The 72,089-nt window shown below is 39.6% G+C and overlaps 3 protein-coding genes and 1 pseudogene across 3 annotated transcripts; 2 read left to right on the forward strand and 2 right to left on the reverse strand.

The window, feature by feature from the left end:
• The first annotated feature begins 19,448 nt into the window (after nt 1–19,448).
• Nucleotides 19,449–23,555, forward strand: LOC148019208 (uncharacterized). Its single transcript, XM_087701318.1, has 2 exons — nt 19,449–21,684; nt 21,784–23,555. The coding sequence occupies exons 1-2, from the start codon at nt 19,449–19,451 to the stop codon at nt 23,553–23,555; spliced, it is 4,008 nt and encodes a 1,335-aa protein (XP_087557444.1).
• Nucleotides 23,556–24,633: 1,078 nt separating this feature from the next.
• Nucleotides 24,634–26,464, forward strand: LOC148019209 (putative receptor-like protein kinase At5g20050 pseudogene; annotated as a pseudogene).
• Nucleotides 26,465–47,146: 20,682 nt separating this feature from the next.
• LOC148019210 (uncharacterized) lies at nt 47,147–47,588 on the reverse strand (the record flags this gene model as incomplete). Its single annotated transcript, XM_087701319.1, has 2 exons — nt 47,147–47,230; nt 47,502–47,588. Coding segments are annotated over 2 exons (171 nt in total), but the record flags the coding sequence as incomplete, so codon positions are not given.
• A 10,322-nt stretch (nt 47,589–57,910) lies between these two features.
• LOC148019211 (uncharacterized protein C24B11.05-like) lies at nt 57,911–60,493 on the reverse strand. The gene is made up of 9 exons (XM_087660759.1): nt 60,338–60,493; nt 60,118–60,259; nt 59,899–59,964; nt 59,703–59,800; nt 59,579–59,616; nt 59,273–59,360; nt 58,795–58,995; nt 58,640–58,705; nt 57,911–58,380 (listed from the first exon to the last, which is right to left on the reverse strand). The coding sequence occupies exons 2-9, from the start codon at nt 60,173–60,175 to the stop codon at nt 58,231–58,233; spliced, it is 765 nt and encodes a 254-aa protein (XP_087516885.1). The 5' UTR covers nt 60,176–60,259; nt 60,338–60,493; the 3' UTR covers nt 57,911–58,230.
• Nucleotides 60,494–72,089: the final 11,596 nt, after the last annotated feature.

The raw sequence follows: 72,089 nt of genomic DNA on the forward strand, positions 1-72,089 counted from the left end.
TGCCAGATGGGGTTGGATGCACTAACGCACCATGAACTGTTCACACTGGCATACTCTCTCTGAACCATCTCCCTTGTTAATTTCTAAGCCAAGTGTGAGACTGGGTTTCCATCATTATTCAATCAAGTGATGTCAGTTGTGGGGCGAGTGATTACTCTTTCATTTCAATTCGAGTGACTGTGAGTGCTACATCCTTTGCCATCGATGGTTTCTCATGACTTCATCAACAATGCTCCTTCCTTGGGTGTTACTGCATGGTCCCTGCCATGCTGGACACTGTGCTGTGATGACACTTTGGTACCTCCTGCAGCCGACTACAACATAGCACGTGACATTGACAATCCCCCTCGACTCTCTGCAACATGGGCCAAGTTTTTCTAACCCTACTCTTTCTATTTATCAATGACGGTCATCTTTGAAGTGTGGGGATATAAGCATCTGGTTTGTTGTCAAGTCCTAGGTCCCTGTTGCTCAGTTCACCCTTCTCGGTAAGGTCTTAAGTGTGGGGATGTGTCCTTGCGCATCCGCTTTTTATACCCTCATGCATATACCACGATCTACTCATGCATATATGTCATTCCTTGATTTTACATCTGATGGGGTCCCGTTCCCATCCACCCGTCCTTCTTTACCCTACTCTCGGGGTTGTTCTTTCTCTGTTTCCCTTTATTCCTTGTTTTGCATATTTTTCATGTAAACGCATCATATGTTCACTGCATCCCATATCTAACCTTATAGCGATGTTTGTCCCTTTAACTGGTACACTTTTCCTTTTTACAAACCCCTCTTTTGATCAACGGTTCCAAAGTTATTCATTTTTGAAGAATTTCCTGTCAATTTGTCGCGTTTCCATGCAAACATGCCTTTCTCGATTCAGAAACAATCCTTTGATGTGACAGTCCTAACTTGTACCTTCCATTTAACATTTTCCCTTTTTACCGTCTATCATTCCACTGGATGGTTTGTTTGATATTAATTTTTGCAGGTTTTCGTGTCTTTTTCGTGCATATTTTCATCATTTTTCCATGTGAACCTATCCTATTCTTCTTGGAACTCCCTTCTGATTTGATAGTTTTGTCTGGTCAGCCTTCTTGCACATTTCTCCTTTTTTCTTTGCCCTGTTTTAATCTCTGAATTTTTTGTTATTAATTTTTATATGTGTTTTTTGGCTCCATTTTACTAATTTTTTCATGTGAATGCTCCATAACGCCATCAAAACTGTGTTTTGACATGATGCCCCTATCTTGTTAGCTTCTCATGACATTTTTCCTTTTTGTTGCCCTCTATTTTAATGCACGGATTTCTCCATATTAATTTTTTACTTTGTTTTCGTTGATATTTTTACGATTCCTCCCATGCGAACGTCCCTTACCATCCTCAGAACCGTGTTCAACCTTACCTATCCTGTCCAAACCATTCCTACACACATTATTTGTGTTCACCTCGCCACGTTTTGATCACAGGATCTTTTCGTATTAATTTTTATTTCTAGTTTCAAGTGTGTTTTTACATTTTTTTCCACGAGAACAGGTCCTATCTCTGTCGAAACGGCATTTTGATAAGATAAGCTTGTTTGGCACATCGTCCTTCCCACTCTTCCTTCTTTCTGCACTTCATTCCGGTGGACGAATTTTTCGAAATTAATTTTCTTATGATTTTGCGTCCCACTATCGCGCATGTTTGCATGTGCACTCCTTTGTTTTCGTCTTTTGACGCGCATTGACGCGTCCGTCATGATGTCATCTCTGCCTGCACGTGTGCATGGATGCCCTCTCATTTATTGAAACGTAAAATTTTTTACCCCTGCCCCGCGCATGCGCACGGGACGAGGAGCGCCTTTCTTGTTTCAAATGTTTCAAATTTTTTTTCATAATAAAAATCCATCAATTTAAAAAAATAATTTTAAAAAAAACGCCCCCTCTCACCTCTTGACCCTAACTACCCCCACCTTTCCCTCCTCTCTCTCCCGATTCTTCTCCTCCCCTCTCCCTATCTCCCTCTATCCTCCTCCCTCTCCCTGTGTCTCTCCTCCATACCCGCCTCCCTCCCTACCCTCTCTTCTATTTCCCCCCACCGTCTCCCTCCCTATTCTCTTCCGCTCTTCCTCCTCCTACTTCCCCCTCCTCTTCCTCCTCCTCCTTCTCTTCTCCTCTTCTCCTCTCTGGCCACCTTGGGGCCTTGCGCTCGCCACCCATTGCCTCCAAGCGCCACCATGATTCCAGTGGCTGCCTCCGTGTCCATCGCTTGCCACCTGTCTGGAAGTGCCACTCGTGGAGTCTGCCTTCGCCGCCGCTCCTTTCTCCCGCCCCCCGAAGGCTTGCTCCGCCTGCCATGCTAAAGGACATTGTTGCCTGCTCCGACTCCTCGTTTGTCACCCCTGCTCCAGCAGCCTTCGCCGCTCGTGGTTCAACGCGCTCATGTTGGTGCCACCCCTACCCGCCCTCTTCACCACCTCCTCCAAGTAGCCTCCTCCCTCTTCTTCCCCCACCACCCCCAACCCAACGCCCTGTTCCTTCCCACCCCAACTCAACCCCTACCTCCACCCCCCCCAATTCCCTCCACCCTTCCACTCCCCAACCCCAGTTATCCTCCCCCCACCCCTAGTTCCCCACAGTTATCCCCCGTAGCCCCCCTTCCCACACCCCTCACAAACCTTTTTTTCCCCCTCTCAACCCCCTTTCCCTTGTCCCACCCCTGTTAACATGATAAACCAAACAAAAAACAAAAAAAAAAACCAGAAACCCACCAACAACACCCCCAAACTACACTTCTCCTACCATCATGGGTGCACTCCCCTTCCTACATATGGCTAGCCATTCATGCGCCAGGCATGTCCCTTACACATGGCCATCTGTGTGTTGATTTTTTTTGCGATTGTTCATGCACATGCACGTCTTGGAAATTTCTGCATGCTGGTGATGCATGTTCGTCTGCAATTCGTGTGTGTTTGATCATGTTCATGCGTACATGTCTTGCAAGCCCCCATTCATGCGCGAGGATGCGCATACAATTTCGCCCATGCCGCGGAGCTGCCGTTCACATGTAGTCACTATCGGGTGTCTCACTGTCCCGACTTTGATTATTTTAACCCCACATATTAAGAAACCTAAAAAATCATTTAAAATTTGGAAAAAAATTGCAAACTTCAATGAAATTTCATTAAAATTTTGAAAAAAAATAAAACAAAATTTCCAAAATTCCAAAAATTTTGAAACACCTTCCTTCATAATTTTGAACCCCCCAATAATATTAAATTTCAAAAATCGTTGAGCAAATAATTCTTTTGGTTTAAAAAACCTATTTATCCCATGAAAAAATACTTTAACAATTTGCAAAAAATTGGAAAAATTCACTGTCAAAATTCTTGAAAATTCAAGATAATTCTTTTTAATATTTTTTAATCTTTGGATTACCCTTTGTTTATTACTAATAATAATAATAATAATAATAATAATAATAATAATAATAATAACAACAACAACAACAACAACAACAACAACAACAACAACAACAACAACAACAACAAAAACAAAAACAACACAAACAAAAACATAATAGAAAATGCCACAAACTAAACCAAACAAAAAGAAAACAAAAATCACAACCTATTTAAAAGAAAAACACCAACAAAGCCAATTTAAAAAGAAAAAAAATCACCTACACTTTAAACCTCCCACCCCACATTAACACATTTTTTAAAAAACACACAAAAATAAACAAACCAACTTAATTTAGACCAAAACAAAACGACCACCTCCCATCACACACAACCAAACATAAAATCCAAATCACCCTTTTTAAAAAAAACAAACAAACCAACAAACAAATGGTCAACAACTCCCAACATAAGAACAATCCAAATGTTTCCAATTCCATCCCCCCTCCCCCCCCCCAAATGTGATAGGACATTGAAAATTGCCTTTTGCCTAAACCCAACACCACCCACAATAAAAAAATTAAAAATTGATGAAAAACAAATAATAAAAAATAAAAAATCATCACAAACATCATATAGCCATTTACCAAATTTGTCATGTCTCTTATCTTTTTATTTTTTCATGGTATTAGTATTTGGTTTTCCCGTACTTTACAAGAGGTCGACTGTTACCTAGTCGCCTTGTTGTTTTTATTCATGAATTTTAATGTTCTACAAATTGTTTGGACAAGGAATTGTGCACTTCACATCTTGCGGCTGTCCACACGCCACCAGGTTTTCCTCTTTCCCACTTTCATATGCACATTAACACACAAGTAATTGTAAATAAAAATCACATGTCGACCGCTGCACCCACAAAATTAACACAATGCACTTTCCTAACTTTGTAATTAAAATGAAACCGACCATTAATTGTAAAAGGAACCCCTGCCGTTGCACGCGCACTTTGGCACAATAACCCACCTAATTTTTTAAAATTAATTCACAGTGCACCTACACACACACTATAGACACATTTAACATTTGCAATTAAAAATGAACCCCCGAAGTCACGCATGCATGTGCTTTGCACCAAAGATCATGTAATTTTTAACAATAAACTGCATTTTCAGAGACCCCGAATCTAGTCAAGTCAATATGAGTGGGGTTGGGCTATGCAAACGACTCACCATGCATTAACGGATTAATTTAATAATAAATTGAGCTTAATTGATCATCTAATAAAATAAATCGTGTAGTTTTCACCCCCTCACTTTACCTCACCTTAGGTATACACCAATGTTTATAGGGATTGGGATTCCTTAATCAGAGATATTGGTCATATTTGTCTGAGTTTATTCTAATGGTCTGAATCTGTGATTCTATTTTGAGTCTTGTTAGTGTCTAGGATACGGTGTGTTTGAGTTTCTATTCTTTTTGAGTGCTTGATTATGGGGTTTTAGGGTGCCTGACTATCAGCATCTCATGAAGCTTTCGATTGCATGAGTGCATAGGTCATGTCAAAATTTTTACATAGGATGTCTCCTTCTGAAGAAGTGAAAGGATCTAGTGAAGGGGTAGATCTCATGAAGCTTCCGGTCCTTCGCCCAGGAGATCCTTTCACTTCTTCAGAAGGAGACATCTACCCCTTTGGTGTCTAGCAAAGTTATTACTAGCTCTGGGGTTTCTGTTGCTCATAACTCCTCTCCAGTGTGGAAGCAACTATGCCATTTTCTCCAAGATAGATTCATGCTCGGAAAGCTTGCTTTCAAATATCCATCAAAGGATCTTTTTATTGCGTTTATTCGGATCCTTGAGGGAGCCAAGTTGAATCAGACCGCATTCATGCTGACCAAGATGGATCAACATTTTTAGAGAGTCAGAAAGGGTCAAGGCAGTAATGTTTCTTATGGTCTTTCTCTTCAAAAAATTATTACTTTTGCTCCTCCTCCTGATGGTGTGCTAGTGGTTGGCTGATCCTACTCCTCTTCCAAAGTAGCCTCTACCTTCTGTTCCATCTCCTCCTCCATTACAGATGAATTTTAGATACGAAGGATGAGTCCCCCTCCCAGGTTTTTTTGAACTAAATGTAGACGTACCACAGGGCTGCCTAGTCCCTCTTTAGCTTCAGTTGTTGTAGATCCTCATTTACAGGCACTACCCCTCCTGTTTCTAGCAGTTCCCTCCCTTCATTCTTGTCTTATCCTAACTTATTTGTTGCCCAAAGGAATGGACAGCTAGATCAGCACATTCCCTCTTCTTTACAGACGATGCTCGTCGCTGGACCTCTACTTTCCTAGTTGATTTCTAGTGTCTAGTCTACATTGGAGACTTCCCTTACTTCATGTCTTCAATCTATTTACACGAGCGTTTATAATTCATTTCAAGACAAAGTTGATTCCTTGGCTAGTCAGTTGAGCAAGCTTTGGAGGACTTGGCATCTGAAAAAGCTACCCTCAGTGACATTCATAAAAAGATGATTGAAGCTAGTGCTTTGATGGATTCCCAGCAAGCCCAAATCAAGGAATTAGAAACTAAAGTAGCTACCTTGGAAGCTGAGAATGTGTCTTTAAATAAAGAAAAGAATGCACCTCTTGAGGATATGATAGAGCCAGCTAGTAAGTTGGGTACTTGTTGTGAGGGTCAATTCAGTATTCCCAAGACACTATTGTATCCTAAAAGAAGCTTATTCAAGAGCTTAACCAGAAAATTGCTACTCTCTCTATTCCTCCTCTAGCTCCTTTAGTTTCTGTCTTATCTTCTAAAGAGGAGCTTGACCAGTTGCTGCAGCAAAAGGCTAAGTTGTGTGATGGGTTTTTTGCTAAGGTAGAATGCCTTCAGCAATGAAATTGTGTGCAGGATGACTTTACTCGTTATGCTGAATTGTGTCACCTTTCCCCTCTTTCTAGATTAAGTATAATCAACAAAGGTTTGCCTTGTACATTTCCTTAAGCAATGTGGATTTGAAACCTCTAGAGAATGGATGGTCAAATCTATGGTTTTGCAAATTTTCTGAGAACTGTCTTTGATAGATTCGTGGATGAGCTAATTTCACATGAAACCCAGTTATTGTCTTTTATGTATCTCACAGCACATTTGTAAATTCCTAATGAGGAGGATTTGAATGTTTATGTGGGGGATGTGATTTTGCAAGTAGTCATGTATGTTCATTCAGTGGAGCTCTTGTTAACAGAAAGCTTGAAGACTTATCATCAACAAACGTCCTGGTGTAAAGGGCATGCTTGCCATCCGCCTTTGGAGGATGATTCTTTGGAACCTCGTCGGTTAAGAAGAGTCTTTCATAAATATAATATCCAGCCATTGCAAACTCAATTGTGAGCTATATTGCTGATCATCCATTGTTTATTGATTCCTTTTCCCAAGCCCTTAATTTTCGTTGTTCTATTTACCCTTGGATCCTATTGATCTTCTTTCCTATTCTCTCATGTCCTATTGCTCTCCATTGTATGTTTCCCTTCTTTCTTCTATTTTGATACTATTCCTCTTTTATCTTTTACTCATTTTGTTGGCTCCCCTCATATTTCTCTTTTTACTATTTGTCCTTTTATTTCTGATCCTACAATATCTCCTACCCCTTCTGAACCTTCTCCTATTGTTCCTCCTATTCCTTCTGTTTTCTTAGCGGAATCCCTTCAAACGTTTTTTATGAATTCTCCATCTTTTCCATCTTCCTTATCCCTTCACATACCTTCATTTAATGATTTGACTTATCCACCTTTGCAATGTTCCCCTCTTATTCCATTACCATCTCCATCTGATTATATTAACCTTCCTCCCCGATCAGTACTGGATACACCTAGATATGACAATGACATTCTCTATCAAAGGCAATGGACATTGCATAATTCTTTGATAGGGCCTTGGACTTTTATTGCAAGGTCTTGGGAGACATCTACTACATGTTCGACTTCTTATCTTCATTTTTCTCGGGTGCATGTTCATTCTGAGGATACTTTTATACTCCCTTGGTGGGTTCACTATATATATATTTTCTATATAACATGCGTTCATGGCCTATTTATAAATATCCTAATTTATAAATTTTTCTTGAATAAAACAAAACCCTTTTTTATTCAATCTCTAACCTCTTTATATGTGACACCCTTATGTATGTAAAAAGTGTATAAAAATGGTGTTTTAAAACCCCTTATTTTGAACTCACGTTATATATACATATATTCATGAGTGACCCCCCCCCCCCCCCCCCCCCCCCCCGAGTGTACGCCTTGCTACTCACTTTTGTTGGTATCTTGCTTTTATGCATTAACAGTCTCATCTCAATAATTGGAATAGTATCCCATAGTTGATCATAAACTCAAATGTGGACGTGACTATTTCTCAAATGGATGTCATATATTACTTTGCACAGGCTTTCCCTACTAGGTTCATTATCTTGCTAGAAAGGATGTGTTATTTATAGTTTCTACAAAATGTACCTCAGCATTTTGTAGATGAGAGTAAAGCTCTGGAGCGTCTCGAGCTTAGCATGCAGTTTAAAAAGAAATATCGTTTTCCTACTTCAAAGTAAAGAATTTTCTTGGTTGTATCATCTTTTCTTAATGGAAAAACTTTTTCTTTGCTCTCCATTTTTTGGGGGCATGTGCCATTCAAACTACTTGGTATTGTGTCTGTATGAGTTTTATGTATGTTTTGTGATGTATGTGTGGTGTGTTATCCTTCTTTCATGGAGTTGAAGATGAAGATGGACCTGATTAAGAAGTAGATGGATGGTGATTTATGATTCTATCTAATTGATGGACGGAACAACCTCTTATATCCTTTACAAATTTGTCATGATTCTCTGTTGTTTATAAGATGTGGTAATGGATAAATGTGTTTTCATTTCATTATATTCTTTATTAGATGCATGTTATAAGTTGGGGTCATGGTTGGATGGTTTATTGAAGATGCTAAAGACGATCAAGTTGAGCTATCTTCATGGAAGTTCCGTGTGACAAACTTCCTCATTGAAAAGGGCCTTTATGAGTTCGTTTCAAGTGAAGAAAAGGAGCCAAAGTTAAGTATCCCTACGACTACATATGAATTAAATGCATGGAAAGAATGGAATGCAAAAGACAAAAAGGTGATGTATTGGCTAACTAGACAGTCATTGATAATACTATGTTAGGACATATCAATAATGTAAAAACTTCACATGTAGCTTGGACAATTTTTGAGAATATGTTTTCAGTAAATACAAAGGCACGAAAGATTCAACTCAAGCAAGAGTTGAATACCTTGAAGAAAGAGAATATGTATGTCAATGAGTATGTTTTAAAGGTGAGGAACATTGCAAATGCTTTAGTAGTGATTGATGCAATGCGTGATGATGATGATTTGGTCTCATCTATTTTGGGTAGCCTTAATAATAAGAAGGCTTGAAAAACATTTGTCACTTCTGTATATATACATCACTCATTTCTAGATTTTGATGAGTTGGTCTCTCTCATGATTACCAAAGAAATCAATATGCCTGGAGACTCATCTGAAAGAAATGGTGAACAAGTCCAAGCATTTTACTCAAGTTTAGGAAGGGGACGTGGCAGATCCTCTTTGAGAGGTCGTGGTATGGAATGTGCTAGTGATAACTAGTAAAACAAGTTAAATCAACAATTCAGTGAAATGTAGGTTTTGGAAGGATGTGGAAACTTTAGAGATAGGGGGAGCTCTAGAGGAAGAGGTAGATGGCATAATAGAGGTTCTAGAAAGTATACCATTGTTTGTCATTATTGTGGCAAAATAGGTCATATTGCAGCCCACTTATACTAAGAAGGATGATATCTGCAATGATAAATTGCAGCAAGGAAAGTATGCATCGTCTTCACGATAGAATGAATACAAAAATGAGCATATGTTTGTTATGCATCATATGATGAATGTTGTTATAGAAAAGAGGACACATGATTATGTATGGTATGTCGACTCAGGTGTATCTAATCTTATTACCTATCATGTTGAATGGTTTTGAGAGATGCATGACTTACAAAATCCAAGTTGTGTGCAAATGGGTAATGATTCATACCACCTAATTTCACACATTGGAAAGGTTCCCTTGCTCTTATATGATGGCTAGATAAAGAGTTTGACAGATATCATGTGCCATCAATCATAAAGAATTTAGTGTATGTTGGCCAAATGGTAAAGCAAGGGTTGTAAGTTCGATTTCATGCAAAAGGAAGTAGAGTTGGCTGCATGTTCACTTTAGATGCTAGAATTCGTAAAATGAATGCTACTATGTACGCTAAAGGAAAATGAGTGATTTTACAGACATTGAAATATAGCATAAACATATTGGACATACAAATGTGCAAAGGCTGAAATTAATACAGTCCAAAGGATTGGTTATAGGATTGCGTACTTTTAGAGTTGCAGAATTTCATAAAGTATGTGAAGTATGCAAGTTTGGTAAGCATGCAAGACAACCCTTTTCACATGACAGAGATGTGAGTAGAAATATACTTGATGTTATGCATACAAATATTTCGGGCCTATACAATATGTATCTCTTGGTGGCAACGAATACTTTGTCACGTTTATTAATGATTGTTTAAGAAAGCTATGGGTATCTTTATGAAGGAACATAGTGATGTATTTGAGCACTTCAAATCTTTCAAGGAGGCGGCCGTTGAAACAAAAATAGGCTTGAAAGTTAAGTGTTTGAGATCAGATGGAGAGGGAGAGTACCTCTCTAATGAGTTTAGTGGCTTCTTGAGGTCTCATGGAATAAAGAGATAGTTTACTTACAGGTATAACCCATAGCAAAATGGGGTTGCAGAAAGAAAAAATAGGCATATTGTAGAAGTTGCACAGGCATTGACGGTTGAAGAGAATATGCCAAAATGTTTTTGGTCTATCTATATTATGAAAAAAACTCACATAGCTACAATTCATGGGATGATCCCTAAAGAATGCTTTATAGGAAAGAAGCCCGATGTGTCACACTTGAAAGTGTTTGCTTATACTGCATATGTTCATGTGTGCTAGATGAGCTATGAAAGAAGCTTGATTTGAAGGCTAAAAAATGTATCTTTATTGGATATTCTTTAGAGCAAAAAGGATAATGCTATTTTAACCCTATCACAAGTGAGTTAACAGTGAGTAGGGACATTATTTTTTATAAGATGAGTAGTCGGTATACATCTACTAGTGATGTATTAGATGATGATAATGATCATGATAGCTATGTGCAAAAAGAAAAGCAAGAATCACAGAGCCTTAATGGAACAGAAACATCATCTAGTACTACACCTATAGTTAGCCCTTAGTCTGGGATACATCTTCAAGTGTATCTACAAATGTTGAAAGCAAAGACAAAAGAAAGAAGAAAGTGTTGGATAGTAATGATGTATCTACTAGTCATTTGGGATTTGATGGAGATTCTAGTGGTTCAAAGATTTTGGATGATGAGCTTGGTATTCCTTTAATTAGGACACTAGGTGTATAAGGAGCACATAGTAATGTAAAGGCTCCATTGAGTGATCTAGTGGTATGCAGGTCTAGTAGGGTCAGATACCTTGCTAAAAGATTTGGTTTTGAAGGTTATGTAGCTCACCATTATGCTTATATGGTCAATGTAGTTGAAGATGTTGAGCCCACTTGTTTTGAGGATGATGTTGATCATACTCATTGGGATGCATCAATGGATGAGGAGATGGTTGCATTAAAAGTCAATAAGACTTGGGATTTGGTACCCTTGCCTAAGGAAAGAATGCTATTGGTTGTAATAAGTGGGTTTACAGAATTAAGCATAATGTAGATGGTTTGATTAGCAGGTATAAAGCTAGGCTAGTTGCAAAAGACTATGCTCAAACATGTGGCATAGATTAGAAGAGATGTTCAGTCTAGTTGCTAGAATGGCAACTATTAGATGCATGATTACTTTGGTAGCAGTAGCCAAAGGTTGGAGTTTGCAGCAAATGGATGCTTGGTTAACAATATAAGACTAGGCTAGTTGCAAAAGGCTATGCTCAAACATATGGCATAGATTATGAAGAGCCATTGAGTCCACTTACTAGAATGGAAATTGTTAGATGTGTGATTGCGTTGGTGGTAGTAGTAGCCAAAGGTTGGAGTTTGCAGCAAATGGATGTTAAGAATGTCTTCTTGCATGGTGAATTACAAGAAGAGGTGTATATGGAGCAGCCAACAAGTTATGAGGATTTAGAATATCCCACATATGTGTGCAAGTTAAAGAAGGTGCTCTATGGACAAAAGTGTGCACCTAGAGCATGGTCTAACAAGATCGGAGAGTATCTTGTCAATATTGGCTTTTATATTTTTTATGTTGATGACTCACTTTATGTAAAAAAGGGAGATGCAAGTTTGATCATCATAGTCATCTATGTGGATGACTTGATTATTACATCTAACAGTGACAATGGGATTGTTGAAGTTAAGGACTTCTTGAAGAAGAAGTTTAAGATGAAGGATTTGGGCAAGCTAAAATACTTTCTTGGTATTAAGGTGATTAGATGTGATGATGGTATATGGTTGTCCAAAGGTAGTATGGCTTGCGTATGTTATCCAAGTATGGTATGACAACATCTAAGCCTCTTTCAATACCATTGGAGCAAAATGTGAAGTTGAGTGCTGATGTTAGAGATGAGATAGAAAACACTACTATGTTCAGGAGGATAGTAGGGAGTTTGAATTACATGACTATCATAAAGGCCAAGACTTGAGCTACTTTGTTAGGGATGAGATAGAAAACACTACTATGTTCAGGAGGATAGTTTATGCAGATGCCTAGAAAGCCTCATTTGGATACAGTTAGACACATATCGAGGTATGTGAAGTCCACTTTACATTATGGACTTTTTTATGAGGCAAGTAAGGATGTATAAGTGTTTTGATGCACAGATGAAAATTGGGCTCATAGCATGAGACAAAAGATCTACTGGTGGATTCATGTTTTCCCTTGGTAGTGTAGCAATTACATGAAGTAGAAAAAAGCAACCTATGGTTGCTTTATTGAGTGTAGAGGCTGAGTATAGAGGTGCTGCCATAGCAGCATGTGAGGTGGTATGACTCCAAAGGTTATTGGATGATTTAGATGTGCAAGGACATGGTCCAACACTTAGCACATCAATGATCATTATGATCCTCATATGGCCATTGACTTATCACTTATTACATTTAGTTTGATGCACATACCTACAGCTAGCATAGTTATAGTGCTAGTCAATTAGTATAGTGAGTTATGCATTGTTTGACTTAGTAGGCCACTTTCCTTTATGTTGTATCTTACCTGTACTTTGTGTACATTGTATTGTGTGTGGAAGAAGAATTAAAAAAACCACCAAGAAAATGTTTTGGCCTCCATCTCTCTTTTGGTGTTCTTGTTGAGTAAGCTTCCTCTTGTGTGTATGATATGTGTTTGGCACAACATCTCAAGCAAGTCCCCCCACCATATGATTCCTGACATAGATAAGGTTGCAAATAAACATCCTAATAGCCTTGTTGGCACTGAAAATAAAGAGAATGTTCGTCTTATGAAATGAGAGACAGTAAAACAACCAACCAAAGGCAAAACCTTTAGGTGGGGGCTCTACTTCTCTTAAGGAACAAACAAGGCAAAGCCAAACCTTTATTAATATATATGCCCCATTGGGAAAATTGGATCCTAATGCTTAAATACTTTATGCAAAAGCTAGAGGTGGTGTCTTGGAACCTAAGAGGGATGGTAGCTAGTTTTTCCCATGAAGGAGTCGTGCTTACAGAATTGCAAGGAGATGTTAACTCAATTGCTACTTCCTTGGGGAAGGTGTTACATGTCCCATCAATGCCAATCAATCCCAAAGGCGAGAGAAAATATTTTATTCTATGGGATAGGTGGGTTGAGCCTCCAAAGTTTTTGGAACTTGTTGATGCATCGAGTATCGAGATTGTATGCACTATTAATTTTTCTCCTTTTCCATATTCTTGTTATATCTACCAACCATTAGAATGATCATTTTGCAAGAAGTTGTCCAAAGAAAGTTGGCAACAATTGGATTGAGGTTGTGGAAAAGAAAGAGGAGCCTAAGAGTGATGCAAAAGGCAGAATCTTCTACTATGGGGCTAGATAAGAAAGCACCTTCTTTGAATGGCTGTGGCAAACATGCTCAGAAAGAGATGGAGCTGCCAATGTTAGATAAGGATATAAATAAACATCCTAATAGCCTTGTTGACACTGGCAATAAAGAGATGTTTCTCTCAAAAAATCAGAGTAAGAAAAACAACTAACCAAAGGCAAAACTAAGGTGGGGGGACCCTACTTCTCTTAAGAAACAAACAAGGAAAAACTAGATCTTTATTAATCTATATGCCCCACTAGGAGAATCGGATCCTAATACTTAAATACTTTATGCACAAACTAGAGGTGGTATCTTGGAATCTAAGAAGAATCGTGGTCAAGTCCAAGAAGTTTCAATTCAAAGAGCTAATTAGAACAAGAAGAGTTGGAATATTTGCCCTCCAAGAGATGAAGTGTGGGGGAAACTTGCTCGTATGTCTCAAAGGGTTCCAAGCTTTTGTGGATGCCCTTAAGAGAGGTTTTAGGAAGTACAAGGATACTCTATTGTTTTAATCTAGACCCTACTCTAGTTGTTGTTAATGGGGGGGTTCATTTTGTAGTAATCAAAGTCCTCTTTGGAGGAATTGAGTTTTTTTCAACCTCTCTTTATGCTCCAAACCTCTCTTCTCAATGGCCTCAAGTGTGGGAAGATTTGTCTAAGTGGACTTTAGTCCTTTTGCTATTTTTGCTCATGACTAGAATATGGTACTCTCTCGTGCAAATCAATCTCGTGAATGAGAGACTAAGTGTTATGATGAGATTCAAGCTTGGGATAGACTCTGTTTAATACAAGATCTCATAAGTTCTACTTCAATAGATAAATGTGGAGATATTAGGTAGTTTTCGTGGAGAAACAAGCATTTTGATCCATCATGGAGGGCGGTTTGGCTAGATAGATTCTATTTTTCAAGTGGCACTTGGTGGCTGCATCCCTCATTCGAATTTGCTATGTATAGGAAAATAGGCTCTCTAATCACTTCCTGATTTTTGCTTCATTAGGTTTGCTACATGATCGAGCTAGGATAGTTGGCCCTCCACCCTTTAAATTAAACTGTACTTTTCTTTAAAATGCTAAATTTTAGACTGAAATTTGTAGAGTATGGGGGGAAGCTACTAATACTCCAAATCCTAGCTTGAGATGGGACATCATGATAAAAATTTATGTGCATGTAGCAAAGGAATTTGAGAGGAGACAAGCTGCCTGTCTCACAGAGAGAGGAATTCACTAGTTGTAGTTGCTTGTGATGATGTGATTGAGTCTCTTGAAGAGTCCCCTAATGACTCGATTATTCAGAACATGCTTGTTTTGTTAGCAACTTTCATTCAAAGGTGTGACGAAGAGAAGGTAGAAGGTCTTCATTTGTAAGCTTGCAAAAGATGGCTCAGGGTTGAGAACTACCCAAACTTTTTCTTTTTCAAGTTGGTGAAGCAAAAGAGGTTGCAAAACCTGATTGTAAAGCTAAGTGACCAATTTGGTATGAAGCATACTTTGAATAAAGCCATTGCCAAAGTATTCTCAGACTTCTTGTCAAGCATAGTCAATGATAGGCCACATGTTGATGATGGTTATTTTTAGCAGGTTGTTGCCTTTCTTGAACCTGCCCCTAGTTTATTTCAATAGAGAAAGTGCTAAACCTAGAACGCCCTTTCAATTTAGAAGAGATTAAGGAGGTTGTATTTAGAATGAAAAATGAGAAATCATCAAGAGCCAATGGCCTTCTTATTGAGTTTTTTTAGACCTTTTGGGAGTAATGCAAGCACGACTTCTATGACTTGTTGAATTACATTCGTAATGGGAGGCTATTGTCTCAAGGGATGAATGGTGGGGTCATTAAGGTGATTCATGAAGGTCCCCCTAGGAAACAATCCAAAGATTGGTGGCCAATTACCCTTTTCAATGTGTCATATAAGATTTTAGTCAAGACAGTGGCTGTAAGGATCAAACTTGTGCTCATTGGTGGGATTCATAATAAACAATTTGGTTTTGTCCACAAAAGGAATATCCATGAAGATATATTGAATCTACTGCTATCACTTGACTATGCATGTGCCCTTAATTGAGATTTTGTAATGGTAAATCTCAACCTTGATAAAACCTATGATTGCATTAGATGGAATTTTATTCTCTTAACTTTCATGAAGATAGGCTTTGGCTCCATATTCTATTTTATGTCGAACACTTTGTTTATGAATGCTTCCTCTCGTCACTGTATTAATGGATATCTATTGGGTTCTTTCTCATTGCAGAGATCTATTCGATAGGCGTGCACTTTGACACCCCTTTTTTTTATGTTGTCTCTAGTTCTCCCTTGAGGAACTTGGACCTAATGGTATCCAAGAAGGCCATTATTTCCTCTTTTAGATAGTTCTTTCTTTACTAGATAGATGTTTGCAGATGACAATGCAAACATTATTTCTAAGGATAGAGAGAGTCTTCAAATTTTATTTTTTGTGTATGATCAATTGCTGAGGCATCTTGTTCAAAAGTTATCAAAGATAAGATAAAAGTACTAATTAAGGATTTGAAGACTCGAGCATTCTAAGGAATTTTGGCTTGAAATATATTGGGTATGGCAAGACAATAAGGTATTTGGGATGCCCCATTGGCCTAGGTATCATATGAAACAAAGGCTTTTGTGTATGGAGTAGAAAGTGGCCCAGAAGCTTGATTATTGGGTGTAAGACCCGAGATATCCTTTGTGAGTGAGATTGTAATGCTGAGGCAAGTTTTACAATCTTATTTGGTTTTTATTAACTTGGTGTTGTCTTTGGCAAAATCCATGTGGGATGATTTGGAGAAGAAGTTCATATCCTTTCTCTAGTTGAATGATGAGCATCATGCATGGCACTTTGTGTCGTGGAGCCAACTGCCATCAAGAATGGTGGCTTGGGAATTATAACACTCTATAGCAAAGCTACTCAAAATTTAGTCTGAGGGAGATAGTTGAAGTTGCTTCCTAACTCTAATTAGCCTTGGGTTGTCTTGATGTGATTTTGGATCACTCGACCTCCAGTAAAAAATAAAGTGTCTGATTTTCTTTGAATGGTATCATCGTCTTATTTTCTCTAAACGTAGGATCAAGATCAAAGACGTTGAGGTGGTGCAATTAATTGTAAATGATTGGAGTATATTTCTTCGTGAGTTCTCATAGGCCCTCTTTGAGAGAGGGGGACCATTGGATCTCTCAATTTGGTTTTCAACTATGGCTATTTCAAATGGCAAAGCCCTTTTATGGTCAAGCCGAGGAAAGAATTCATCATGTTTTCCAAGGGGGTTCAATGAAAAATCTCTAGGACAAAAGGAGACTAGATTGGTTCCCCTATTATGAGGTACAAAATAGGTTTGCCTTGACTAATAAGGAATCTAATTGGTTGATTGAGTTTTTTTCAAGAATTAAAGAAGATTGGCAGTCTTCACCCAAAACTAGGATGAAATTTGGGTGGAATTAGTTTAAAATGAGGGACATCAAGGTTTCTGAATTGCGGTTAGTCATGGAGAAAATTGGAGATGATTAGGTGCTAACATCTCATGCTTTTTGGTCCAAATATCATAGGACTCTATCTATCAAGAAGTTGAGGAGTTTGGTAGTGAGCACATGGAAGGCAATGCCTTTCATGAGATACAATTTGTTTTTATGGAGAGTAATTATGGTGAAATTTCCCACCAAGAACTTAATTGGGAAATCAAAGCAACTCAATCATGTTTATCCACTTTGCAAATGTTTCAATGAAGATGCGTTTCATCTACTGTGGGCTTGTCCCAAGGTTCGCGGCCCTTGTAGAGAAAGCTTAACAAAGCCCAATGGCATGATGTGATCTCTTGGAAGTAGGCCTTGATTGGCCAAAAGATAGTATGTTTGGTAGATTGTGAGATGCATTGCTTTATTGAAGATTTGGGAAGGAAGGAACCCCTTGTTGTTCCAAGGAAAACTGTGGCTACTTTATTATCCAGCGGATCATTTTGATGTGTTTAGTCATTATGTCGTAGGAGGATATTCATGGTTTAATATAGAGTTAAAGATGTGTTAATGTTGATGAATAAAGTAATTAAATTGTTTATTAAAACATAAAAAACTTAATATTTTGTTCATTTAAGTTTTAATTAAACTCCTTCTGTCAAAACTTTGGTGATCGCCTTCAAAGGATCGAAAAAATCCTGGCAAAAAAATATGAAGGAGGCTTGGCTGATGGGATAATTTTGCAAGATGAGATAGATGAAATAAAGGGCTATATAGGAGAAATCTATGAGTTGGTTCACAAGCACTGGCCACCGTGTGCTTTGGAAGACCATGCAGAAAAGCTGCAAGACCTTGCTAAGAGCAATGATCGTATAGAGGATGGAGTGTGAGAATTACTGGCTCAAAAGAATGCAAGCGTGCTTGCACTTGAGAGCATTTGCCTCGATGTGCATATCACATCTCTAAAAGTTTGCCTCAATAGGTTCTCTGCAATATTGAACCTATTGAATTGTCGCATGAGTTCATCATCCAATGCATAGTTCTCTTAGCATATCTAAGGATTTCAATAACTTTTTGTCGGATCCTCCGATAGATATGTCATTCTATTGTTGGGTTTGAGAATTTTCATGTGATTTGGACTTTTGTATCCCCCATGATAATGACATAATATGCTCTTTCAATTTATATTCTTGCATATGTAAGATTATATTATTGCTTATGTGATGTTATAATCTTCAAATTTTATATTGAAATAGTGTTTAGAACAAATTTATCTTGAGGTATATCTTTGCTAATGTCTTCCCTAAGAGATAGGAAGAAATTTTAGTACGCCTAGGTCATAAAAGTATGAAATTACTTTTAAAAAATGTTTTCTCTCTCTCTCTCTCTCTCTCTCTCTCTCTCTCTCTCTCTCTCTTTCTCTCTCTTTAAAAATACGTTGTATAACAATGACCATATGGAGTGTACTAAAACATCTGATGCAAGAAACAATGTTCCTGTACCAGACATCATTTCGTGCGTTCTCAACGCACAGATGAATGTCTGTAAAATCTAAGGCATGGCAAGGACAAAGTTAGTTTGATGTGCCCTCAAACATGTCAAATGACACAACAATTGTGTTGTATCCCTAAAGCTCATACATCGGTTGGATACAATTAAGAAGCAAATGAAGAGTTTAATCAAACTTCAAAGAGCTTCAATCTCCTTTTGCGAGAACTTTGGTGTGAATCGTCATACGAGTTCATCATCCAATGCATAGTTCTCTTAACATATCTAATTCCTTCAAGACTTTTTGGACAAATCCTCCAATAGATATGTCATTCTATTGCTGGGTTTGAGAAATTTCATGTGATTTGGACTTATGTATCCCTCACGACAATGACGTAATATGCTATTTCAATTTATATTCTTGCCTATGTGAGATTACATTGTTCCCTATGTGAAATTATAATATTTATCATAGTATAGACTATAATAACGTTTCAAAAAACTTCGCATTTGTAAATACTAATATCAAAGTACATTTTTCTTTTTATCTCAGGTTTTTCTCGACAATGGTACTTCCAACACATTCTGTGCCTAGAGATCGTGTATTATGTGCACGTAGGGAAATGCTCAAAATTACTAGACATAAACGTAGGCACGTTGCAAGAGTTAGGACTGAATTACATGTTCGTGACCATGCAAGAGATATGTATGAACAACATCATGCAAATGGAAACAATATGGATGTTCAAATCCCAAATCAGCTATATCAAACCAATCAATTTCGTGCTGCATCTTGCTCTGTTGCTCATGATTTGGTATCCTTTCAGGTTCAGATGTCTACCACAATTCGACAATACAATCCTAATGGTGGCTTGAGTGTGCGTAGGCAAATACTTAATGTTACGAGAGCTGAACGTAGGCACATGGCAAGAGTTAGAACAAAATTACAACGACTGCACATGCTGCCATAGATAGAGATAGATACAATGGCATCCAAGCTACAAGTTTCCAAATGCCAGTTGCACCATTGTTGCCATTGGAAGTTCAACCACCTCCTATTCGTCAAGGAGACAATGCAACTATCCACAATATAGATGTTGAGATGTTGGATAACCATGAATTTCTACCCTTCGGAGTGGGGGTACGTAGCACAAGTCGACAAAGAAATGGAAACACAAATAATCCAGATGGTGGATTAAGAAATTGTAGGCAAATGCTTGATGCTACTAGAGCTGAACATAGACACAGGGCAAGAGCAAGAACACAATTACAACAATTGCATCGCATTACAACAAATACAATTGATATAAGTGCTCAAATGCCTGGTGCACCATTACTGTCCTTAGATGTTCAATTGCCTCGCATTATTCAAGAAGAGAATGAAGCTATCCATAATGCAGGTGCAAGTACTGAGATGGTACATGACCAGTACAGGATTCAAGCTCCTATATTTCTACCTCAAAATGGTGGATTTTGTTCAATTCTCCATGACATGCCACATAATTTGGGTATTTATCCATCAATAACAATTTTGCTCTTCCAAAAACCAAATTTGCATGCAATTGGTACCCTTTGCAAGGTTTGTCACCATTGCATGGCTAAGTTGTGGCACGGTGAAACTAAAACAATACGTACAACTTCGATTAGAAAGCATTGCTGTAGAGAAGGGAAAGTAATTTTACCAGCTCTACAGCAGCCACCACAACCTCTATGTAATTTGCTTGATGGCACACATCCACAAAGTAGAGAGTTCAAAAAAAAAATACGTGCTTATAATAGCGCATTGGCTTTTGTTTCAATGGGTGCAAAAATTGATAAGCTTTTGCCTCAAAATGGAAATGGTTATACTTTTCAAGTTCATGGATCAATATATCACCAAATAGGTTCCATATTGCCAAGTGAGGATGGACAACAAATACCAAAGTTTGCACAACTTTATATTCATGACATTGATCATGAGTTATTGAATCGCATGGGGGTTTTACCTGGGCTTTTGCCAGACTTACTACAAGAGCTTCAACAAATGATGCATGATCACAATGCTTATGCACAGGCCTTTATAGTAGTTGGTGCAAGCTTGCAATGCAATCCATCTGTAGAAATAAGAATGTCCATTTTTCAAAATCGATCCACCTCTAAACGATATTCAGTTCCCACTGCAAGTGAGGTTGGTGCGATCATGCTTGGACAAGGTGATGATGATACACTTGATCATCGTAGCATTCAAGTTCGCACACGACAAGGCCATTTGATTTATATTTCTAACTTACACAAGGCATATATGCCACTGTTATATGTTCTTCTTTTTCCAAATGGAGAGGATGGATGGCATACTAAAGTTCCATATGCATTTATGGATGCTCATATTAATACAAATAATCTTGCAAATAAAGATTGCGTCACTCAAATGCAGTATTACGCTTTTCGACTTCAGATTCGAGATGATACTAATGCATGTCTTTTGCGTGGTGGTCGCTTGCTACAACAATACATTGTCGATGCTTATTGTAGCATTGAACAATGTAGATTGGCTTGGTGTCGTCATAATCAAGCAACATTGCGAGTTGAAATGTATAGGGGATTGGCTGATATGGTCAATGGTTCAGATGCAGTTGATACTAATATCACTGGAATTGGTGTGGGCAAGAGAATAGTATTGCCATCTAGCTTTACAGGTGGACCAAGATTCATGTACCAATTATATCAAGATGATATGGCAATTGTGCGTAGCAAAGGCAAACCTGATTTGTTTATCACCATGACATGCAATCCTAAGTGGTCTGAAATTACAGATGCTTTGTTGCCTAGTCAAACTGCACATGATCGACCAGATTTAACTGCTAGAGTTTTTCATTTGAAACATAAGGGCATGATGCAATCGATAGTGAAAAAGAAGTTGTTTGGTAAAGTTGCTGTGGCTGTCATAGAATTCCAAAAGAGAGGCTTGCCTCATTCGCATACGCTCTTGATATTAGAACCACACTTTAAGCCACTAGAAGCACATCATTATGATAGAGTGGTGTGCGCTGAGCTACCTGATAAGGAAAGGTTTTCGGATTTGTATCGAATTATTAGTAAATGTAACATACATGGTCCGTGTGGTGAGTTCAATCCAAAAAGTGCTTGCATGGTGGACGGAAAGTGTATAAAGGATTATCCAAAAAAGTTTATACATACAACTACAGTTGATAAAACTGGTTATCCTTTATACAGACATCGAGAGGATGGAAGGACTCATAATGCTAATGGTAACCTCTTGGATAACCGATGGATAGTGCCTTAAAATCCTTATTTGAGTTCCAAGTATAGTACTCACATAAATATTGAGGTTTGCTCGACAATTGCAGCTGTCAAATATTTATATAAATATGTATATAAGAGCCATGATCGAACAACCATTCGGTTTACAAGTACGCGTGATTCCAGATCCAATGATATTGACACAGAAAATATTGATGCACAAAATATTGATGAGATTGAGAGGTACTTAGATGCACGATATATTTCAGCTTCTGAAGCATGTTGGCGAATATTTGAATTCAAACTTCATGATGAGAAACCCAATATTCAACGATTGCAAATACATTTACCTGGAGAGAATACTGTTTCCTTTCGTGACTCTAATAACATTTGTGATGTGGTGCAAAATGAAAATGCTCAAAAAACAACTCTCACAGAATGGTTTACATGCAATCGTTTGCACCCTGATGCTAACACAGTTCTCTATCAAGACTTTCCAATGTTTTGGGTTTGGAATGTACACAAAAAAATGTGGACAAAGAAAAAGCAAGGAAACACATGTGGTCGAATATACTTTGTTTCACTTATGTGTGGAGAAAAATACTATTTGCGCCTACTACTCACTGTATGCAAGGGGTGCACATCCTTTGAGGCATTGCGTACGGTTGATAATGTGGTATATTCAACTTTTAAGGAGGTTTGCATTGCAAAAGGAATGTTGGAAACAGATGATAAATGGCAAATGTGTTTGCGTGAAGCTACGTTGATGCAAACCGGTGCTCAATTAAGAAATTTGTTTGCATCCATCTTGGTATTTTGTTCGCCTGCCCGACTTGGGGCTCTATGGGAAGAGTTCTTAGTTCCGCTGACAGAGGATATAAAACATCGACTCTCCTTGCAAAATATGCGAAATGTTGATATGCAAGATGAGGCCAATAATCATGCGTTGATGCATATTCAAAAACTTTTAGATCAACATGGACGCAAGTTGGCAGAGTATCATGGATTGCCTGAGGTGACAATGCAAGAGTACACAAATCCTTTGATCCTTGATGAACAACTATATGATAAAGTAGAACAAGAGAATACCTTCTTAACAATGCAAGCTATGTTGAATGATGGACAAAGAAATTGTTTTATGGCAATAATGAATGCTATTGATAGTGGTTTGGGTAAACCATTTTTCTTAGATGGCCCAGGCGATTCTGGAAAAACATTCCTATACAAATGTTTACTTGCAAAGCTTCACAGTCAAGGTCGCATTGCCATAGCTATAGCATCCTCTGGTATTGCTGCATTGTTTTTGCCACATGGTCGTACTGCCCATTCAAAGTTCAAATTTCCATTGCAAGCAGATAATAATTCTACATGCAATATACATGTTCAAAGTCACCTTGCAACACTGTTAAAAGAGGCAAGTCTTATTTTGTGGGATGAAGCTCCTATGTTGCATCGTAATACCTTTGAGGCACTGGACAGAACTTTAAAGGATATAATGCAGTGTGATATGCCATTTGGTGGTAAAGTTATTCTACTAGGTGGAGATTTTAGGCAAATATTACCTGTTGTACCAAAGGGTACCCGTGAGGATATTGTCAGTGCTGCTATATGTTGTTCCAATTTGTGGCAATATTTCAATGTTTTGAAACTTACACAAAATATGCGGGTCACATCAGATCAGGATCAATTTGTTGCATGGTTGCAAGACATTGGAGATGGAAAAGATTTGACACATACTAATAATATATTGCAAATTCCACCTGCATTGTTGTTAAAGGGAGGATCTATGCAAGACTTGATCAATTTTTGCTATCGTGAAATGAATTGTGTAATTGATTACAAAACGTTCTTTAGTGAACATGTCATTCTTGCACCTTGAAACAATGATGTGGAAATGATAAACAATCATGCATTGCAGTCAATGCCAGGAGAGGTTAAACAATACTACAATGTTAATTTTGTGGATAGAACTGAGGAGAACTCATTCCTCTATTCTGTGGAATATCTAAATTCCCTTGACCTCAGTGGAGGTATTCCTCCTCATATCTTGCTACTCAAAGTAAATGCTCCAATAATATTACTCAGGAACTTGAATCCTTCTAAAGTTTTATGCAATGGTACTAGGATGGTATGCAAGGCTTTCAATAACAAGGTCATTGATGCAGAGATAATTACAGGGACCAATATTGGTGACAGAGTTTTTATCCCAAGGATAACTTTCATCCCAACTACACTGGAACTTCCTTTCTCAATGAAACGCTTGCAATTCCCAGTCCGTTTGGCGTTTGCAATGACAATCAACAAATCTCAAGGCCAAACGTTATCATGTTTGGGGATATATCTAAAAACCCCAATCTTTACTCATGGTCAACTCTATGTTGCTTTCTCAAGAGTAAAGTCTCCGGACAGATTGAAAGTCTTGATTGATGAGAAAGAGGACATGGTAAATGGTACCATCAATATTGTATATAAAAAAGTTTTACAGAAAGTATTGTAACCTCTATTTTTTCAAAAGTGTAATCTTTGTTCTCTCATATTATATTTGCATGATATTTTTATTTCAATACAATCAAAGTTTTTTTTTCTTCTTTGTTCACATATCTATAAAATGTAATGTTGTACTTTCTTATAATGAAGTTTAAAAATTACAAAACTATTTGATTCATTACTAAGTGAAAAAATATGTGAACAAATTAAAACATTAGTACTTCATATTTTGGCGCGAACTGCCGGACGCTACGCGCCAGCCTGGCGCGAAACGCCGAGCTAAGTCTAGGCGCGGAGCGTAGGCGCTCCGCGCCTAGTAATAATCCATTATTATGCATTCACACAAGTCAATGGTTGATGGCCACGTGTAGCAAGGCAATACGTTCGGTGAAGTCATCGTTCTCCGCTGCCGATTTGTTGAAGGTTTTGCGAATCGCCGATCACACGACTTTTAAAAGTCATGCTCGGGTAGTTGTTGAGAGAGAGGGAGAGAGAGGGGAGGGGGGGGAGGCATGACCGATCTGTGGCAGCTCTCTTTTTGGTACAAGGAAGCATGAAATTCTGCAAGAAGAAAAAAGCTACAAGGAGCTCCAAATGGATTACCTCTGTGGTCGTTCTCCTATCAGTAGACATAAGCCTTATGGCGGTCTTCTCCAATGGCGTCGCACTCAAGTGGCGCCCCTCATTTGTTTACATCCTGGGGGTCGTCATCACAAACTGCTTGATCAGTGTGTTGCTGTATCTGCTACGATATGCTTACCGTATCAAGGTTAAGGAGGACGTGGAGGTCGCCATGGCGGCCGCAGGGAAAGACTTGGAAGCAGACGCTGAATTCTTGAAGACATTGACTGGGCTTCCCACCCGATTTTCCTTCAAGGACTTAGAGAAAGCTACAGAGAATTTCAGCAGAAAGCTTGGTAGAGGAGGATTCGGAGCGGTCTATGAAGGGCTATCGGCAGACGGTGTGAAGGTTGCTGTGAAAAGGCTGGAGAGAGAAGGAAGAGGGCAAAAGGAGTTTTGTGCAGAAGTGGCCACGATATCCAGGATCAGGCATGTGAATCTAGTCTCATTGAAGGGGTTCTGTGTAGAAGGGGCAGAGAGACTCTTGGTGTATGAGTACATGGCAGGGTTATCTTTGGATACATGGCTGTTCCGCAATTCCCCTTCTGCCACCAATTCATGGAACCCTAAATCCTCAGACATGCTTACTCCAGCAGAGACACCCACATCTGTTGATACAGAAACAGATACCTCAGCTGTAACTGTGAATAATAGAGCAGTGTCCTTGAATTGGGAAACTAGATTCAGAATAGCTCTTGATACAGCGCGTGGTTTGGCTTACTTGCATGAGGAGTGTGAGGAAAGGATCCTGCACTTGGATGTCAAGCCTCAGAACATACTGTTAGATGAACAATTCCGGGCTAAGGTGGCTGATTTCGGGCTCTCCCGCAGCATGAGTAGGGAGCAAAGCAGGGTACTCACTACAATGCGGGGCACACCCGGATACTTGGCTCCCGAGTGGCTACTGGGCGCTGGTATTGATAGCAAGACAGATGTCTATGGCTATGGCATGGTGGTCCTAGAACTTGTCAGTGGTAGAAGAAGTGTAGATCAGTCACTGCCGAACCCGGAACACTGGTATCTGCCTGCAATGGCTTTCAACAAGCTTCTCCTTCTGCAAAACGTGCGTGGAGGACAAGGTGATGCATTTTTGTCTCAAAGAGAGGAGGAATTGGACATCCGTGTGAAGAAAGCTGATCATTCTGATCCTTTTTCGGAACTTGTTGATCCTTTGCTACACGAGAAGCTCGACAGTGAAGCTCAGAAACAAGTCCACCTGATGATTCTTGTGGCATTATGGTGCATCCAGGAGAATGCCTCTTCCCGGCCTTCAATGAGCAGTGTTGTGCAAATGCTGGAAGGAAACATGCCGGTGAGCGATCCGCCTATCCTTCTGTCGTCTCGGAATATCGGGCTCTCTTCCATTCGCCCGTGTGCACCAGATGAACTCCCTCTGATCTCTGTCACTGTTGATACAGAGACACTCAGCCCAAGATAGTCAGCTCTGAGACAATGCTTCATTTCTATGAATTCTAATTTCTTACCAGCCAGCTTCCTGTTTTGCTCTTTTTGTTGTATAGGGATCATGTCTGATTCATCCCTATGCAATTCTAGCTGTTCATTTTGTAATGATAAAGAGTTAGCACCTTTCTTCTTCTGTGTATGCTGTATATATTCTTATTTAGTTGAATATCCAACTATGACCACAGGTTTATGATTGCCTCTCTATTGGTACCTAATGGGACTCCTCATATTGTTCGCAAAAATCCGAAGGTTGGGCAAAATTGTCAAAAGAGCCTTCCAAATTTAAAGAAGAAGGCTTAAAACCTTGGCATTTAAAAGTTAGTTATAAAAATGACGAAAACAATTTTCGGTGAACACTAGGTGGAGAAAATTAGCCAATAGAATTTACTTAAAGCAACCTTTTCATTGTTTAGTATTAAACAACCTTTATTTTCATTAGGTGGCTTGTTTAAGAACCTTATTATTAGTAGTATGTTTTGCACAAGCTTTCTTTCTTTCTTTCTTTGGAATGCAAAGAGAATATTAATATGGGGTATTATTTATATAATTCAACATGGCTTCGAAAATTTGTTTTCAAAGGCTTTGCAACATAAGATTCTTCTTGGCAAAATGCCACATGATAGCATTAGCCTTTGCAATCACATTGCTAGCAAAGTTAGAAAGGGAGATGCATTCCCCTCCTAATGAAAATAACATCATTAAGAGCTAGCCATATCTTCCTCAAAGTGACAACTCTCATCAAGTCACATACCACTGTGTAATTATGCTTATGATCACCCTTATCTCATAATAGAGTTTTTGTCTAGCTCAAATTCTCTACTCAAATTTGAGATAATGCCACATGCAAACAAATTCTCTAGAGAGTTGTCACACCTCACATTAACACTCTCAACCCATTGACAACCACAATGCAAATCTTTTTGAGTGTCAATAAAAAATTGAGTCATTAGATTCCTTAGTACGAACCTTCAATGCTTGTGAGAAGAAATATCCTACTAGGAGAGGCCCTCCCATCAATGGGTGGACATGCTCGAGCTTCTCATTGTAGTAGCACAAGGTAGACCTCCATCAAGCATTTAAAGTAGATTAAAATTGAGCATCGTAGCTTTTTGCTATAGAGATCACCAACTTCCCCACCAACTTGACATAATACGAAGTGTCTCATGTAGCTTTGTAGCAAATTTCACAAAAAAACTAGGAGAACCTCTGTTTCATAGAAATTCCAAAACCAAATGGGTAGCCAAGGTTCTCCAAGACTAATCCGTTCTTGGTCTCCTTGAGACCAAACGTAGCTAACTGATCAATGGACTCATATGATTCAATCAATGGTAGTTTTGTTTCGTGTTTAGTGACCATGGAACTCTAGACCTCAACAAAATCATCACACCCTGAAAAGCTCAATTGAATATTAGGGTTTTACAGTGATAAGATGAGAATTATCATGATCAAACATATTTGGATGAACATGGTTTGTTGGCCATTTGGTAAAGGAAGATCTTCGATAGTATCATATTGAATTCTTTTTTTAATGTATTGGAGAAGAGGTAAAATGACAAGCACAAGGAGTGGTGGAGCCAATGGACACCCTTGCTACAATGATCTCTTTAGTTCAAGAAATATCTATCGATACTAATGACAACAAAATCTATTAGAATTAAGTAGAGCCTTAATCGTCATTCAAAATATGGTGCCAAACCTAGACTATTGCAAGACACTCAATACAAATTGCAAGCTGATGTGGGTTATAAGCTTTGTTTACATTCGTATTTACAAGAATGGACATGCCACCCTTTTCTAAAGCATAGTCTATCCCAAACAAAATATTTAGAATAGCATTATCTAGTTTTCTTCCATGCAAAAATTTGTACTACTTGATATGCATAACTCTCGAGAGGATGAACTTAACCCTTAACGAAAGTAATTTGGCCATGGCCTTATAAGGAGCACTTAGCATAGTAAGAGGGCACTAGTGTGACTATGTTTGTTCCTTTCAAGAGGATGAACTTAACCCTTAATGAAAGTGATTTGGCCATGACCTTATAAGAAGCACTTAACATAGTAAGAGGGCACTAGTGATTGTTTATTCCTTTCCTTATTCTTTGGGACTAACTTAATACTATTTTGATTTACAAAATTGGATAGGGAAACTATCAGGGCCAAGGGATTTATCTTTCTTCGTGCTCCTAGGAAAAAATTCCACCTCTTCTACCAAACTTGCTGCAACACTATCATACCATGTTTTTCCATGTACAACCTTACCACACCCATGGCTGTTAAGATTTTGGTAATTTATTTCATGCAATTCTCCAACCTTGTGATTGAGGCCACATCTTTCTTTGCATGGTTAACCCAAGTTAAGTTCACTCCTCTTATGTACTCTTCTTGGTCTAGGAACAAAACATGAGTGGCCGCATAAAGGTCCTTCCCATACACACCATCCCATAGAATATCTCAATTGAGACGACATGATTAGAGTATGGGAGTATCTCTAAGATACTATACTTTAGATTTGGCACAATCCGCTAGGCATCTCCACATGCCCATATAATAGTGATTAGGCATAGCACCCTCCATGTTTCATCAATCTGCTCATCATGCCATGTAAGCTTCACTTATGTCCCACTTCTAATCATATTAATCACATCAATAAGCTAATGCTACATGAAAAATTGGTAGCAACTTTCCCTTTCTTCAAAAATCATGTATCGAGTGCATGTGAGAAGTGAGCTTTTTTAGCAAGCTTTTCTGGGCAACCTCCATTTCTTGTTCCAGACAGTCCACTTATCCCCACCCCTAGATTTTTTTTACCACCACCACCACAGCTTCCTCCACCACCAATGCCGCCACCATTGCCGCCACCACCACCACCACGGCTACCTCCACCACCATTACCACCATCTCTGTCACCATCTCCACCACCACTACCATTATCCCCACCACCTCCACAATTGCCACCACTACCTTTACTCTCTCTCTCTCTCTCTCTCTCTCTCTCTCTCTCTCTCTCTCTCTCTCTCTCTCTCTCTCTCTCTCTCTCTCTCTCTCTCTCTCTCTCTCTCTCTCTCTCTCTCTCTCTCTCTCTCTCTCTCTCTCTCTCTCTCTCTCTCTCTCTCTGTGAATGGGCAACCACTCGGTGTTTTTAGAACTTTAATTGCAATGGATTGATAGTTTCCTCCCCTCTCCCCCTCTCTCCCTTCCCCTCTTCTTCCCAACAAATATGATACAAGACAATTCATACAAGCAATCCAAATGTACATTTATATTGTGTTAACTCTAGAAAAAGTGATTTTGCTTGTCAAACGAAGAGAGACAAGGTCACCAAAGGCTTGTCAGAATTTTGACACAAGCCATCCAACTAGATTGTATAATAGTGACTTTCTTGGCAAAATAAAATGTGGTTGTGCTAAGAGGTAGTGTTGGCGTGCGTTGCATTGTTGGTCACAGTATAGGTGGTGTTGGAAAAGTTATTCTGCTTCCAAATACAATGTGCAAGTTTTCTTCAGTAATGAGTGTGGGTTGGTGTATAAACATGTTCGCATTTGCATCCATCCCAAACACTTGGAGGTACATATAGTATAGGTGCTTGCATGCCAAATATGTTTTTCCTTCTACGGCATGATCCATGAAATCCTAGCAATTACATGTTGGATTCTTTTAATTAACTAGTTAATTTTAAAATTTTATTACTTAATTTTTTAATCCTAAAGAGCTATTACAAATTTCCCTTTGAAGGATACCCAAGATGGAAAGGGCACAATGCAATTACAGTAGCTTTGAACAAAGCTGAAATTGTAGTCAAAGGGTGCATAAAACTCATTATGAATATTTGGAGTGCATGGATCTTGCTTAAGCAAAGAACAATCAACGTTTAAAGCTCTTTACCATAGATCTCTTAGATATCTTTACCATAGAGCTCTTTACTAGTAACAAATTTCACTTTACCATAGAGCTCTTTAGACTTCATATGTAGACCAAGGGATCCTCAAAACATACTATCAGATCTTAGATGAAGATTAGTTGCTACTACTATTACAAATACAAAGTTGTTGGGGTCCCCATCTAAGTAAATCCATACAACTCAACCCTTATTTTAACCATAGATAATGGTAAGACCATACTACCTATATAAAAAAACAAACAAACTTTCCATAAACTATTTGCTAAAATTAATAAAAGATGGAATTGGAATTGAACTCATCATCAATGGTCCTATAGATTCTAGATGATATGGTTCGAAAGTATTCAACCAAAGGCCTCTTGCTTAATGTGGTTAATCTTCTTGAAAGCTATTTAGACAACAAAGCACTTAAAAATAGGTCTAGGAGATGGGATATGACCCAAATCTAATAAGATATTTGAATCAATCCCTCACATATTCTTATTGTGTGAAGCCAATGCTAATGTCGTTTACTTTTTGCAGGTACTGATAGCCCCCTATCATCCAACAACTCTTACCTGGAAAGAAGTCATCATTGGGGAGATATATGGAATTCTCCCAGTGATATGGATTTGACTAAGAAGCATATATCTCTAGCAAATATGGAACAACATGAATAAAGCAATGTTTGAACGAGTGTGTTTTTTTAGCGAGCTTGTGTATAAGCTTCTACTTTGTATGACTATCTCATATTATGCTTCAAGGAGTGTAAAGATCTACTATTTAGAAAATTGTCTCTCTCTCTTTCTCTCGTAAAGTTAATTAAGTAAATATTAGTTAATTAGTTGAGAAAATGGGGGGAGAGAGAGAAAGGGTGATGAGAGAGAGGGGGAAAGAGACAGGACATGTGATATGTGTAAATTTTTCTCACCAAAAAGGGGTTGCCAGTAGCCCCTTATCGGACGAAAAACTTTTCTGGTGACCCATTCCTGGCGAGAGTAAATTTTCACCCAACTAGATTTGTGGGTTTTCTTCACCCAATAAGGGGCTGCCAATGACCCCTTCTTGGCAAAAAGTAAGTCACAGTTCCAAGAATAGACAGCATGGAAAGAAGAGAGAGCAACAGAGTGTGGGTTTTTTTTTTGTCCAAGAAGGGGCTATCGACGACCCCTTCTCAGTGGAAAAAAAACCCACATGTCCAAGAATGCATGGGGGGAAGAGAGAGTAACAAAGTGATGGGAGAGAGAGAGAGAGAGAGCATGCAAAATGTAGTATTTTTTCTAACCAAGAAGGCATCACTGACAGTCCCTTCCTAGATGAAAAAATATTGCACGCTCTCTCTCTTTCATCCCCTCTCTCGTCATTCTGTTACTCTCTCTTTCCCCCATGCTCTCTATTCTCGAACCTATGGATTATCTTTTTTCGACGAGAAGGGGTTGCCAGCAGCCCCTTCTTGAGTGAAAAAAAAACCCATACTCTGTTGATCTCTCTTCTTCCCATGTTGTCTATTCTCAGAACTATTGTTTGTTTTTTCATCGAGAAGGGGTTGCTAGCATCCCCTTATTGGGCGAAAAAATGGGTCATCAAAAAAAAAAATTTGTTCAATAAGGGGCTACCGATAACCCCTTTCTGGTGAGAAAAAATTACACATATCACATGCTGTCTCTCTTCCCCCCTCTCTCTCTCATCACTCTTTCTCTCTATCCCCCCAATTCCTCTCTCCTTCACCTATAAAAGGACCCATCCCCCCCTTTTCACATTGCAAATCGTTCCCACAACTCTCGGTTATGTAACTCTCTCTCTCTATTCCTCTCTCACTCTCTGTCCTTTGTCTTTTAAAAGGACCCCCTCCCCTTGCAATTCAAGTGCGTGTTTTCTGTCCCCTAGCCTCCTCGGCACGGTTCTATCTCTCTCTCCTCCCCTGTCTCTTTCTCTCCCTCTCTCTCTCTAACACAGTCACACATACTCTATCTCACCTTTCTATCATAGGCTTTTCCCTCTCTCTCTCCACTTCTCACTCTCTCTCCCTCCCTCTCTCTCTTAATCTATCCCCACCTTCCTCGGTCTCTCTCTCTCTCTCCTCCTTCCTCCCTCCCCCTCTCTCTCTCTCTCTCTCTCTTTCTCTTTCTCTCTCTCTCTATCTATCTATCTATCTATCTCTCACTCTCTTATCCCAATGCCATCTCTTCCTCTCCCCTCCTCTCTCTCTCTCTCTCTCTCTCTCTCTCTCTCTCTCTCTCTCTCTCTCTCTCTCTCTCTCTCTCTCTCTCTCTCTCTCTCTCTCTCTCTCTCTCTCTCTCTCTCAATTGGTATTTGATTGGCAGGAAATCGAGGAAGCAATATACCCAAGTAGTTCACTATATATATACCCTCTATATCACATGCGTTCAATGCCTATTTATAAATATCCTTATTTGTGAATTTTCCTTAATAAAACATAACCCTTTTCTATTCAATCTGTAAGTGGAATTCCGTGATCTAGAGCAAGATGATAGGCTATTGTCATTAGCAACATGCAATCACAAGGGGGGAGTCACCCTCTGAGAGCGAGAGGGAGAGAAACACAAATGTGATCATTGACTTCCGTCGAGCTACAAGCAACCATTGCAATTGCATGTGGGGAAGTAGTGGCATTAGAAGAAGATGGGCACGCTTTGATGACACAGACGAGAAAGGGCAAGAGAAAGCTCATAGTATCAGAGAGTGATACTGATGAGGAAAGGGATGACCATCAAAGCATCGAGTCCTTTAGTGCACAATAGCCGCATGGCCACACAGAAACCAAGAATAAGCAAACACAAAGAATTGAAAAGGAGCGCATGACAGATGCCGATGAAATAACTGCTGGCGAGACCGCTCTCACAGTCACTTACAATAAACATATTGTGCAAGCATGCATAGAAGACTAGTTGAAAACATTGACAGTGAGTGCTTGTAAGAGATGGTAGCATGATTTAGATTATGGATTTTATTTCTTTATGTTGATTGAACATTAATCACTTCATTGTCTCATTCAGATGCGGACATCCATCCCTTTGCCACCCATCCCATTATGTCATTTGGTTTCCATGCCTACAATTAGACAAGTCACATTGAGGTACAAGTAACTCTCAGGGACCTTTTCGACAATGGGTACATTAGAGGGATGGGTATATTCATAGTATCATTAGAAACTCCACGACACCAGTGCAAGGAGGTTGATGATATGATTAGAAATGAGTGGGATGCCCATTGGCTAAAGAAGCATGAGGACTTTAAAGCAAAAATCAACGGCACTGATTTTTCCTTTTTGTCAAATTGCATGTTTTATGTTTGGGATGGTAACCATTGGCTCACAGCATGGATGAATGAGATACGCACATGTGAGTGTCGTAACATTTTGCAATGTGTTTGTTGCTTATGTCATCGTTAACATAATTAATTGTTTGCAACAGCATTTCCAGATAATGCGAGGCCACATGTGTGTGTTGATTGTTGCCTTGTGAAAGTGACAAGTGTGGCAGAGAGGGAGATTTTGTCAGCTATTTCTCGTACAAACAGGTATGCAATGGACCATATTCTCATATGCTTGGATTACCTTTTGTGCTAAAGGTCAGGTGGATGATGAAATATGCATGAGATCCTAATATAGAATGTACACAGGCTGGCACAAAAGGGGGTTGTCCATACCTCTTATCCAAACCTTGTTTGTGAAGTAAGGATGCTAGGGTGGCAGGCTGACCAGCAACTATTTTTGACAAGCTAACTGATGAGGCAAAGGCATGGGTGCAAGCACACAGAAAGCCGGTGCCCATTCCCGCATGGTACAAGGCACCATTGATTGCACTTGCCCACATTATGTGGAAGGTAGGTAGTTCTTCAAGCTAACTTAATAATGTTTTTCCTAATGCATTTTTTCCTAATGCAATGATATTGTCCCTAATTACCAAGTGCAGGACGAGTATGATATGGCAGAGCAACCAATCGAATAGAAACGGACACAACTCTCCTACTTTGAGTTTAGAACCAAGTGGGGTGAGATGTATTACAGTGTCAATGCAAAGCTCATCAAGAAAACTCGACGTTTGCTAAGAGTTGCAGACCCTAGCCTCGGAGAGAAATGGTATCAATAAGTTGCTACCTCTTTGTACTTACCATTTATATGTACTCAAACTACATTGGTCAAAGGTAACAATGTTTTTGTCAATGCAGAACTGTCTCATTCTTGGAGTGGGGCTCCAAGATGGGGGGTGTATTGAACAAGGAGAGAGTACACACATTGGCATCCTCAAAGCTAAACAAGGCAGATCGTGTAAGGATATTGAAGGCCATGGAGAGTTCTGACAAGACAAATAGAATGTTGATGGGTATGCCTGAACATAGGTTATTCTTGTTCATCTAAATTATGTGCATCATAAGTCTGAAAAATGGATATTAAATGACATAACTTTGATTCGAGCAGATGGAGATGTACCATTTTGAAGTTGGGCAAGGCAAGAGACCTTTTGGGCCATGTTGCAAGACGGCAGAAAGAGATTGCTTTTGAGTTGGAAGGACTAATATAGCATTCGAGTGGAACACAATTTGTTCTTCCAATACACCCAGGAGATAAAGAGAAAACATAGAGAGAAAATGTTTCGCACTATCTTCCATGATTTCAAGCTAGATAAATATATAGAGTCACATAAGTCAACGAAGTTGGCAGCATGGAGGCTTCTGTATAGGTAGTTCACAATAGCCTTCTTTAGTAGCATGTCTACAGTGCTATCTTGCTGATCTATTCCGGAAATGTAATGGTGACTTTGTAAACTAGGTTCATGTACATGTAGATGGAGAGGGGGTCTATACAAACTCTACCGAGAGAATGCGAGGACTGGGCAAACATGCAAGAGGATCAGTGCACGTATGAGGATTACCAAATAGAGAAAGAGTGGGATGAGGAGGTATATCAAAGATGACCTATTTTTCTCGACCATTCAGAAGGTGAATATCCCTCCAATGAGAAGGGTTTGTACCAAAAATACTCAAGGAAAAAACAAACACAATAGACACAAGGATCCAGAGGCATGGTAAGTAAAAATAGTTGTATCCTTAGGCGTACATTGCACTTTGGTGTCTCCTAAGAGACTATGATGGGTTCATAGGAAATTGATACTAGTAGTGCAATTATTGTAAAAAGAAAACAGAAGAGCAAGCACACATATAATATCATTGAAGAGAGGCCAAGCAAAGATCGGCCTTTATCACCAATTAATTTGGTTTCTCCACACCTAAAAGGTTTGATGTTTTGAAGTACTATAACCAAGACATCTCTTGTGTCCCTGTAGTGAAAATATTTCCTTGAATTTGAATCGTAACCACCAAACTATATAGGCCCCTTCATTGATACCACTAAAGAGCAGATTGCAATGGAAGGCATCACCAATGAGGTCCATGACATTAGCATGGATAGAAGGATACAACAAGTTCTTCCAGATCTTGTGATGGAGAGTGTTACCTTACACACCACTATAGAGAGATGCACAACAATGACGAGTAGTGAGGCATCACATTGAATTGACACACATATTATAGAGCACCAAGATAGTAAGCTTGCTTTTGCACAAAACTCATGATGTGAAGGTACGTAATTCTTGTTCATCACCAAAATAACAACAAGAATATTTTTTATTATGCATAGGGTGAAATAACTGAGTGTCTTGGATTTGAGGTCACATCGGATGTGGCTCATGCACAGAGAGGTAAAGAAACTATGCTCGTGAAGTTTACACATGTTATGATTGGATGATGTCAAAGTTTTAAAACATTCTATCATTATATGATGTTAATAGTGATGTGTGTTCCTATGTAGGGAAGGAAAGAATCCAAGAAAACGGACTAGCCATGCTAGGGGACGTGGCAGCTACTAGTAAACAAGCGTGACTCGTGGTTTTTTTCCCACAATACAATGTCAATAATAATGGTATGTATTTTTGTAGAGGGGGATACAATTTTTTATTATCAACCTATAATCTTGGAGGATGTGCGAGTCACAAACATTGATGAACTAACGTGTCTCAAGAATACTATCTACAATAACATTTTGAACGAAGAATGTGTTGCTAATTATGAATTTATAATCTAGAGGGCCATACTGAAAGTCGCGTGGACATTCCCTTGCAAGACATCGTCTCCCACGAAGCTACAATGGTGCAAGATGTTTCAACCACACACGTAGGTAAACAAACGTGTAAGAAGAATATTATCTATCATTAACATTCAGTAAGAAGAATATGTTACTTATCAAGGAGTCAATGTGCAGAGGTTCATAACATTGATAGCCCCATGGAAGACCCCTTGCAAGTCGTTGTCTCCTATGCTGCTATGATGGTAAAGGTGGAGTGGCTTACTGTTCTATGCAACCCATTCGAGACAGGAGATGCATTGCGAAATGATTAGCCAAGTGAGGCATTCTCTCGATTGGTAGAGGCATTGGAGGAGGTCAACCAACGAGGTTGATTAAGAAACCACAAACACAACATGAGATATCATGGTGGTTCGTCTCCCTAAAAATAGTGTCGTGCATGGATTGGGGGATGGAATTTTGTCATGGAACTCCCATACTAAGGCAAAGTCAGTCAATGCCATGTATCTAGTTGATCATGTTCTCAAGGACACAAGGGTGTTACTTTTCCTTGCCACAACACACTCCATGGTAGAGCTTGTCGAACAAGTTGTGGAGGATGGACACCAATGGATGGAGTTAGGGGGCAAAAGTGTTGGGCCTTATGCATGGCACATGTTGTTCATTGCGAGACGCGTGTCTATGTCATTGGAGGTAGAGAGGTGAGAGTTTTAAAGTCATGATATGGTCGTGCTAGATACTATTAATGTATCACATTTGTTGGCTCCGTTTAGTGAGTGTAGTTACTAAAATAAGTATTTCAAGCTTTAAATATAGGTACATGTGATATATATTCTAGCGTACATGCATTCAGATATCGCTTACAACGGAATCATCCCTTTGGAGTTCACAAAAGATGACATTACTACGAATGAGTGGGTGCAAGATATATCATGATCTCCAATTAGAGTTCAGTATGAGATCCTATGTTGTTAAACTATTGTAGAGATGTTTTGTAAACATTTAGTAGATTCCTAATCCGTTATATGACTACCAAATATTGTAGGTGGCATGCAACATGGCATGGGTTTTTAGAGCTCGTTCTTGTAAAAAGTACACAAAAGAAGGGGACACCATTTTAGATTGCAATGCGGGATGTCGTGACTTTGCATTGGTAGCACTAAATTCCAATAGACATATTGCATGTCTGTATCGCTTTGCCGAAGATGGAAGATATCTAAGAGAAAAGGTAACATGTTTACATAAACTTGTACAATACTTGACTGTAACGTAGAGTTCTTTTTTGTCATACCAATACATGGGTGCTCACCCTTCCACGTGTACATGTACAACTAGCTTCCACAACCCAACCTATTAATCGTGTTTGATATGAACGGGGTGCTTCTACATAGGTGGCCAAAGTAGAAGGTATCGTTACCAGTGAAGCCCCTAGAAGTGCGCAAGTATTGGGTAATTTTGCGGCCAAAGCTCGCAAGGTTTTTGAAAGAAATATCTACATTGTTTAACATTGCCATCTAGATCTCCACGAAGGAAGATAACTTAAGTGATCTATGCCAATTGATTAGAAGTCAATGTTTGAAGTCGTCAAAGCAAGCACCAACCTTTGTATGCCAATATGGACAAGGAAAGTGTAGAGCAACTCCCACAACAACTTCTATCGAAAAGAGTTACACAAAGCCCTTTTTCATGAAATGTTTTGACGACATCGTTTGGCTGCGCACTTTAGCCCAACAACAACACTATTTTTGGATGATAGCATGGAGAAGATGTAGATGAACCCATCCAACGCCTTTATATACCCACCCCCATTTGAGGGAAACCCCATGGATACTATCCATTTGGAGCACATGCTTCCCTACTTGATTGAGCTAGCATGCTTATGTGCTTTTGTCCTCGACTTTGTTAGGGATCACCAATTCCACCCACTAGCAATGGAACTCAATTGATATTTGATGTGCATGATGAATATGTACTTTGAGAATTATTAGATTGTATTTATTTACAAGTGTAATAAAATGAGGATGAGAGGGAAGAGGAGAAAGAGAGAGGAATGTGCAAGTGAAGGAGATTGTGTATAGGCATCCGCTCAATTGTAATATTACAAGATGTGTAAACAAAACACGTGCAAAATATCTAGGGAAGGGTGGAGTGTAGAAACATGCATGCATGTGAATGTATATGTGCATATTGGATTGAGTAACAATGAGGTAATATTGTTGTCCTGATATTAACTATTCAAACAAAGTGAAAAACAATAGATATCGCACGTTATTGGAGTGAGTGTAACAAACTATTTGATACCCTATCCTCTTGTAGTAAGTCCACACAATAATGCTCAATTGAAAGTAGCAAAAGCATGTGCGATGTAGTTTTTCTTATGTGTGCACAATAGAAGTGATATATCAGGATATAATATCAAATCATGCACATAAAAGTAAGAGACACATGAATATATATATGCATATGGGAGTAACAATGTGATATTCTTTTTGTCTTGATATTAATAGCTAAAAGTGTCTAAGACTATGGACCTCATGCAAACCCTTGACCCTTGTAAAAATAAGAGGGTTGTGAAAAACAAATGGATGACCCTTGCAAAATTAAGAGGGGGAGAGAGAGAGAGAAAAGTTGCTAATTTAAAGAGAGAGAGAGAGAGAGAGAGAGAGAGAGAGAGAGTGTGTGTGTGTGTGTGTGTGTGTATCTTTGTGAGCGCACGAGAGAGTGAGTGAGTGAGTGAGTGTGTGTGTGTGTGTAAGAGAGGGAGAAAGTGAAAAGTTGCTAATTGAGAGAGAGAGAGAGAGAGAGAGAGAGAGTGTGTGTGTGTGTGTGTGTGTGTGTGTGTGAGGGGGGGAAAAAGAGAGGAGTTGCTTATTTGGTCTAATACTCTTTGATCTAATATTCATTAGTTGCTTTATTTACCTTCTCTATTTGAGAGAGAGAGAGAGAGGGGGAGGGAGGGAGGGAGGGGGGAAAGAAGAGATGGAGAGAGAGAGTGTGTGTGTGTACTTGTGAGCGACACAAGGAGAGAGAGAGCAAGTGAGAGAGAAGGTGAGTGTAAGAGAGGGAGAAAGCGAGAAGTTGTCTATATATATATATATACATATACGGGGAGGAGAGAAAATGCAGAGAGAAAAATTGGTGGAAGAGAGAGAGAGAGAGAGAGAGAGAGAGAGAGAGAGAGAGAGAGAGAGAGAGAGAGAGAGAGAGACCTATACTTGAGGTAATTAACATGGGGGGAGAAACATGGGAGGGGAGGGTAGTGGTGAAAGCAGTGGAGGTGGTAGTGACAGCGGCGGTAGAGGTGGTGGTAGTGGATGGTGGTGGTGGTGGTGGTGGTGGTGGTGGTGGTGGTGGTGGTGGTGGAGATGGTTGTGATAGTAGGGGGTGGTAGTGGTGCTTGATATGTGCACAAGAGAAGAGGAGGAATAAGTGGAATATGTGGAACAAGAAATGGAGGTTGCCCAAAAAAGCTCGCTTAAATGCTTGCTCAAAAAGCTTGCTTCTTGCTCTTCCCCCATGCATCCACTCACATGAGACCCATTAGTTTATTCTAACACCATACTCTAATAACCTAGCAAAGATTTGTTCCTCAATCTAAGTTGTATACCTATGCCAATCCCATTTGACTTTCTAAACACTTAATACATTAGGGGTGTACATAGAGAAACAATTACCATTCTAACCTAGAGAGTTGGACTATAAGAAACCATCCATATCACATATACTAAATCCCCTTTGCTTATATTTTATGAAGTAATCAAATGATCCATTTTCATTGATTAAATTATAGGTTTTGTTCACATTGCAATAAAATATCCCCTTCTATTAACTACTATCTTATAAAATTATTCAAATTTTTATCAATAAGTGATCCTTCTACCTCCCAATGGTTCACCCCAATCTCTAGTTTAACACCAATTATTCACCTTTTTATCTATGCATAATCCAATATGATTTGAGAGAAAGTTCTTTAGCCAACAACCTCTTTATTGAGTAGATGTACAATGCTTGTACACCTCAAATAATGAATCCAATGCTTCTTTGCCATTTCTTATGGGGCTAGTATTATTGTCTTCCTCATCTCTAAGAAGGCCAATACATGCAATACCTTTCTCAGCCAAAAAAAATCCTCTGATTATCTAGGAGATTAAAGTAATTCACTAAAATACACAGTCCGGTCAAAATTAAGCATCTATTAGGAAAATTCTAGACTAGCCAGAAGTGCATAAAATTTTGTAAACCCTTACAACTATTGAGCATATGTCTTGAAATCCTAGGCTAGATAGCATTATTTAGTCCAAATAATGATAATGGCCGAATTTCTAAATAAAAACTCTTTCAATCAAAAAGGTTTTTGATCAAAAGGCTTTTGATTGAAAGCCTTTCAAAAAATAAATATATGTATATAGTAGTTCGAAACCATTTCAAGTGTTTGAAAGCATTTTGATTTACTGATTCCTTCCTTCTACCTCTACCAACTCTCATCTCATATTTACCTTCAACTTCCATGTTAGAGGTAATTGTTTTAGTGTTTTTTTAATGTTTTTAAAAATACATTTTAATATATTTCTAATTATTTAAAGTTTGAATTATTATTTTGAGTTGTTAAATACTTTCATTGTGCTATACTTTGTCTCACACTTCCAAAGCATATATTTTATTATTAATTTCACTCACAACATAACTTTCAAACATATGATTTGTTTCAATTTACTATTGTTGCTAATGTTTGAGACTCGCACTCACACTGCAATAGTAAGTTCAAGCAATGAACTTTTGTCCCTATGTGTGTTAGAGGCTTGACTCACACTCTAGTAATGAATAAAATCTTTGTAATGCTTGTACTTGTGATGTACTAGAGGCTAGTACTCACTCACAATACAAGTGATATGCTTAGTTATTGCTATTGGTAGTGCTTGAGATTTACACACGTTCCTAGATAGTATGACTAGGCAATAACTTTGTCACATCGAGTGTTGAGACTTGCCTCATACTCAATGGGAAAAAATCAAGATGTGGTGCTTGTACTTGTGCTAAGTTAGAGGCTATTACTCACATCCATAAAATAAGTGTAAGATTTCCCTTAATTCTTACTAGTAAATCCATTCATATAAGTGTAAGATTTCCCTTAATTCTTACTAGTAAATCCATTCATATCTCCATCCTTGTGTGTGTTGAAGCTTGCCTCTCACTCTGAAATGAAATTGCACCAAGATTAGAATAGTATGATGCTATGTGTGTTAGAGGCTGGCCTCACACTCCAAAGACATAATAACATTTTAGGGTTCCTTGTATGTATTGTGTTAGAGGCTTGTACTCACATACAAAATACAACTTATCAAAAATCTTCCTTGTTTTTATGTGATTTGAGTCTTGCACTTAGGCATATAGCTCATTCTACAAATGCTTGTTTATGCATTTTCATGTTTAATAAAAACATAATGTGCATTTTGAGGTCACCAAAACTTTTATGCATGTATATGCATATTCAATGTTACTAAGTTTCATTTTGATTTTTCTAGAGATGCCAAGTAGCGAGACTACCCATTCCAAGCCACATAGAAAATGCATAAGTGAATTTTTTTGCCAATGTCTATACAATTACAACGAGAACCAACTTCACAACGTTTTGATAGTGATGACAAGGGCACCTGTGAGTATCTTCATGATAATTTTTCAACCTAGCAATTTGACATATCACATCTAAGGAATTGAACTTGGAGATTAGACGGATTATGGGTAAAATCAAAGTGGTCACAAAGGCATTTTCCCCAACCTTCTTATATCAACCACAATTCCAATAAAGGATGCAATTAGTGGATCAACTCTCGCAATACACAGAGCCAAAGAACAAGTAAAGAGCACAACGTGCAAATGCCCAAGAATACTAGAGCAAAGGAACAAAGATGAAGCAAATGTAGGTGCAAGTTTGAGCATTAAGAGCCCCAAGTAGATCTTGTCTCTCATGATGCTCCCATATTGCACATCTTGCAGCCCTCCAATGTCATTTTTTCATCGAGCCACATTTGGAAGAGGGGTCATTTGCTTTTGTTTGTGAAATCAAACCACAAAAATGGCAGCACTAAGAGAAGCAGCTAGCATTCCATATAAGCATTTAGGCATTTATTACCTGCCTTGGTTTGGTTCATAGTGTTGAAAGACCATTACTTGTATTCAAATGTTAGAATGGGGGTCATCTAATTTAGTGGCTCAATTTCCTAAAAGGAGATGCAAGTAAACCAACAACAAAAGATTTTTAGTTACAATAGGCAACCTTTAGCTAGTGCATGCAAATGTTTAGGGGATAATCGATGGCTTGTTGTGGAGAGTACATAGTAGTAAATTTTGCATAACTTATATCCAAGAAATATTTAATTGCATTTTAGTGTTCATGGCAATGTATATGTTGAAATAGCATATTATTAGGGTTGTGTGACAATGTTTCCAACAACAAATAGTTTTTTGAAGTCCCCTAATCTAAACCTAACTACCACAAGATATTGGAGCACAAACTATTGATATGAAGGTCCAAGACATCTCTACCAATCCCCCCAAACTCCCTTACAATAAGCACCAAGAAATGTGCAATGTAGCCCATGTAATCAAGTGACTTTTATATTATCTATCTCCTAGCCCCAATATAAATCCTGATTTTGTAAAGAAGCTCAAGGATTCTATTGAAAAATGTTTAAATATAGATCCTCTAAAAAGGATTAGTGCAGAAGCATTATTATCTTTCGTTTCCATAGTGCATAGTTTGGGCATACCTATTGTAAAATCAAATGGGGCTATGTCTAGAGCTTGAGTAATTGAAAATGTGAAAGTGGTTGAGTAATAAAGATTCAAATGTGTCTATTTTATTGTGTTTTGTTCAAGATTTTATTCTCATGTGTCTATCACTACAACATATAGACCCAATAGCGATGAAATTATTCATGGAAAGAATTGCCCTCGTCATTGCTATTCATGTCGCTATTAGCGACACGATAAATTCATCACTATTAGCGTCGCTATTAACATCTCTAATAGTGTCACTATTTGCATTCCTAATTAGGATAGCAATGCTAATAGTGACGCTAATAGAGATCCTAATAGTAATAGTTGTAGAGTAAATTTTTTATGCAAATAGTGAAAATTACAAAGAGGAAAAAAATTAGGTGGCAAGGCATGTAGACCTACCACCCTTCTAGCTTTATGCACTAAATATTCTTGTATAATTCATTTACCAATGTCACGTACACCTAATGTCTAAAAATTGTGCATCAAATTTTCTAAAAACAAAACAAATCCTCTTATTGCAAATGCTAGATATAATCAATTCGAAAAGGTATTACGCAAGGAGCGTTTTCATCACTTGCTTAGGCCCAAGAAGAAAAAGAGCTTGTGATTGCAAAAGCTAGGTATAATCAATTCAAAAAGGTATTACACAAGGAGCTTTTTCATCATTTTCTTAGCCCGAGAAGAAGAAGAGCTTGCAATTGCAAAATATAGATATAATCAATTCAAAAAAGTATTACTCAATGAGCTTTTTTATCACTTGCTTAGGCCTAAGAAGAAGAGCTTCACTTCAAGCTTTCATTGCGGTCACGACCCTAAGGTATGAATAAGTCCCATTGATCTTCTACTCACTCTAGCTTATTCCAAACTTATTCAAGTCTTTTTGGGAAGCATTTGGACATTTGTAAGAGTTATACCATGGCATTGGAGCCAAAAGCACGTATATAGGGAGTAGTAGTGTCTCTGAACTCTACTTCTTTCTGCTTGCTTTTACCTACGTCTAAGTCATCTTCCATCTCTTTTTTCTTGGCCTCACCCTTCATCAAAGGATCCCGTGCCTCACAAGAGGGCATCAACCTGATCTCACCCTCAATCTCAATGGATGGAGGTGTTTCAAGATCAAACGAATCAAGCCCGTCCTCCCCCTTCTCAAACTCCATTTCTTGAGCTACAACTTGTGGTATAAGGGTCCATCCTTCTAGCATATCCACATATCTTTGTCTTCTTTCTTGTATCCTAACTCCAAATAAATACATTCTACCTTTGAACACACATCCATTCTCCATTCTTCTCCCTTCACATAATACTCCATCATTTCTTCCTCTTCTTGGACTCCTTCATGTTGGCATTATTTGGGATAGGGGTAGTCGGTGTAGAGGTATTCTCAAGATGAGCTCATCCTCTCCCTTTTCTTCTTCATCGTCTTTATCTGGCCAAAATTCTTTATCTTTTTTGACATGTTTCTTCTTTCCTTGGCTCCTTAGTTCTTTTTTGGTCAGCGTCGCTCCATTTTTCAACTCTTGGACTCTTTTAGCTCTCATCAGCTTCAAGTATGGTACCACCTGCTCTCTGTGGCTTCTTCGGATCCAGAGGAAATCTCCCGATTCCACCTTAGTATGATTTCTTCTTGTAGCCCCGTATCAAGGTCTCAAGCCATCTTCACTTGCCACTCACACACACACACACACACTCTCTCTCTCTCTCTCTCTCTCTCTCTCTCTCTCTCTCTCTCTCTCTCTCTCTCTCTCTCTCTCTCTCTCTCTCTCTCTCTCTCTCTCTCTCTCTCTCTCTCTCTCTCTCTCTCTCTCTCTCTCTCTTTGTTTTCTCTACTTTTCTTTTACCTCTCCCTCTATGTGTGCATGTGTGTGTGTTCTCTCTCTCTATTTTCTTCTATTTTCTTTATTTTTCTCTCTCCCTCTCCCTCTATCTTTTTCTTTTTCTCTCTCCCCCTCCCTATCTTTATTTCTCTCCTTCCCTCCCTCCCTCCCCCTTCCACCCTCATTTCTCTCTCCCTTCCTTTTCAAAAACCATTGTTTTTTGGGTATGTGTATAACACCATACATATACTTTGAAAAGAGTTTGAATACTCTTCCTACGATATTTAGGAAAATGAAAAAACACACAATAAATAGTCTTTATGATGACTCAATAATGTGAACAACAACAATCCGAAGTTAGGCCCTCCCAAAACTAAATCTTACCTTTGATTATATCAAAGAGCCAATTGAATCTTTATGAATTAGTAACTCCATTCCAATAGGGCATTCATGGTACTTCAACAAATAGTACCCAAATTTAGTATACTAAAGCCCAATCTCATCATCAATCAAGAAAAGACTCCCATGAGAGGAACATAGCTCTAACTAATCTTTGGACTATAGGCCAAAAAAATCTTCATAAAATTGAAGGGAGCTACAGCATGGAGTCCTTATCTACTTTTGTAATTATGGTTCGTGAGCATTTGACATGCAAAGACTTCATTAGAAAAGTGGGATACCTCTAACAAGATCTTGCTCCATTTCCCTATAAATAGCTCTAATAACCTAGGGGAGTCACCACATGCAACTTATGGAATTATGAAAGTGCAAGGGAGGGGTTTTTTTCAAAAGTATTGATGAATGTTGGGTTATAAGATCAAGGATATAGGGAGAGGGGGGGATATCCCTTTGGATTAAAATTTTCAATCGTTTTTATTCAAGCTTAAAACCCGTTGTTGATAACTTGCTATATAGTAATAACATTCTTGATATTATTTTGGATTGAAAACTTTTAATCTAAAAGGATTGAATAAAAGTAAATTGTTGTATATATGTACATTTTTTAGGTGTCTGCTCTAGTTGTGGCAGTAAGGGTCAGAGAATGTGCTATATAGTAATAAATTTTTTATATATATTATGATCATGAATTTTCTATATAAAAATGAATTTTAATCTACTAAACACACATTAGTTTGCTATAAAGTAATCATGTCATATCTTTTAGAAAAAACCATGCTTCTATACATGTTTGTACCATTTAGGGCATGTGAATTATATATATATATTTCTAATATGTAGGTATTTGTATACATGGGGTATCGCACATGGGGAGGTTTCTTTTAATTAGTATGTTCAAGACAAATATATTGATATATTGCAACAAGATTCTAATGATTTTAGCTCATAAAATTCTTAGACAAGATTCCTAGTTAGTTTACTTGAAATGTCACATGGATTGACGCCTTGAGAATCACTACAATAGCTTTGAATAGCATCACAATAATCCTTGTCATAATATGACCGCAACTTCTTATGATAAGCCAGCTTTGCTAGATGACCCAAGGGGGTTTACTTCTCTAGGTGAAATCCCTTCTATTCCTTGTGAAGTTTGATGTAGCATTTTAGATATTGCTTCCACCTTCAATATACATTTGACTTGCCTCACTAGTATTCCATCTTGGATTTGGTGCACCAACATATTGTTGTTGTCTCATAGGTCTATATAATCTTCCATCTCAAGATTTGCAATAGATACCATGTACCTCACATCCTAATGATCCAGGTTGGGACCTTTGAAGTTTTAAATGTCCCTCACATCCTAATGATCTTGATTGGGACCTTAAGAGTTCTCAATTTTTGAACCACTTCGAGAGCTCCATGGGTCGACTAGGGCATTCTCCTCTTGCAAGGAAATTTCTTTATGTGAAGAACCATTGTTAAGATTTGTCATTATCTTAGTCGATATAAAATTGTAAATATGCCAAAGCCATAGTCTCCCTTGCCCTATCGATAATACATGTGCACATGGACACACACCAACACACACTCTTTATTTAAAAAAGCCTTAGTAACCCGAGCTGTCCTTTCCCACATTAACTAGAACCAACAAAATGACACTATGCTATTACTAATAGTCTTACAAATAAAGATTATAACATTGTAGCTCAGTGACAATGACATCATATCAAATCCTTGAGCCTCTAAACATCCAAACATGTCAAGCAATTGAGATGCTCTGCCATTGTTATGTCGCCATATAAATAAGGAGCAACACTAATGCTCATGATATGCTTGCCCTAGAACTTCGATTTTCCAAATTTTGGAAACTCAAACTTGAAATCAAGACATTTTGGCCTAGGGACACCAATGCCAAATTTCATATTTTAGGTGAACTTAGCATAATGTGACATGTGGTGCCCAAACTCGTAATCAAACATCATACTCGGATGTATCCAGGGAGGTCTACACTGCAACATGTCCAAATGGAACTACTACTCAGTCCCAATATTAAAAAAACATGTGCTTGAATGTGCACTATTGTTGGATGCATATGAAGGGGTACTAGAATATAATGTTATAAGTGGATTTATGCTATTGGCACTATGAGGTGATGTGAAAGAGCCAATATTTGAAAAACTACACCCAAGTGCAGTGTTACTAGATGCAAGTGAGTTTAAGTCTAGTAGATCACTCCTAGGGTTTAGTGGTGTTGCACCTGGCATGGGAGAAGCTATATGCCATGCTTGCATTCTGAGGAACTAAAGCAATCAGAGGAGATGTGATGGAGCCCCAATCTTTCGATGGCACCAACAAAGTGTCTGGTGGGGGGGGGGGGGGGGGGGGGGGGGGGAGGGGGGGACATCACACAGTCCACCCTAATCAAATGCCCATCAAAGAATTGACTATTCATTTTTTGTCGTGCAAGGTTTTCCCGAGCATCCTCAAGGAAGGTGGCACAGCTAAAGCCCCTTCAACCGATTGTCTCATGGTCTGTAATGGCAGGGCAGTCAATAACCTCATCGTGTGCCTGGAAGGCCTTGCATAGGGGAGGGACTCCTCATCAGTGCTCTATGCTAGGCCACCCACAAAAGGGCAGGACATGGCTTGGGACTATTTGAATCAAAATCGCTCTCTCTCTCTCTCTCTCTCTCTCTCTCTCTCTCTCTCTCTCTCTCTCTCTCCCAATTGTTCTAGCTAGAATGAAGCCCACCATTCAAGCTGAGAGAATGGTAGTGAGTTTAGTAGCTCTGCAGATTTAATTGGTTTTTTGTAGTCAATGTAAAATTAATTGGATTATTGTAGCTACAACCTCCTCTGCAAATGATGACTCAACCAGAGTTGAAGCTTAATTACCCCTACAACATGAAGGCCAAGCACTCATCATTCAATTTCCAATCCTGTACTACTTCAACATCCTTCTTGTCCTCTCTCAGACGGATATGGATGGTAGTATGTCTAATGACAAGCTAGAAACCTTGCAGCCATTCTTTCCGATGAAGGAGTTGCCATCCAAGAGATTGCGATGCCAAGAGAAAAGGAGGAGAAAATATATGATTTTAGCATGAAGTGCCATTTCTTGAAGTAGAGGTTAGTAATGTGGCTGTGCAATCACAATTTGACTTTCATCTATTTTGCTTTTTATCAATAACAAACAATGTGCAAAGCTTTTTATTGAATCTAAATTTGATTTAAGTTAAGTGTATTGTGTAGTGTGGATAGAAAGGTAAAGTTAGAAAGAGCATTTAGGTTTTTGCAATCAATATAAAGTTGGTGGGCATACATTTCATTGAGTGTAAGTGCACATCCATTGCTTAAAGGATCTCCATATCCAAGTTAAGCATAAATGCATGTTGTGGTGCTAGTATGCAGAGTATATATCTTCTTACATGTGTTCAAACATTTGATACTAATTATGACAAGCTATGCAAGAACTTTAGCTAGCTTTGAGTTAAATGCTATGTGAATTGTTGTATCTAATTTATGCTTGGAATTGTGCATTGTGCATTTAAAGGCAGAAACAAAAGGAAGCATTCAAGTTTTTGCAAATCAGTGTGGAGCTAGTAAAAGTACCTTTCAAAGATTATTCTCGAAAAAAGTAAGGTCAGAAATTGATTAAAGGATCTCTACATCCAAGGTATGCCTTGGTACTTTTATATAAAGAATATTTCTTTTTTCTATATGCATTAAACTTTTCTTTGGATATTTTTAAAAATCAAATTTCAAATTCATTAAGCAAGCCTATAAGTAGGGGAGGGAGATGGAGCCTATAATTTGGATGTGCATCTTATAGTTGGCCTTGCATCTATTCTTGGCTACATTTCAGTATTGGCTTGCTTTGGTTGAGAACCAGTCTAGTTATAGGCTAAAATACCTAAGGTCATATAATGGGGATACGTATGTCTCTAAAGCCTTTGAGCAATTGTATGACGAGAGGGGTATTAAGCGTCAATTGATTGCCATGTACACCCCACTCCAAAATGGTATGGATGAGCGCATGAATAGGACAATTCAAGAGTGAGTTCACAATATGCTTAGCTAGGCAAGCTTACCACATCATTTTTGGACTGAGATAGTTACTACTGTTGCACACTTGATTAATTGATCCCCATCTACTACTCTTGACTATCAAGTTGTCGAGGAGGTATAGTCTGAAAAATCTCCCTTATATACTCATCTATGCATCTTTGATTGTGAGGCTTTCTGCCATGTTCCCAAGGACAAGCAATGCATATTTCTTGGTTGTGGGGATGTAGGTGAAATGGGCTATCGCGTATGGGATCCGCAGGTTTGAAAGGTTATTTTCCATGACAAGAAAATGCATAAGCTACCTAAGCATGTCATTGAGATATACAAGGTAATATTTTAGAAGGAACCTCCTACTACTGTATAGCCAGTTAAACAACCTACATCAATGGCTAATGCTCCAATGGCCCAAGTCCTTGATGCTCCACAAAATGTACAAGTCGCCCCACAACCTTTCTCGAGGAGATATTCTAGAGATAGATGACAGTCTGCATGGTTTGAGCCCTCTATGGATTATGTTAGGGTAACAGATGCTAGGGAGCCTCTTACTTATGATGAGGCCATCTAGAGAGGTGATAGTTACTCTTGGGAGAGGGCCATGCAATCAGAATATGACTCATTGCAAAAAAATCATACATGGGATTTGGTTCCTTTGCCTACTAGTGGCAAGCGTGCTTTGCCATGTAAGTGGGTGTACAAGTTGAAAAGTATCCCTGGATGCCCCAAGCCAGCATTCAAGGCCAGATTGATTGCTAAGGGCTTCAAGCAAGAACATAGAGTGAACTTTGATGAAGTCTTCTCTCCTATTGTGAAGATAACTAGCTTTGATTGATGACTAGCTTGGTACTAGCTTTGGTTGCTCAACTTGACTTGGATCTTTATTAGATGGATGTCAAGATGGCTTTTCTTCATGGAGACTTGCATAATGAGATTTACATGGATCAGCCTAAGGGTTTTGCGAACCTTGGCAAGAAACACCTAGTCTGCAAATTGCGAAAGAGTCTTTATGGCCTTAAGTAGGCACCAGGGAACGGTATCACAAGTTTGATGCCTTTATACAAAAGAAGGCTCGTGATATGGATTCGTATTTATACAAAAGAAGGCTCGTGATGGTGGCCTTATGTTTTTTATCTTCTATGTGGATGATATGTTGATTACTAGGAGTGCTCATGATGAGTTGGATACCTTGAGAGGTTAGCTCAAGAAGAGCTTTGATGAAGGACATGGGACATGCCTCGCATATTCTTGGAATGTGCATTACACATAATCGCTCTAAGGGATCATCTACTTGTCACAGAAGTACATCTAGAAGGTCCTTGAGCAATTTCATCTACAGGATGTTAAACCTATTGATTGTCTTTTACCTTCTCACGTGAATGTTAGTTAGGCTGATTGTCCACAGTTTGATGAGCAGAAAGCCGAGATGGCCAAGATCCCTTATGCATCCACAGTGGGTAGTTTGATGTATGCTATGATAGCCACTCATTTTGGCATAGCATTTGCAGTGGGAGTTGTGGCATACAATATGGCTACACCTGGCAAATGGCATTGGGATCCCATCAAGGGTATCATGAGGTACCTAAAGAGCACAATAGCTATGTGCATATGTTATGGTGACCAAGATATAGGAGTTGTAGGACACACTAACTCTGATTATGTAGGACATACAGACTGTAGGAAGTCCACCTTTGGCTATGTCTTCACCTTTACTAGAGGTCCTCTTTCTTCAATGTCAACGATGCAGAAATGCACAACCCTCTCTACTACAGAGGCATAGTATGTTGCAACCACTAAGGCTTGCAAGGAGGCTCTTTGGTTAGGCCACCTTGGCATTACTGATGATGAGGTCCCTACACTACATTCAAATTCTATGAGTGCCATTCACTTGGCCAAGAATCTAGTCTTCCATGTGAAGACAAAGCATATTCAGGTGCCTTACCACTTTATTCGAGAGGTCATTGAGGACAAGTCCATTGAGCTTGTCAAGATCTCAACTGACCAAAATCCTGCAGATCTGCTTACTAAAAGTCTCTCAGGAGAGCACTTTGCCTTCCTTAGGAAGTTGATAGGCATTGGATGAGATGACGTCTTTCCTCATCCTATTGTACTTCTGTACATTTGTACTTTGTCACTCTTTTCTTGCTCTCTCCTCATCCTATTGTACTTATATACTTTGTCGCTAGGGACATATTCACCTTTAAGTTGGAGGTTGTTGGGGGTAAAGGTGCATGTGCCTAGCCACCCATATACTAGTTACATTGATATTATCTGCATACTCGCAAGACCGATCACACATTGTGACAATTGGAGTTCCCACATTGTGTGTGTCTCTCTCTCTTACTCTTGCTCTTTCCACCATAGCTCTCCCTTCAGCTCCGTGCTTCCACTTCAGGGCTCACTCCCTTCATACTTATCTTCTTGGAGTAGTAGCCAATAGTTTACTATTATTTTGCCAGTTTTAGGCTTGCCACACTACATTCAAACTTCTTTATTGAGAGAGATACCAATCCATTGCACCACTCCCATGATTGGACCTAAAAAGTCACTCATGAGTCCCTATGTTCCTTGAATAGCCATGTTTCCCTTGAGACACATGTCTAGGTATCTCAATGCCATGTTCTTATTAGGAATCCCAATCATGTTCAAGTCTTTCCACCAACATGGCATAGGTAAGCAAAGTCATGGTTCTCCCAGACAAGTAATGTTATTCTCCTATGACATCAAACTCCTAACAAGTAGTCGACTTCCCATGTCACATTTACAAAAGATGAATAATGCTCATAGCAAAGCTACCCATAGCTTTTCGATACAATCAAAAAATGGATGTCTAAGGTCAAACCTACTTTTAATGTAGCCTTGTAATATCAATGTGTATGGTTTTATTAGCTAGAAATTCAATGTGCCTTGTAATCAAATGTGTGTGTGTGTGTGGGTGGGTGGGTGCGGGGGGCGGGGGGCGGGGGGCGGGGAGGGGGGGGTGCGGGGGTGCGGGGCTTCAAAACAACTAGCACACCATTCAGACTTTGCATATTTGCAAAACTACAAAACTTACATCCCAAATTTTCTAGACCTTGTCTATTTTTCCATTTTGTGTATTTCATAAAGGGCCATGGAAAAGTGTTCTAAACCACCACCCCATAGCTTGTAGCTCGAATGACTATCATCTAAATGTACAATAGAGAGAGAGAGAGAGAGAGAGAGAGAGAGAGAGAGAGAGAGAGAGAGAGAGAGAGAGAGAGAGAGAGAGAGAGAGAGAGAGAGAGAGAGAGAGAGAGAGAGAGAGAGAGAGAATCTCAAAAGAAGAAAAACCAAGCAGTCATGCAAAACATAAGGGTATCAAAGGAGACAACAAGGGAAGAAGGGGGGCTAGGCAAATGTGGTGCCACAAGGTTTGGAGAAGGTTGTTGGAGAGGAAGAGTCTTTAAGTTGTTAACTTTCGAAACGACTAGCACACCATTCAAACTTTGCATATTTGCAAAACTACAAAACTTACAGCCCAAATTTTCTAGACCTTGGCTATTTTTCCCTTTTGTCTGTTTCATAAAGGGCCATGGGAAAGTGTTCTAAACCACCACCCCATAGCTTGTAGGCAGAATGACTATCATCTAAATGTACGAGAGAGAGAGAGAGAGAGAGAGAGAGAGAGAGAGAGAGAGAGAGAGAGAGAGAGAGAGAGAGAGAGAGAGAGAGAGAGAGAGAGAGAGAGAGAGAGAGAGAGAGAATCTCAAAAGGAGAAAAACCAAGCAGTCATGCAAAACATAAGGGTATCAAAGTAGGTTGAAAAGGAGACAACAAGGAAAGAAGGGGGGCTAGGCAAACGTGGTGCCACAAGGTTTGGAGAAGGATGTTGGAGAGGAAGAGTCTTTAAGTTGTTAACTTTCGAAATGACTAGCACACCATTCAAACTTTGCATATTTGCAAAACTACAAAACTTACAGCCCAAATTTTCTAGACCTTGGCTATTTTTCCCTTTTGTGTGTTTCATAAAGGGCCATGGGAAAGTGTTCTAAACCACCACCCCATAGCTGGTAGGCCGAATGACTATCGTCTAAATGTACAATAAAGAGAGAGAGAGAGAGAGAGAGAGAGAGAGAGAGAGAGAGAGAGAGAGAGAGAGAGAGAGAGAGAATCTCAAAAGGAGAAAAACCAAGCAGTCATGCAAAACATAAGGGTATCAAAGGAGGTTGAAAAGGAGACAACAAGGAAAGAAGGGGGGCTAGGCAAACGTGGTGCCACAAGGTTTGGAGAAGGATGTTGGAGCGGAAGAGTCTTTAAGTTGTTAACTTTTGAAACAACTAGCACACCATTCAAACTTTGCATATTTGCAAAACTACAAAACTTACAGCCCAAATTTTCTAGACATTGGCTATTTTTACCTTTTGTGTGTCTCATAAAGGGCCATGGGAAAGTGTTCTAAACCACCACCCCATAGCTTGTAGGCCGAATGACTATCGTCTAAATGTACAATAGAGAGAGAGAGAGAGAGAGAGAGAGAGAGAGAGAGAGAGAGAGAGAGAGAGAGAGAGAGAGAGAGAGAGAGAGAGAGAGAGAGAGAGAGAGAGAGAGAGAATCTCAAAAGGAGAAAAATCAAGCAGTCATGTAAAACATAAGGGTATCAAAGGAGGTTGAAAAGGACACAACAAGGAAAGAAGGGGGGCTAGGCAATTGTGGTGCCACAAGGTTTGGAGAAGGATGTTGGAGAGGAAGAGTCTTTAAGTTGTTAACTTTCGAAATGACTAGCACACCATTCAAACTTTGCATATTTGCAAAACTACAAAACTTACGGCCCAAATTTTCTAGACCTTGGCTATTTTTCCATTTTGTGTGTTTCATAAAGGGCCATGGGAAAGTGTTCTAAACCACCACCCCATAGCTTGTAGGCCGAATGACTATCGTCTAAATGTACAATAGAGAGAGAGAGAGAGAGAGAATCTCAAAAGGAGAAAAACCAAGCAGTCATGCAAAACATAATGGTATCAAAGGAGGTTGAAAAGGAGACAACAAGGAAAGAAGGGGGGCTAGGCAAACGTGGTGCCACAAGGTTTGGAGAAGGATGTTGGAGAGGAAGAGTCTTGAGTGGTGATGCAAACATTTCTTTTTTGGGAATGTCAATATATTACATTAAAAGGTCAAAAGAACTGTATGTGTGGGCCATGGTTTTTAATCTCAAAGCCTAACCAAGGATAAAAGCTACCTATGTTTACTGTTAGTGAGTGTATGTATAGCTATTCCTTGATACAACAGTATCTTCTATAGTAACTTTAGGGTAGGATGATGGTAATCCTAATCTATCAAAATTGCAACAACTTTCACTTCACATGGGATGTGAGAATGGACGATGATTTTATTGCTCTCTTTCCTATAAATGGGCAACTTTGGTCCCTTTGGCTCTAGGCAACCTATTGCTCTTAAACCTAAGATGAGACACCAAATTAGTTCATTTAACCCCATGTGTTCATCAATATTAACGGTGGCTAAATTCCTCTATATTTAAATGGATGAACCATAGGTGGCTAGCTCTAAGCGATCTTAGACACAATGTGCAACCCATTGGATTCATGAAAAATGAACTCTTTCCAATTAATTTAGAGGGATCATAATGCCTGATGACTTTGTCTAAAAGAATAAAACTTCTTCATTACATCAAAAATGAGCATCTATGATTGAAAAATATATTTACCATTTTAAAATAGATGGGATAAAGCCCCAATTTCTTTTTTTACATCTAATACAAATGGCATTGCCTAGTTAGCTTTTGGGCTCTGTATAGAGGTTTTTTATATCTCACCCAAAGGCCATGTGGTGAAAAGGAGATCTCATATGTATGGCCCCCCTTACATGTAGAAGGATTCTAGTCCTTCATTTTGTCTACCAAGTTGAGTTAATCCATTTTTATCCTTGATATAGATTAAGGAAGTCACTACCTATTCTCAATATTCCACACATATTTCCATTGTCTAATCCCTTTCTAAATATTTTGAATGTAATATTGAGGTAGTTAGCTTCTTAGAGGGGATGTTCCAAAGACCTAGCAAAGGACTCATCAATGTGATCAATGGTATTAATATCATCTACAAACTAATTTATAACCATTTTTTGATTTGAGTCAAGAAGGGAGATACCTTTGAGATTAATTTTTTATTTTCAACTTTTTTGGACCATCCATCCAATTGTATACATTAAAGTATCCAAGGGCAACCAAATCTTATAGATATTCTTACTAGGAAACCCTAGAGGATGCACTGCCATGAACTCGTACAAATCTTATGAATCTCCTATCAAAAGCCATAGTAGTTAGGGATGAAAGTATGGAGTATTCTAGCATTATAGGCTTTGTTAGATCCTATTTTAAAAAAACGAAAGCCTTGTTTAGTCAAGCTCCATTTCTATCTTTAGGGCTATGATGGAGGCTAGGATATAGCTTCCCTTGATAAACCCTTTTGTCACCTTATAATCCTTATAATCCGTTGATCTAAGTAACTTGAAATTCTCTTGGCTACAATTGTAGCAAACATTTTGAAAGCCGAGGAAAGGCAAGTAATAGGCCTCCAATCACTAAGGATACTCTTACCATCTTTTATGGATGAGCTTAATGCTCAAGGACTAATGCTATGGGCAAGTGCCCCATATAGTGTACAAAATCTTTATAGACCTCAAGTGGAGAGGGAATAATTGTGTCCTTGTACACTTATGAATTCATTAGGTAGCCCATCTAGACAACTTTTCACTTTCTTTAGGAAGTCTATTGTATCACGTATGCCATGCTAAATAGGTTCTAGTCCAAAATGACAACAATAGGTGAGGGCACCACAACTTTCCTACATTTACCTATTCTAGCCCTATGTAAAGTTTTGTGCTCCTTGTGGGGGAGAGCTAAAGAGTTTTGCATAAAAGTCTCACAACTTCCAAATTCCATTGTTAATTAGTAGCCTTAACGCCATCCTTTTTTATCCCCAAAGGAGGAATCTGTTTGATTTCTTCTTTAGATGATGCCAGGAGGCATATTCCACGAAATCCACCATGGTCTCACGGAATCCACTGTGGAATATGCCAGGAGGAGATTGAACATTTCCTGGAGGGGTTCATCAATCTTTCCTACACCAAGTCCTATTAAACTTGTTCAATTGTTGGGCATCACTAGTCTCCCCCTTTTTCAGATGTAGCTTGCCTTTAAGAAGGGCTATTTGTGCATCAAGGCTTTCTCCTCTTTTATCCACAATGGAGGAATTTGTTTGATTTCTTCTTTAGGAGATTGAACATTTCCTTGAGGGGTTCGTCAATCTTTCCTTCACCAAGTCCTATTAAACTTGTTCAATTGTTGGGCATCACTAGTCTCCCCCTTTTTCAAATGTAGCTTAACTTTAAGAAGGGCTATTTGTGCATCAAGGCTTCCTTCATTGACAACCTTTTCCAATTCTCTACATTGTGTATACTTAATCGCTATTCTCTTTTTCCTAATTTACATGCTCTATTCTAACTTTTCATAATGGCTATTGGATCTACCTTCCATCTTTATAATTGTGTGTGTGTGGGTGTGTGTGTGTGTGTACAAGAAAATATTCCAAATTGTATTAATACTACTTTTGACACAACAACATGGAACAAGTGGGAGCAAGCATTGATATATAAAACAACATGAATGAAAGTGGCATTCAAACGTTGGAATAGCTAGGGGCTAACATACCCTAGTAAAGATGCACCCATAAGACCTTGAATGATCTAACACAAATAGAAACTTGCCATCTCCTTCATAGTTATCTTGAACAATGGTAAGTCCGTTAATAGAGCACTTTGCAAGCTTGGCCATTGATAGATAGATAGATAAATGGATCATAAGATTAGCCACTTTGGCAATATGTTTCACGATGATAAAAGTCCTTAATTAGATTTGATTGAATGACAACAATCACAAAACATAGCCAATATTAAATGTATTAGATGTTAATAATGATGTTTTGAAAATAGTTTGGTACCAATCCACTAAAATACTTTAGCCTTCCAAAGGTAGACCAAAAAGAAAAGGCTATAAGCACTTACATCAATGCACACTAACTATTTTCTAGTCACATGAAAGAGGTGGTGGTCACTTCAGGAGAAAATTTTGCATTCAAAAGGACAGGCCTACTTTACTTTTTGGTGTGTATGTACATTCATAAAGAGATCATCACTTGAGGAGAAAATTTTGCATTGACAAGGAAATGTCTACTTTACTTTGGTGTGTGTATACCCTTGGAAAGAGAGAGAGAGAGAGAGAGAGAGAGAGAGAGAGAGAGAGAGAGAGAGAGACATCCTACCACTATGAAGATGTCCTAAAAGTACCCAACACATAAAGAATCAAGATCTTGTTTACAATCCACTTAAAAGGTGAACCAAGTGTCAATTAAAGGAAAACAAGTTCTCACTTTACCACTCTGAAAGGTGCCCAGCACATCAAGGATCAAGATCTTGCTTTGGCCACTTTTGTTGATGCATACATCCACAAGCTAAAGGCACGAATAAAAATCATCTAGTCTAGGCTTGAAGAATCAACTACAATTGTTTTTGTTTAGTTGCTTAATAAATTGTCCATTATTCCCCTCTTACCCGCTTTTCACTTTGTTCTATTCCATTTTGGCCATGAGTGGGGGGGATAAATCTCTCTCTTCTGCGACCATTTGTTACGAATGACAACGATAGAAAAAAAATAGTTCTGTTTTTGTTTTATGCCTATGCACTACATGTCATAATCAGGGGATGGAAAAACAAGTCAGTTTCAACATAGAGTGCTGCAGTATACTAGGTACAATATATGGCCTACATGAAGAAAAGCTTCATCTAGCAGGGTGAGCAAATGGTATGCAACCATCTATGCATCTTACCCCTGAAGCAAGACTAGGTCAAATGTATGTAAATGCCACCACAAGGTTTCATCTTTCCCACACATTAAGGGGGACAAACACAGAAACTATGCGGCTACAGTGATGCCTTTCATGGGAACTGTGTTGCTCGAATACATTACATCTTGTTCTTCCCAAATTTCAGGCAAAGCTTCCCTTATATTATGAATGCTCTCTATGGCATGGTCAGCACCTTCCACCCTGGCAAAACTCCCCACCTGAGAACAAACGACATGATGTTTATTAGAAACGAATCTGTCGATCCAAGGACTCGGAAAATCAACAATTCTTTTGACGTTGGCACAAAACACTAAGCACTGCCTGCATACAATCAGCAATAACAGAATGCATATTACTCATACCACATATTCAGCACTGATTATCTTAAAAATACAGTTCAATCTAAGCGATGTGCGTGCATGCATGCCAGCAATACGAATTCATTGGCATAAATGTCAAAATGAAGGCAGCACTAACCAGAACGGTGTGTAAGCCAACAGATTTTGCTCCTTTCATATTGCGAGGACTATCATCAAAAAACAGCTGCAAAGCCAATAGATCAGAGATCCTAAGATAACTGATATTCTCTTGAATCAAGAGAAGGTTTTCTAGAATAATAAATCACCACTTACAGTTCTGCTAGGGTCAACTCCAGCAAGTCTTATGGTTTGTTGAAAAGCCTCTGACGAAGGCTTGCAAATAACTAGCTTCTGATTTGCAGTGCTGCTTTTCTGATTTAATGTTTCAAAGCAGATGACGTGCTCAAAGCAGTCTTCTAGGCCGAGCCTGCTCAACACTTTGAAGGCATGAGCTTTATCCCCATTTGTGAAAACCTAGAAAAAATAGGCAACAATTTCTTTTAAGTTCCTGTGATGGTAATAAGTGATTCATTACATTCCCTTACAAGGGTTCGAATTTATCCGGATGGAAGAACTTGTGGGCTGTTTCTGAGGAGAACAATTTTCATACACAATCCATGTTGGTCCAATTCTTAAAACTAACTCCCCTCCATCTAGGGTTCAGATACTGGATTATGTCTTGTGATTGAAGTATTCCGAATCAGCCACACAATCCCTTGTCCAGACAAGCCAAACCCTCTCTTGCACTTACCAATTTCCTCTGTGGCATACTCATTAACAAGTTTTTCAGCACATGATCTGCATGCAAAACATGGTATGGCAATCTCCCATGCACAAATCTGAATCAGGAAGAAAAGAAAACGGAAAGTCAGCACTTATTAAATATTGCCTTATTACACTCATGGAAAGCTGATCGAAAATGCATTCCATTTCCCTTTTGACATGCAAGATGTCTGAATTGTTCAAGAAGCATGAAAACTAAAAGCACAATAAGCATTTTCAACATCCTCTTCCATGTCATTATGACTCTGCATGTTTGTACAGGTTCTCTACTTGCCTGTGATAATCGTCAAAGTCAAACCTGTAGCCCCTTGCCTGCTCAGCTAACAAGACAACCATCTGTTATGTCTGCTAGATGACCCTCACATACGATTCAAAAAGCCACAGTCATGGAAACTTACCACAAGTCCAGCCATAGTAGTCCCATAGCTTTTGTAAAGCTCCATGCAGAGGTTCTGAGCGATTGCGGAATTAACGCCTAATTTCTGCACCATGTAATCTTGAAAGGGGAAAGCGAAGAAACGAGTTGAGACAGTGGTTTGCCAAGAACTTATGCCATTGGAGCTATATGAAGGGGGAGACGCAAGAAGCGAGTACCGATAATGTTTTGGCGACATGCTGCAGCGATGCCAGAGCTCAAGGGATATAACGTGTCGTCAAGATCTTTGTTACAAATAACGTCATAATAAGAAGCAATGTAAGTCGTACATTCAAGAACATTCAAGAAAGGGGTTTTGCAAGGGCCGGGGGGGGGGGTGGGGGTTTACAACAACAAATTCTAGCGCAAAGCAAGAGATCTCAGACAAGGCACTCTACCAAAGATCAGGCTGTCAAACTGCAGCGGCCTCCCTTCTCCGGATCGATCGTCATCCATAATTATAGCTGCTGCAGACTCGCGCCTCGTGATCCCTGAGATTGTCCAGGAAGTGCCTGCAAGCACCGAGGTCTGCTGTGTGTCCTGCAATCGGCGGACGTGATAAGATCAACCACATGCCTGCATTTTGAGAGAGAGAGAGAGAGAGAGAGAGAGAGTTACCTGCAGAAAGAGTCCGATTGCTTGGAAACGAGAGAGAGAGAGAGAGACAGAGAGAGAGATGTGGCATACGAATAGCGCGAGAGAGGAGGAAACGGGATGGACGGAGCCTTTTTAGGGGAAATCCAGACAAACGGGAAGCTGCCACGTCGTCAGCATCGCAAGAGGCGCGTCTTCTTCTTATTGGCTGAATTCGTATATTGAGTTAAAAAGTCAGTGTTTGACTGATATTTGCGGCTTCACATGGGCGTCGGCCCGCGGGGCCCTATACAACAACCAACAACCAATCTCTCGTGAATCGTGATATCATATATGGATGGAGCTTGGCGCAGGGTGTGGGCTGGAAAACGTTCGAGAGCCTACCTGAATCATTTGGCAACTTGGACTGCAATGTCTCGAGAGTCTATACTCCACAAAGGTTAAGTCAACTTTCCCACTTACAACCATTTTCTATGAGTGCCTTCACGTGCAAGGTCTCAACAAGGAACCACAATCTCATGATGCACTTTCAATCCCTTCATGCAGGGCATCTCAAGACACGTCTGGGAAAAAAGCTTCAGCTCATTCCTTTGCAAGACTTTTGCCTAGGCCAAAGTTACGTAACAATCCACACCATTCACCACCTGTAGGAGGTAGCCATTCACTTAGTTTGGGCCGAGTCGCACCAATGCTAAGAGCGCTAACATCAGCATATGGCAAGTTTACCTTCACGCCCCAAGAAGAATAGTTGTGTCATGGGGGTAGTCATTCAAGAAGTCAAAGCTATTTTTTTGAAAAAAGAAAAAATGAAATCTCATTGGTTTGGCACCCATAGCTAACAAAAAGCTGATAGTCCCTACAAAAAGGAGGAACCAATAGAAGCACACTAAGAGCCTTAACCCTCCTAAGCACTCAGTTAAAACCCCATTTTGCAGGGATGCTAGCAGGGGGAGGTGGGGGTTAATATAATCCCACTCCCCCTAGCCCGAAGAGTGTGACCATAGGGTTAGTGGGGGGAGTAGCACTCCAATCCTCCACCTAACCCTAAGTGCAACTGGGCCCTAATGCACTAGAAGCTAATGCATGTATTTTTATGGCAAACTCTCTATGGGAAGGTATAGTACCTGCACATAATGAGTTCAACGACCGTCTGACCTATAGTTCCATCCACCACACTTTGCCTTTTAGAATAGTTTTGGGGGGTTGTTTGAAACCCTTGAGTGAAGGCACTCTAACTAACTTCAAGTCCATAGGCACCCATGCCCTATTCTATGGGCAGCCTCTTAGTCTTTATTTGATCATTGACCAACCTATTCTATGGTAGAATGCCTCCTTTATTTTTGTCTCTAAAAGGAGGGAGTGTAGCTGTATTCATTCATTCATGTGATTGCATAGTTTGGGTATAAAAAGAGGAAGCTTATGGAGTGTGTCAGCTAGTGCACAATCATAGTGGATTCCTATTCCTAGTTTCATCTTGGGAAATGTCTCTTTCATTGATGTTGTGTATTTCATTATTTTATGACTTGTTTTGCTCTTTTAACACTTATAAGAACTAGTTTTCTTCCCCAAAAGGTCAAACAGAGAAAAACCTAAAAAATAACTTAAGCCAAGACAATGTCCACCCAACACCCCTAATGTATTTCTCATATGACCAAAAATGTAATATTTCCGTTTGAAATATTACTAGACCAACCTCCCGCACATCGTAAATTTGTGAAAAGGTTATCTCCATTTCCGGTAGTTGATTTATGATCGTACGCGAGAAAAGGAGTACTCCGCATTGGTAAATCGGGACCGAAGAATCATGACCTCTCCACTGGCAAAACGGGACCGAGGTTTAAATAACCCGCATAACCATAGGTAAACATCCTCTTGGGAGGAGGTCAAGAGGATAATGTAATATTTATTGCAAAAAAATTTTATTACTTTCCCCCAGCCAAACCGTGGCTGAGGGAAGGGGATGGACTGAAATAGGGAACTTGAGAGGTGGAGGGGAGAAGAGCCATGCAGGCCACCACGTGGGAGGGTGTCCTCTCCCCCCTTTTCTTATATAAACCCCCTCTAACGGGGGAGTTGGGGGGCTGAAAGGAGAGTCGGGAGACTGATAGAGGGGAGGAGCTGACAAAAGGCGGCCGTAGAGAGGAACCAGAGGAGGTCGTGTTGCGAGGAGGGGGGGAAGGAGCGACATCGCTGCCAATGTGCTGTGATGCACCGTGTGGAGGGAGGAGTTGCTACATGAGCTGCCAGTCGCCATGCTACATTAGAGGAAGGACGAGGGAGGCTCCATACATCGTTGCCGCGTTGAAAAAGTGGGCCGCCACCAGCTGCTGGGCTTGCCGCTACTGCTGCCACTCTCCGCCACGGGCTATCACGCCACCACCAATCTCTGCCAAATCCCCCCCCTCAACGGCATCGTCGGTCTCCATGCCGCCACGTAATTGACAGAAGCTGCTAGAAGCTTCTTACAAGCTTCTAAGGGGGCTCTCTAAGCCCCCTTTTCCATTACACTTTCACAAGCCTTTATACCCTCCCCCGTTTTTATAAACCCCTTCCCATGGATTCCTCATAAAGCCCATTTTTTTTTTCCCCCACGGGTTCCTTTTAAATCCCTTCCCCATTGAATCTTCTTTAAGTCTACTCTACCCTCTGGAATTTAAATCCATCCTTCCCATTGCAACTCCTACAAGCCACCCCCCTAGCCCGGACTTTGAAGAGAAGAAGGGGAAGTCTACAAGCCCTTCCACCAATCACCCACAAGCCCATTCCTAGCCTCGAAATTTTGAAGAGAAGAAGAAGAAGCTTATAAAGCTTCCTTTTCGCGAGACCCATCGTAAGAGCCTCTCCGCAAATAGGCTTCAAAGCCCACAAGCCATCCGTAAACCCAGTCCTAGCCACCACTCCGGTTCTTCCTAAGAAGCTCATCAAGGCCCTTTTCCGCAAGCACTGTTCATCTGAAGTCCCGCGAAGGAATCTCCTATGTACGATGGAGAAAGGCAAAGATCAAAAGGCTGCATACCAAGATGAGTAAAATTGATAGACCACGAAGGCAAACCACAAGCCGAAATCATGCCTACGATGGCCCTAAAAAGTCACAAGGCGCGCCAGCGGGAGGATTTTCTCCTAGTATTTACGTGGATATTTCCCGGAGTCCACAAGTCCAGGTTTTATCTAATTGGATTCCACACAAAAGTATTGAATTAGTCACGATAACTTCATGGATTAGAAAGCACTCATGCATGTTCAAATTCAACTAGTCAAGTTAAATGAAATTGGAAAATGAATTGGCTATTTGAACATTTACTAGAATTAGCTCAAGATATGAAAATTGATCATTGGTACGTTCAATGGAATGAATGAAAAGAACATAAGGTGTCTATGCATTTTTAGGACCTTACCAGTAAGTTTCCTTTTGTGCATTCAAAAGTGACGAGCCTAGGACAACTGTTGCCTCATTACAAGGTTGAAATTATTGAGGTGCACCTTTTACTAGGCATGGAAAGATTAATGGCATGTCACATTTTCTTTAGATAAATCTTCTTGGTAATGATTCATTAAGGAAGTCGTTATCACCCGTAGGAAATAGCAAAGCATGGAAATAATTCTAGGGGCTGCATTAAATAGGTTAACTCTAGCTTCAATTTGGCATGAATCTCATTTAACTACGTGTAGTTAAGAAAGGATTGCATGTTGCACATTCATCATACGTAAGAACTTCATTCATCAAGAGATGTAGTTAGGGAAAGGTTGCATGGTTCATTAAGCATGAAAGCTTAAAAAGCTTAGAAAAAGAATTGTGAGCATGATTTGTGAATGCAAGTCCTAGTTGGATCAACGGAAGTTATGCCGAAATTTAACATGCCTTTTGGCCTTAACAAGAAAAGTTAGGGATTGAGTCGTACGTAGATGCAATGAATCGTGTGCTTACGTAAATTGTGACAAAATGCAACTAGTTTTTCCCTTTTAGATCAAGTAAACATCTCTAAGAATGGTTCGTCCTTATCGCAAGACAAGTAAGCTCGAATACCTAAATCACTTAAACCGCAAAGTATTCGCATAGGATGGTTCAATCGATACAATAAATACTCCAAGTGCTAACTAGAGTTTAGCACGTTAAGGACTTGACCTAGTTTCACACTTGTTGCCAAGTCGAAACCATCATACCCCAAAGGTCCTACCCACATTCACGGAATGTAGGGACAATTGGACAGCCTTGCAAGAAACGATCTAAGGTTTCTATCCTAAGGGTCACTCGTTCAAATGATGAAACCCGGATTGAGTTGGAATTCCTAGGACCGTGGCCTAATATAATTAGGAATGGGTTGGGTAAGAAGACACCCTAAACCCTGCTCTCGGCTGGAGGTAATTCCGTGACCAGAAAACGCCATTCAATGGGTGAAATGATCCCGTGGAATAGATGCAACACATGTGCAAAAAGTTGCAACATCGCATAGACTTGTGATTTGTTCACAAGAGAGTTTTTCCATTTCTTGAAATGAGGTTGGCAAGTTATTGCGCAAATTTAACTTACAAGAGGATGAGTAATCATCCTGTTACATCACCTTTCTTGGGGAATAATTACCAAGAAAAAGGAGAGTTAGGTATTTGCCTGGAAGCAAATGACCAATCAATAAATTGAAGCGACATGGTCGCCAGGATTTACTATTAATAAAACCTAAGGTATTGGTTAAGTTGGGTTAACAAGGTATGGCCCTAACCCAAGGACAAAAGGGTGAACAAACAAACCCTTGGGGATCTTGCCAAGTCGCAATTTGATCCCAGATCGAATGCTGGATGCATTCGGAGAGAAAGATTCACTTTTTAACAGTTGGCCAAATAAACGACCACTGAAATTGATTGTGCTTGTAATAGTTTAGAAAGCACTGTTTGCATTGTTTGCTCAAGGAACTAAAGGATGAAAAGATATCTAAATGCTTCAGGTTGAAGGCTTGAAGGGAGAGGCAGCTTCAGTTACCCCCGACTGCCTGCCTGACCCTAACCAAGGGGGTTGTTGACCGCGCCGGGAACGTGGACCGAACCCGCCGCGAGAGGTCTTTCCGTTGAGCTCTACTTGGAGCAGGAGGACGCTTGGGTGCCAGGGGGGGCTCTGGCCGTAAATCCCTCGCCTTCCGGGTCCTGCACAAGAGGCTAACGTGACTCGGGATTGGATCTCGAGGCCCGCATACTAGTCTACGGGCAGAAGCTTGGAATAGTGATCCCTAGCGGATTACTGGATAAGCCTTCGGGCGGATTATGGACAAGCCTACGGGCGGAACTCCTTGTATTTCAAAGATAAAATGATGAAATGATAAAAAAGAAGTTGTTTGATATTGTTTTTCTATGTCACGTGATAAGATTACGTGAAGGAACCAGTGCTTAACAGGGTTAATTAAAAGAAGCTGATTATTATATGTCAAATTAATGTGTTAGATAATTACATAACTAAAACAAACCGAGGAAAGTGCGGAGGATGGACCATGGGTCCGTCCTACGGATGGGTGGTCCCGGTTAGCCGGGAACTTTTCTCAAAAATCTCGAAGAACAGCGGGAGGATCATCGAAAGCAATGACCTAGAATTATGTTTTACCCAATTTACGATGTTTTAGGGGAACGGAATGGGACTATGCCTTATGGCAGAGAGGTTGAGTTTTGCATCCCTCTCGTTCCCATTCTCCTTGAACCAAGTGCAGCGTGAATCCGCTTCGGACCTGGCGTTTCTGCGTAAAGTAGTTCGCTCGGGTCTGACGCTAGTTGCTGCTAGCTAATGACCAAACAAGAAAACCCAAATTCAGGTCGATCCTAAGTGGGAACGGCCAGGATACTTCCGCTACGTGGCAGACACGGGAAGACCTAGATTGCAAAACCCGTAACATTCCATGGGAGTGCCGGGTGGAGTTTTCTAGACATCCTTTCCGATGGACTGCTAAGACGTGTCCTGGATGATTTTAGTGGACACGTTACAGTTGGTATCAGAGCCGACCAACAAAGGACTTTTTTTTAGAGAAATTTTAATAAGAAGAAGTAAAGCAAATGTTATTGTCCCAAACATTTCCTTACTTTCAATGCTGTCTTGCAGAATTATGAAGCATGGAACAGGTTTTTAGTGTTCCGAGTCATGTTTATGACCGCGGTGCATTCCACGGATTATCGACAAAGGGTTGAGATGATGAACATCCTAGACCGCATTTACAATCCATCGCCTGTATACATGGAACGGAGATGGATGGGTGTTTCAGGGATCTATTACATAGCTGCCCATCGACCTGCGTACCTTCAAATTAACTTGAAGAGAATCAAGTGGATGGAGGATTTGAAGATCGTGAAGCTGTTTATCTTTGTTGAGGCTCATGCAAACGCGACCCTACAGGTTGGAGGTCGAAGGGTTAACCAGAATAAGTATGTGTACGGGGAAGTGATTCAAAGAATCCCTGCCGACCGAATCAAGGTTTTGGGATGTCATGAGAAGAATGGATATCGAAGGAAGAGATACCCTAATCTTCCAATGAACTATCGATTCTTGAAAATCGATGACCCCAATCCGTACTACTACTCAGTTCATGTAGCTGAATGCAACAATATCTTATTCTCCTCGAATTAATGTATCAACTTGTTCCATCGCCCCAAGAAATAATTGTACCTCGAAAGGGCTATGTTGATATGAATGGAATAAAACTTTTTTTTTCCCGATTGTCTTGACTATGAATATTGATAAAGAAGTAAAGTGATTTGGTCACTTGGCTGAAGGAATACGTGGATGTAGCTTCTGAAGAGTTAACAGAACTCCCGTTTCAAAGAAAAGTAGATCATGAGATCAAGCTAGTAATAGGAGCTGCGCCAATTGTGAAGAGACCCTATAGAATGTCTATATCGGAAGCAATTGAGTTGAAGGAACAACTCAAGCAACTACTAGATTAGGGCTACATCCGTCCTAGCAGTTCACCATGGGAAGCACCAATACTGATCCAGAAAAAGAAAGATGGAACACTTCGGCTATGTATTGATTACAGAGGGTTGAATCAATCAATAGTCAAGAACAAATATCATATTCCCAGAATAGATGAGCTTCTTGATAGTCTTCAGGATGCCAAGATCTTCTCCAAGATTATCTTAGGTCTGGTTACTATCAGATAAGAATCAAGGAAGAAGATATCCCAAAGACGACCTTCAACACTAGATATGGACACTTTGAGTTCTAGTTATGTCATTAGGGCTTACGAATATGCCTGCCACATTCAATAGGTTAATGCAGGATATTTTTTTAGATCATATCTTGATAACTTCGTGCTCGTCTTCTTTGATGACACTTTAGTCCATTCTAAACAAGAAGAAGATCATGAACCTCAACTACGGATTGTCCTTGAGACAATGAGGTCTCATAAGCTGTATGCAAAAATGAAGAAGTGTGCATTCTTCAAGCGTCAGATTAAATATCTAGGAGGGAATATCAGTAGACCCAGCCAAAGTCAGGGATGTGCTTGAATGGCCAATTCCAATATCCGTTAATGAAATACGTAGCTTTCTTGGATTGACAAGATGGTATAGGGTCTTCATCAAAAACTATGCTTTGATTGCAGCACCTTTGACAGACTTACTGAAGAAGCAAACATTGCTTGGTCAACTGCCAAACAAACTAGCTCTGATAGGTTGAAGCAAAGTTTGGTATCAGCACCGATCCTAAAACTTCTAGACCACTATAAGGAGTTGAGGTAGTAACTGATACTAGCATGCTTGCCTTAGGATATGTGCTCATGTAGGAAAAATCATCCTATAGCATAATCTTCAAGAAACTGAAGAGCCATGAGGAGAATTATGCTACCCATGATCTTGAACTTTTAGCTTTGGAGACACTACATGTTGGGTAATAAGTTTACACTAGTGACTGATCATAAAAGTCTCAAGTGGAACTTTACCTAGAACAAGCTCGACATGAGGCAATGTCAGTGGATTGAAGTGCTGGAGGAGTATGACCTTGAGATCAAGTACCGACCTGGAAAGGAGAATGTAGTTGTTGATGCACTCAATCGCAAGGCATTCCTTAATTCACTAATCTTGCAAAATCCATCAATAGCTAGATCTCTAGCTACAGAGGTGTCCATGCCAAACGACCTAATACTTGAGCTAGCTAGAGAAGAAGCATGCCATGATCCAGCCTATCAAAAGATGCTAAGGGAAATCTCTATCAAGGACCAGGAACAAAAGACTATAGGCCAAAGGTCATGAATTCTCTGTCAATAATGGACATGTCTACTATAGAATGAGAGCATGTATACCGGCAAGCCAGTTACTTAAATAGAAGATATTGTGCAAAGCTCATGATTTCACTTTCTCGGGACATCAAAGCTGCGAAGGATAGATAGAAGGCATACACGGATTTGAAGTGTCAAGATAGAATATTCGAGGAAGGAGACATGGTCTTCATTCACGTATGCCCAAAGAAGAGTTCTCTATCCTTAGGAGATTGCAGGAAGCTAAGTCCAAGGTATTGTGGACCATACAAGATCCTCAAGTGCTTAAGACCTAATGCTTATAGACTGCAACTCCCTGAAAACCTAAAGGTTCATAATGTATTCCATATCAGTCTATTGAAGAATGAAGTATGTACCTAACCCTAACCATGTACTTGATGACCAACAAATTGCAATATTTAGTCAAGGAGACCTTGAGCTACGGCCTGATGGGATCTTAGATGCTAGGGGAAAAACGACTAAGATCTAGAACCTTGAAAGAATGCCTCGTCCAGTGGAAAGATTATCCCGAAGAGGATACCACTTGGGTGGATGAAAAGCACTCTCAACCATAAATATCCCCAGTTCATCTCGAGATGAGGACATCTCGATTCCTCCAAGGGGGAGAGAATGTAATATTTCCGTTTGAAATATTACTAGACCAACCTCCCGCACATCGTAAATTTGTGAAAAGGTTATCTCCATTTCCGGTAGTTGATTTATGATCGTACGCGAGAAAAGGAGTACTCCGCATTGGTAAATCGGGACCGAAGAATCATGACCTCTCCACTGGCAAAACGGGACCGAGGTTTAAATAACCCGCATAACCATAGGTAAACATCCTCTTGGGAGGAAGTCAAGAGGATAATGTAATATTTATTGCAAATTTTTTTTATTACTTTCCCCCAGCCAAAGCATGGCTGAGGGAAGGGGATGGACTGAAATAGGGAACTTGAGAGGTGGAGGGGAGAAGAGCCATGCAGGCCACCACGTGGGAGGGTGTCCTCTCCCCCCTTTTCTTATATAAACCCCCTCTAACGGGGGAGTTGGGGGGTGAAAGGAGAGTCGGGAGACTGATAGAGGGGAGGAGCTGACAAAAGGCGGCCGTAGAGAGGAACCAGAGGAGGTCGTGTTGCGAGGAGGGGGGGAAGGAGCGACATCGCTGCCAATGTGCTGTGATGCACCGTGTGGAGGGAGGAGTTGCTACATGAGCTGCCAGTCGCCATGCTACATCAAAGGAAGGACGAGGGAGGCTCCATACATCGTTGCCGCGCTGAAAAAGTGGGCCGCCACCAGCTGCTGGGCTTGCCGCTACTGCTGCCACTCTCCGCCACGGGCTATCACGCCACCACCAATCTCTGCCAAATCCCCCCCCTCAACGGCATCGTCGGTCTCCATGCCGCCACGTAATTGACAGAAGCTGCTAGAAGCTTCTTACAAGCTTCTAAGGGGGCTCTCTAAGCCCCCTTTTCCATTACACTTTCACAAGCCTTTATACCCTCCCCCGTTTTTATAAACCCCTTCCCATGGATTCCTCATAAAGCCCGTTTCTTTTTTTCCCCAACGGGTTCCTTTTAAATCCCTTCCCCATTGAATCTTCTTTAAGTCTACTCTACCCTCTAGAATTTAAATCCATCCTTCCCATTGCAACTCCTACAAGCCACCCCCCTAGCCCGGACTTTGAAGAGAAGAAGGGGAAGTCTACAAGCCCTTCCACCAATCACCCACAAGCCCATTCCTAGCCTCGGAATTTTGAAGAGAAGAAGAAGAAGCTTATAAAGCTTCCTTTCCGCGAGACCCATCGTAAGAGCCTCTCCGCAAATAGGCTTCAAAGCCCACAAGCCATCCGTAAACCCAATCCTAGCCACCACTCCGGTTCTTCCTAAGAAGCTCATCAAGGCCCTTTTCCGCAAGCACTGTTCATCTGAAGTCCCGCGAAGGAATCTCCTATGTACGATGGAGAAAGGCAAAGATCAAAAGGCTGCATACCAAGATGAGTAAAATTGATAGACCACGAAGGCAAACCACAAGCCGAAATCATGCCTACGATGGCCCTAAAAAGTCACAAGGCGCGCCAGCGGGAGGATTTTCTCCTAGTATTTACGTGGATATTTCCCGAAGTCCACAAGTCCAGGTTTTATCTAATTGGATTCCACACAAAAGTATTGAATTAGTCACGATAACTTCATGGATTAGAAAGCACTCATGCATGTTCAAATTCAACTAGTCAAGTTAAATGAAATTGGAAAATGAATTGGCTATTTGAACATTTACTAGAATTAGCTCAAGATATGAAAATTGATCATTGGTACATTCAATGGAATGAATGAAAAGAACATAAGGTGTCTATGCATTTTTAGGACCTTACCAGTAAGTTTCCTTTTGTGCATTCAAAAGTGACGAGCCTAGGACAACTGTTGCCTCATTACAAGGTTGAAATTATTGAGGTACACCTTTTACTAGGCATGGAAAGATTAATGGCATGTCACATTTTCTTTAGATAAATCTTCTTGGTAATGATTCATTAAGGAAGTCGTTATCACCCGTAGGAAATAGCAAAGCATGGAAATAATTCTAGGGGCTGCATTAAATAGGTTAACTCTAGCTTCAATTTGGCATGAATCTCATTTAACTACGTGTAGTTAAGAAAGGATTGCATGTTGCACATTCATCATACGTAAGAACTTCATTCATCAAGAGATGTAGTTAGGGAAAGGTTGCATGGTTCATTAAGCATGAAAGCTTAAAAAGCTTAGAAAAAGAATTGTGAGCATGATTCGTGAATGCAAGTCCTAGTTGGATCAACGGAAGTTATGCCGATTTGGCCTTAACAAGAAAAGTTAGGGATTGAGTCGTACGTAGATGCAATGAATCGTGTGCTTACGTAAATTGTGACAAAATGCAACTAGTTTTTCCCTTTTAGATCAAGTAAACATCTCTAGGAATGGTTCGTCCTTATCGCAAGACAAGTAAGCTCGAATACCTAAATCACTTAAACTGCAAAGTATTCGCATAGGATGGTTCAATCGATACAATAAATACTCCAAGTGCTAACTAGAGTTTAGCACGTTAAGGACTTGACCTAGTTTCACACTTGTTGCCAAGTCGAAACCATCATACCCCAAAGGTCCTACCCACATTCACGGAATGTAGGGACAATTGGACAGCCTTGCAAGAAACGATCTAAGGTTTCTATCCTAAGGGTCACTCGTTCAAATGATGAAACCCGGATTGAGTTGGAATTCCTAGGACCGTGGCCTAATATAATTAGGAATGGGTTGGGTAAGAAGACACCCTAAACCCTGCTCTCGGCTGGAGGTAATTCCGTGACCAGAAAACGCCATTCAATGGGTGAAATGATCCCGTGGAATAGATGCAACACATGTGCAAAAAGTTGCAACATCGCATAGACTTGTGATTTGTTCACAAGAGAGTTTTGCCATTTCTTGAAATGAGGTTGGCAAGTTATTGCGCAAATTTAACTTACAAGAGGATGAGTAATCATCCTGTTACATCACCTTTCTTGGGGAATAATTGCCAAGAAAAAGGAGAGT

The sequence above is a fragment of the Lygodium microphyllum genome, chromosome 20, assembly GCF_053477565.2.
Source record: "Lygodium microphyllum isolate KBCC chromosome 20, Lygodium_microphyllum_v1.1.10, whole genome shotgun sequence".
Lineage (NCBI taxonomy): Eukaryota > Viridiplantae > Streptophyta > Polypodiopsida > Schizaeales > Lygodiaceae > Lygodium > Lygodium microphyllum.

Bases quoted from the DNA above. Each gene is read 5' to 3' on its own strand.
- LOC148019211 (XM_087660759.1), bottom strand. From the start codon at position 60,175: ATGGATGACGATCGATCCGGAGAAGGGAGGCCGCTGCAGTTTGACAGC. The intron at 59,965-60,117 runs GTAGAGTGCCTT...TTTGTAACAAAG, and splicing joins GTTTGACAGCCTGATCTTTG to ATCTTGACGACACGTTATAT. The intron at 59,361-59,578 runs GCAAGTAGAGAA...TTCCTGATTCAG, and splicing joins GACTTTGACGATTATCACAG to ATTTGTGCATGGGAGATTGC.
- LOC148019208 (XM_087701318.1), top strand. From the start codon at position 19,449: ATGCCAGTTGCACCATTGTTGCCATTGGAAGTTCAACCACCTCCTATT. The intron at 21,685-21,783 runs GTAACCTCTTGG...CGACAATTGCAG, and splicing joins AAGGACTCATAATGCTAATG to CTGTCAAATATTTATATAAA.